This window comes from Chenopodium album, chromosome 18 (assembly GCF_948465745.1).
Source record: "Chenopodium album chromosome 18, dcCheAlbu1.1, whole genome shotgun sequence".
NCBI classification, from domain to species: Eukaryota; Viridiplantae; Streptophyta; class Magnoliopsida; order Caryophyllales; family Amaranthaceae; genus Chenopodium; species Chenopodium album.
This window is the reverse complement of record NC_137851.1, coordinates 20,264,228-20,336,316: the sequence shown is the minus strand read 5'-3', so window position 1 is coordinate 20,336,316 and position 72,089 is coordinate 20,264,228. Positions and strand designations below refer to the sequence as shown.

General features: G+C 37.4%; 1 protein-coding gene and 1 pseudogene across 1 annotated transcript; both read left to right on the top strand.

Moving 5' to 3' along the window:
* Positions 1–39,010: 39,010 nt before the first annotated feature.
* LOC145591969 (uncharacterized) lies at positions 39,011–42,302 on the top strand. The gene is made up of 6 exons (XM_081648445.1): positions 39,011–39,667; positions 39,717–39,981; positions 40,150–40,227; positions 40,316–41,691; positions 41,777–42,029; positions 42,121–42,302. Exons 1-6 carry the CDS (start codon positions 39,011–39,013, stop codon positions 42,300–42,302), a joined length of 2,811 nt encoding a protein of 936 aa, XP_081504571.1.
* Positions 42,303–43,820: 1,518 nt separating this feature from the next.
* LOC145591968 (uncharacterized) lies at positions 43,821–47,871 on the top strand (annotated as a pseudogene).
* Positions 47,872–72,089: the final 24,218 nt, after the last annotated feature.

Below are 72,089 nucleotides of genomic sequence, written 5' to 3'. Positions count from 1 at the left end.
TAGGCGAAAAATAGACTTGGCCACCGGTTCAAAACCCCCCTTTGCCACCGGTTTTGAACCGTTGGCCAGTGGGGGGGTGGCAAAAGCTAGCACAAATGGCCACCGGTTCAAAACCGGTGGCAATTTAATTAATTGCCACCGGTTAACCGGTGGTATTAATTAATTTGGCCACCGGTTAACCGGTGGCAATTTAACTTTTGCCGCCATTTTTTTTTGGAGGGATGGCAGGTATTGCCACCGGTTTCATGGCTGAACCGGTGGCCATTACTGTAATTTTTTTTTTCCCTGCAATAATAATTCCTGTAATTACAGCTAAATATTTCCTGCATGTAATTCCTGTATTGCTGCTATTATTTCTGCTGTAATATAATTATATATAACAAGATTTATAAATATATATTTAGACATTAATTATTAAAAACCAAATGCAATATAATAAATAAAGTATCATATACTACATAAGTACAAATTTGCACAATACTAACTTATTAACAATAAATATAAAGTAGTCTAAAGTTTAATCAACAAAGTTTAAATTCAAAATGATGTAACATTTACAAATTGAAAGTGATGAAAGATGCCAACATGTCTCGTACTTCATTAAGGTCCTTGCTTGTTAACGGATCACCCTTTAGCACCTTGCAAAACTTGGAATATATAAACATTATGTTAGAATAAACATGTGTAAATAAATATGCAAAAAATTAACTCACATAAAAAGAGCAACTTACTAAGTTTTAGGACGCATTTTTAAAAACATGTTTTCTACCTTACCCATTTTCAACATTTTTTAACTAATGAGCTAGTTCTTTCTCATTACATGTCAATCATACTTAGTTTTAGGTGGCTAAGCCTTTTAATCAACACAAAAAAGCAACTTACTAAGTTAAAGGACGCATTTTATTCCTAAATGGCCTATATAAGGCCTAAATGACTTCTACCTTGCCCATTTTCTACATTTTTTAACTAATGAGCAAGTTGTTTCTCATAAAATGTTAATTATACTTAGTTTTAGGTGGCTAAGCTTTGAAATCACAAAAAAAAGCAACTTACAAAGTTAGAGGACGCATTTTCATCCTAAATGGCCCAAAAAAGGCCTAAATGACTTCAACCTTGCCCATTGTCGACATTTTTTAACTAATGAGCTAGTTCTTTCTCATTACATGTCAATCATACTTAGTTTTAGGTGGCTAAGCCTTTTAATCAACACAAAAAAGCAACTTACTAAGTTAAAGGACGCATTTTGGTACTACATGGCCTATATAAGGCCTAAATGACTTCTACCTTGCCCATTTTCTACATTTTTTAACTAGTGAGCAAGTTGTTTCTCATAAAATGTCAATTATACTTAGTTTTAGGTGGCTAAGCTTTGAAATCACAAAAAAAAGCAACTTACAAAGTTAGAGGACGCATTTTCATCCTAAATGGCCTAAATAAGGCCTAAATGACTTCTACCTTGCCCTTTTGTACATTTTGTAACTAATGAGCTAGTTATTTCTCATAACATGTCAATTACACTTAGTTTTAGGTGGCTAAGCTTTGAAATCACATAAAAAAGCAACTTACAAAGATTTAGGACGCATTTTGGTACTACATGGCTTAAATAAGGCCTAAATGACTTCTATCTTGCCCATTTTCTACAATTTTAAAATAATGAGCTAGTTAATTCTCATAACATGTCAATTATACTTATTTTTAGGTGGCTAAGCTTTGAAGTCACATAAAAAAAGCAACTTACTAAATTTTAGGACGCATTTTGGTACTAAATGGCCTAAATAAGGCCTTAATGACTTCTACCTTGCCCATTTTCTACAATTTTGAAATAATGAGCTAGTTAATTCTCATACCATGTGAATTACACTTAGTTTTAGGTGGCTAAGCTTTGAAATCACATAAAAAAGCAACTTACAAAGATTTAGGCGGCACTTTGGTACTAAATGGCCTAAATAAGGCCTAAATGACTTCTACCTTGCCCATTTTGTACATTTTGTAAATAATGAGCTATTTCTTTCTCATAACATGTCAATTATACTTATTTTTAGGTGGCAAAGCTTTGAAATCACATAAAAAAGCAACTTACCAAGATTTAGGACGCATTTTACTAGTTTTAAGGTCGTACCTCATCAAGATGTACGGTGTTGGTACAATGAGTCGCTATGTCAAGCATGAATCTCATCACGTACAATCCACAATCAACTCCATTATCTTGTTGTGGGCAGTAGCATAGGAACAAATCAAATGAATCAAACATCACGTAAAATCCACAATTGTTCGAGCAATGTATATTAAGATAATCACAATATGATGTGGTATTACCGTAGGTGATTTCCATGTAGGACCATCTGGAGCACGAACATGTATTTTCTTCATAATACTGAAGGAAAGTAAATTCAAATTTGATTAGTTTGACTACTAAATGAGTTAGCTTAAGATAATCACCACTAGGTAGCTATATTTACTTTTGAAGTACAGAGGCCACGAGGTACTTCTTTGTTGATCGAGCTGAATCAAGGTGAAAGATTGTGTTTTTAGCAGGACAAATCACCATGAGAAACCAATGATACCTACATAAATTCACAATTCACAAACAAATCAATAATTAGGGTACAAAATATATTTCAAATGTAGAAAGAATTGAATTACACATGGTTAAACGTACTCCTGATAACATGGGGCGAATATGAACTCATCTCCCGCACGCATTGATTCCCTAATACTACGCTTAACATAGTCCATCACCTCAGGGGAGTTGTTTAAGACTCTAGTCTCGGATGTCTGTTCGGGGCATAACCACCCAACTTTACCAGGGGAATTAGTGTCCCTTAAGTGCTCCCGTAGTGCTCTGCGTGCATGGACAATGAAAAATTGATTAACATATCAAGAATAAACAACACTAATATGAATTAACATATTCAATTTTAGTGCCATGTGCCCATACCACATGAATATTTGAATGAGAGAAATGTTAAGGCTAGAACCTCCTAAAAATTCCTTCACATCTTGTTTGTTTAACCATGCACTTGCATCCTCATCATAGTGGAACATTGCCTTAGGTAGTGCAAATTCAATGGGATCGTCACTAGGAAAATGACTAACACGATTGTGTAGAAAAGTTAAATCCTTAGTGAGCGATTGAAGGACATTGTCTTCAACAAGTGGGGTAGGTTGCATGGCTGAACCTTTCGAAGAATTCTTTTTTGACACTTGTTCACTCTTCGACCCTTGTTCACTCATCTTCTTTGTAGGTTGATCAACGCTTTTGGGCTTCTCCACCTTCCTTCGCTTTGAGGTTTGGCCTTTTTTCGAAATCTAATCAATCAAAGTAAAAATAGGATCAAAAATGATAGACCGGGGGTCAAGCTATACGAATGCAATAAACAAGGATTTAACTGCAAAGGATGCACCGGCGGCCGAGGCAGCAGCACCTGCCCAGGCTGCAGCGGCCGAGGCAGCAGCTGCCCAGGCTGCAGCAGGACAGGCAGCAGCTGCCCAGGCTGCAGGAGGCCACCCAGGCAGCAGCTGCCGAGGCTGCAGCGGCCCAGGCAGCACCTGCCGAGGCTGCTGCGGCCCAGGCAGCACCTGCCGAGGCTGCTGCGGCCCAGGCAGCACCTGCCGAGGCTGCTGCGGCCCAGGCAGCACCTGCCGAGGCTGCTGCGGCCCAGGCAGCACCTGCCGAGGCTGCTGCGGCCCAGGCAGCACCTGCCGAGGCTGCTGCGGCCCAGGCAGCACCTGCCGAGGCTGCTGCGGCCAATGCAGCACCTGCCGAGGCTGCTACAGCCCAGGCAGCACAATTTTTTTTTTTTTGGACAAAAAACCGAATAACAACTAATGGCATGCAGATTTGTTATTTAGCACATGTTCAAAAATTATTACCTCGTTGATCAACCTTACCCAAGCACGAGGCCATTGCACATAGCTACCTTTTGCTTGCCAAAGAAGAGTAATCCCATCGTCCACTATAGGCACCGGGAGTGGGATGTTTTCGAACCCAGCTACGACAGAATTGATCCCGACCGCGTAATGTTGTGGCCAAAGCCCTTGGAAATGGACCGTTCCTCTCATTGCTTGTGCACTACCATGCGCCACCAACTGCAACTCTTCACTATTTGATAGCCCCGGGGCTAGAAGTGTACACTCGGTGTCTACCTACATCATTTAACGAAATTCACTTGTAAAAGCAGAAATTATAAAAAAAAAATGAACTATTCCTACACAATTGATCATCTAACGAAATTCACTACGTTAAAAGTAATAGATTATCCTAAATTCACCTCTAAATCTGGAAATTCATGGCTTGTTGGATCATCAAGCTCCCTCGAGTCCGCATGTGTGGGAGTAACAACCTGCAATAGTTATTCAAAAATGTCACATTTGATCTCATATAACTCACTATGCCAAAACTAATAGATTGAAAACTACCTCATGTATCTCATCTTCTCCATCTCTATCATCTTCTCCTTGTCCTTTTGGGTGGCTACTTGAGTCGACCGGTGTAGTCGAGGGGAACGGCAAGGGTAAGTTCATTTGCTTCGCCCAAGCATTGAACTCACCTACTAACTCATTGCGTACTTGTTCCTTGATGGATGCCACCTTGGCATCCAAGTCCTCCGGTGAGTTAACACTTGCCCGAGATCTTCCCAATTTGGTGTATTCCGAACCCATGACTTTTCCCATCCTAGCAACGTCCCTCCCATACCTACTACCCGGCCTGGATGGTAGGGCTTTCCCAAAGCCAAGGTGAACGGGTCTTTCTCTATAGTCGGGACCAGCTTGCCTTCAACAACTTCTGTAGTGTACTCAAGCTGTAGCATAAGAAAAAATGTCAACATTAATACATATAATGTTTTTAGATGGTAAAGTTATGCAAAAGTTTCAAATAGCTTACAAGTTTATCAGCCACTTTTTTTTCCGGTTCTTTGATGACCCATTTTCCGGTTTCCTTATCAAAGGAATGAAGAGAACAAATGAAATCGCCAGCACGACTAACCAACGTAGTGATCGTGGAGTCGGAGGGTTCTTTGGATGACCCAGGCAGCAAAGTAGGGTATATACCCTCCTTCAACCAAGTAGGCCTCCATTCACCAAATGTCTTGTCCCCCGTCTTATGAAGGTACTCCTTCTGCAATGCATTTGCCTTGTTTTGCTCTCGAAGTTCCTACATAAATACAAATGTTAGAATCATTACTGCAAAAAAAGTCAATATATTATACAATTCTCATTAGATTTACTAGTTCTTACAATTGCTTTGGGTCTTGTTTTTTGAATAACAAATTCTTTCCACTCTTTCTCCGTCACGCTTGGCCACATTTTCCACGGTGGTTCTTGTTCCTCAACAACATCCTCATTTCCACCTTCACCACCCTTCCCCTTGGAAGCTTTCTTCTTGTGTTTCTTCTTCTTATAGATCCATCCATTGGTCAAATGGGTCTTGAAGCCTCTGAATCTCTCCGCTATTAAAGAATCAAACACCCTTCTCTTCTCAGGATCATTTGCAATATTAAACAGCTTCTGCAATCACAAATACAAGCAATTATTATGTTAAATTCACTAACAAATATTAAGTGAAAGTATTTGTAATTGTGTAAATGTGCATTGAAACAAAACACTTGCCCTGGTATCATCCCAAAATGTTTGAATCAAGCCTGGAGGTACTTGCCGCCAACCAAGTGTAATCGGGATTTTGCGCGCACACATGCCAACTTGGTTTGCATAATTCCGAAGCCATTTGCCAGTAGGTCGTCCTCTTTTGTCATACTCCAGGACCATGGGACCGTTTGGCTTCCTAAAACTTGTTGTCGGACCCCTACCCTTTCTCTTAGCAGGAGCCTTTACCCCCCCTCCACCACCTGTGTTCAATTGCTCATGTCTTTGGCTATCAGTTTGAGGAGTAGCGTTCTCACCAACGACCTCAACAATTGTAGAATCAATAGGAGGCGCACGTTCAGCTGACAATTCAAATTCTACAAGCCTCCGCTCAAAAGCATCTTGTTCCTGATCTTCTGGCTCACCCAAATCAGTCTCCTTGTTGACATCATATGGCTCGTCCTTGTCCTCATACTCACCATCATAGCCATCGTCATCATCCTCCAAATCCTCTAGTACTGGGTCATCATGATCGTCCGCCATGAGTTATAAAAACCTGTAATTACAAACACAAAACGATATTAGTTCCATAAAAGATAAAAATGTTGACATACAGGTCATGCTACATGTTAGCATATAAAATAGGCAAGTAAGTTCACATATAGATCATTTTTTTTCTATTTTCATCAAATTGACTTGTAAAAATAGGCAACTAAGTTCAGTACATGTTAGCATATAAAATAGGCAAGAACTTGTAAAAGTTTAGCAACTAAGTGTACACTTTCATTCATTTTTCCCAAATCCTATTAATAAAATAACTTAACTTATGATTAAATAATACTTTTAAATGCTTACAATCTCAAATTAAATGTTGTATTACCTCATTCTAACATTCCTTCGTTGTGGTCTGATCGCATATAACTTGTTTGGTCGTCTATATCATTTGATGCAATAGGTCTAGGAACAGTGAAAGGTGCTGAATCATCAAACGCATCGTATTCTTCCTCATCCTCAACATCTCCAATGCCTAGGATTCTTCTTTTCCCAGCTAGCACAATGGACCATTTTGCATCGACTAGGTCAGTGACAAAGAACACTTGCTTAGCTTGAGATGCTAGGATGAACGGTTCCGCACTATCATTCAAGTGGCCAAGATCTACAAGAGTAAAGTCATCATACTTGACATTACGCCTGATATTATCAACCCACTTACACTTGAAAAGTGCAATCGTAAAGTTACAATAATCAAGCTCCCATATTTCTTGAATTCGACCGTAGTATGACAATTTTGCATCGACAGGTGATTTATCCTTTGCACTTGCAAACTCCCTTGACGATGCCACAAGCGTTACTCCACTGTTTTGGGTCGACGAAGATTTCAAATCCCGATCCTCTGTCCAAAAAGTGTACCCATTGATGTCATATCCCTCAAATGAGCGAACATCATCCCTAGGACCATAAGCAAGCCACCTTACTGTATCGGTGACACTATCATCCAAACGACTCATCACTCGTTCACTAAACCAACTCACAAACCTCTTATTATGCAACTGCATCAGTGCCCTTTCACCTTTCGATGGAAACTCATCACGCAAACTAGCCATGTGCTCATCTAAATATGGGTGAACATTTGCAACATGGTGCAACACATAAAGGTGTGCTTGTAAGAACTGATCTCGATTAGGTGACATTCGTTTCGACCCAATTGTGCCATGACCATCTAGTCTCCCTTCATGTCGAGAAGTAGGAAGACCAATAGGTTCAGCAACGGCTAAATAGTCGGCCACAAAATTACCAATCTCCTCACTCATGGTCCCTTGAATCATGCTTCCTTCCGGATGAGCCGGATTCCTTACTTTATCTTGCAATGTGCCTATGTGTCTTTCAAAAGGATAGCACCACCTTAGGAAAACTGGACCGCACAACTTAATCTCACGCACCAAATGTAGAATAAGGTGGACCATTATGTCAAAAAATGAGGGTGGGAAATACATCTCAAATTTGCACAAAGTCACAACCACATCCATTTGCAAAGCATCAAGTGTACAAGGATCAAGCACTTTGCTGCATATTGTATTGAAAAACGAACATAGGCTTGTAATAGCTTCCCTCACGTGCTTCGGTAAAATACCACGAATTGCAATCGGTAGAAATACTTGCATCAACATGTGACATTCATGGGATTTCATACTTGTCAACTTCATTTCGCCACTTAAGGATACAAATCTTTTCATGTTAGATGAGTACCCAGAGGGAACCTTAATGCCGTAAAGACATGCACAAAACATCCGCTTTTCTACCCTTGACAATGTGTAGCAAGCCGGTGGTAAATACTTCTTCTCAACCTTGCCTTGACCCTCATCATCTCTACTCTTTGAAGCATCCGCGGCCTTTCCGTTTCCCTTGCTCTTCCCCTTTCCTTTTTTCGAAACATTTACATTTTCCTGTTCCGGTTCCTTTCCCTTTCTATCCTTCCCCTTTCTAACCTTGTCCTGAGGCCATTATTCCGGACGAATCCCCATCTCTTGCAAATCTAACCGTACACCCTTTCGATCCTTTGTTTTTCCTGAAATATTAAAAAGCGTTCCCACAAGAGCATCACACACATTCTTCTCTATATGCATCACATCAAGGCAGTGCCTAACATCATGTTCTTTCCAGTACAGAAGCTTCCACAAGATTGATTCTTTTTTAAAAAGAGCTGTTGAGACCGGAGCTTTTTCATATTTTCCAAACACCGTTCGTATACCCTTAACTCGAGCATATACCTCAACACCCGTCAATGGCCTAGGCGCAATCTCCTCCTCCATTGTCCCATCGAAAGCCTTTTTCTGCCTACGGTACGGGTGATCACGCCTAAGGAACCTTCGAGTCCTTAAGTACACATCTTTGTGAGAATTCTTCAGGTATATGCTTGATGTGTCATCAATACAAATGGGGCATGCTTTTTTCCCTTTAACCTTGTACCCACACAGGTTGCCATATGCAGGAAAGTCATTCATGGTCCACATAAGGGCTGCACGCAATGTAAACATCTCGTTCTTATGAGCATCAAAACAAGAAACCCCTTCGTCCCACATTTTCCTCAAATCGTCAATTAGTGGCGCAAGGTAAACATCTATGTCATTTCCAGGTTGCCTAGGCCCCGTTATTAGCAATGAAAGCATTATATACTTCCGTTTCATACATAACCAAGGAGGCAAATTGTAGATCACCAATAGAACAGGCCAAGTGCTGTGCTGGGTACTAAGAGTGCCAAATGGATTCATCCCGTCTGTGCACAACCCAAGTCTTAAATTTCTGACTTCATTACCAAACTCCGGAAACTTCAAATCAATGTTCTTCCATTGCGGGGAGTCAGCCGGATGCTTCAGCATTCTGTTTTTCTGTCTTCCCTCGGCATGCCACCTCAAGTTTGTAGCGTCTTTTGGAGTTGAGAATAGACGCTTAAACCTTGGAATAATAGGAAGATACCACAACACCTTAGCAGGAGGTCTCGTCGTACCAGGATTGCAACTCATGCGCTTGTAGCGCGACTGCTTGCATCGTGGACACTCCTCCAATTGTTCATACTCATTACGATACAAAATACAGTCATTAGGACATGCATGTATCTTCTTATACTCCAAACCAAATGGACACATCAGCTTCTTTGCATAATAGTAAGACTTAGGAATTTCATTCCCATCAGGCAAGATATCACTTAATGCGGTCAACAAAGAAGTGAAACTGACGTCCGTCCACCCATGCTTCGACTTAATGTTAAAAAGTGTTAGCACGGCAGAAAGTTTGGAGTATTTTTTGCACCCAGGGTACAAAGGCTTTTTGGAAGCCTCCGAAAGTAATTCAAACACATCACCTTCGACATTATGCAACATCTCATCCACATCCTCATCCTCGACCTCATCTACTGGATCATCCTCAGCTCCATCCTCACCATCCTCAAAAACATATTCATCATTCTCACATTCTAACCCCACATGAATCTCATTATTGCTTCTGTCATGCACATCATTCCCATCAAGATCCCCACTATACTCTCCACTTTCACCATGCCAAATCCACACATCGTATTTAAGTCTAAACCCACGACAAAGTACATGATCTCTAATGATCTCTACACTATTGACCACCTTCACATTTTTACAATCAACACAAGGACAGTATAGGTATTCCGCACCCATTTTACGCTGATAAGATAAAGCCGTCCTGCAAAACTCTTGAACCCCATTCCAAAATTCCAATGTATCACGTCTACCATACATCCAACCACGAGCCTTCTCCATTTAGTAAAGTGTCTCTAAACATATATAGCAACATATTATGAATAATGTACAATTGCTACATATTTTACGTAAATCAACTTCAAGTACACACCGTGAATAAACCATTCATATAGTGAAAAAATGCATGTTTCCAAAGTGTCCTTATCACTCCAACCTAACCCATCCTTGAATGTCTACTCTCACTAGTGAATGTATGTCAACTTTCCAATTTTAAGGAAAATCCGGCAGCACTTCCCCCCAGTTCTCCAAGTACACGATGTAGATAATTACTTACCCACATATGTACCCAGAGAACATGGTGAAGAAATGAAAAGCCAAGATGTTCCTTAAAATCGAAAAAAAGACATACATTCACCACCTAAGTGAGAGTTAACATTCAAGAACAGTCCCAACCGGGGACTATTCAAGACTTTCTCCTAATGAGAAAGCCTTGAACGGGTATCTAGGCATATGATGATGCAAACATTCAACATATTATGGCAATTATTTATAATTAAAATAGACACAATTTGTAATATCATGAACAAACTTTTATCAAATGGATAAATAAATAGAAAGAAATATAGCTCCATAAAGTTTCTAGTTCATACCAATATAGCAATTATAATGGATGTAATGTCTCGAACTTCCCACTTTAATGGCTAACAAACTTGTGCTTCTCTACATATCAATCTACAAAAATAAAAAATAAAACAACAACATATAAAAGTTAGTAATTTTGTCAAGAACTATATATAAAACAACCTAAAATTACACATTAACACATACCAATTAATAATTACAAATTAAAACTTACTACCAAAATTCAACTAATTAAGTAACAAGGTTACTAATAAGCTCTAATTTAATAAAAATTACCATTAAAACTAATGAAAATTCAAATAATTTTTCTCCTAATCTCTACCTAATAATAATAAAACAACCTAAATTCTTCAAAATATCTTAATAAAATAACCTAAAATTCAGAAAAATTAGGGGCAATTATATTCAAAACTTAATTTTAATTTTGCCTAAGCATTGTTGAAAATGCAAAATAAATTAAAACTAACCCCAGGTGGAGATGAAAGGGAGAGATGCACGGTGGTCGGTGGTGGAGGACCCCACAAGTGGCGGCGGCTGGGCACAGTAATGCGGCGGCGAGGGCTGCGTTGCTGCTGGAGGAGGGCCGCGAACAGGTGGTGGAATTCCTCAGTGAGGGCGACGCGATGGGTCAGTTGCAGCTAGGAGGAACGCCGCGAACAGGTGGTGGAGGGGGGTGCTCGACGGTGGTGGAGGGTGCAGCGGCGGCTGGGCGTCAGAGGTGGAGTTCTTGGTGGTAGCTAGGGTTGGAGTGTCGTGAAGAGAGAGTTAGAGCTCGAAATTTTTGGTGGTCGAATGAAACAGGAACTAATTACCTGATGAATAAGAGACGCGCGAATTTTTTTTTTTTTTTTTAAAATACTCAGTTATTGCCGCCGGTTCAAAACCGGTGGCCTTTAGATTATTGCCACGGGTTTTGAGTGAACCGGTGGCAATGTGTGTTTGGTTTGAACCGCGCATTTTTTAAGCCACCGGTTTTTGAAAACCGGTGGCCTTGAACCGGTGTTTTTTTGAATTCTTCTACTAGTGATGGCCCCTAACTTGGTGATACTTGCAATGTGCGTTAGGGTTCCAATTGGCTGTCCTCTTTTCAACAGGTGGATCCCCGAATGGTCTAATAGGAGTTATAAGACCTTTTGCATTCAGTCGATCGAATGCGGTGTCATAACTCATACCAATAGGAGTAAAGTTCCTCCTAAATGGTTTCTTTTGTCCTTGGTTGTTCATAGCAAGGACTTCACTCAAATTAAAGGTGCTAACATTATTTGAGTGGGTGGTTTTAGAAGAAGAAGGGTTGTCGTTCTTCTTACCTTTCCAGCCACTGTTGGAGTTGTTGTTAGCAGCTTTTTGTTTAGCCGAGTCATCTTCAATATTAATTCCAATGTCATAGACAACCTTGAAAATATGAAGATTGTTTTGGTACTTAAGGTGTTTGGAGTACTTTTCTTGGAGGTTCTTAATGAACATCCTTACAGATTCTTTCTCACTTGGTACTTCAATCATCCTAGTAGAGGTTTCTATCCATTTATTGAAGAAAGAAGTGAAACCTTCATTCTCTTTTTGTTTAAGTATTTCAAGTTCCCTATGATCAGTTTCAACTTGAATATTGCATTTATACCTATCAATGAAAGCGTTTACAATTGATTCCCAAGTAGAGGTTTTCTCTTTGTCAAGGGAGAAGAACCATTGTTGGCAAACGGTCTCAAGAGATAAGGAAAATAAAGAATGAAATATTTTTCTATCAATGCCCTTAATGTTCATTATAGTTTCAAAGGCTCTTAAATGAAAATAAGGGTTATCAGTTGCCTTAAACTTTGGGATGTCGTTGGCATTGAACTTCTACGAAAGAAGCTCCTTGTCTAGCGAGACCCCTTGTCAGCTAATGCCCTGGAATCTATAGTCATTAGATATCTTGCTCAAGCATTCTTGCATGAGCTCCATTTGTTGTTGTCTCACAGGGTCATTGATTTGGAGGGTCAAAGCCTTCAACGCCTTAGTAACGCTAGCCATTTGCTTCTTGAGCTCATTGACTTCTTCTTGACTCGCCATAATCTTCTTAGCTTTTCTTTTCCGGGTGACTGGTTTGTCAAAAAGCTGAACTTGAACGAAGAGGTTATCCTTGATTAAACGCCCTTCCTTTCTTAACCACGCGCTGTAAATTAAACCATTTATTTGTTTTAATGACTTGACTCAAATTGACTTTGATTTTACGGGTTTACAAAGAAAAAGGAAAAAAAAAACAAAAATAGGGTGTATATTTTTGGGAATCAATTATATGGGTTCAAACAAGTGGTTTAATTGGAGGATTAATATCTGACTTACCCCCCTAAAAAGAATGACGGAAAACATGCGCATATAAGACTCTCTAGACATGGTCAAAGTGTATATACATATTAGTGTGTGCTTTATTTGTGGGTGTAAGTGACATGCTTTGACTCTTGTGTAAGACCATGGGACTAAGTGCCTAGACCCAATTAAGGACTAAACAAGGGTACTGTCATTAACAAAATAATCGAACTGATTAGCAAACTGTTTAATTAGACTCGTAGTGATGACTCGAGCAAAATCCTGAACTGTCACCGCGCATTGTAGTGTAGCGCCACACGATAGAGTTGTCGCTCGGCGTTGCACAGCAGAGTTTGGCGCTGCAGCCTAGAGTTTTACGCCATTACTGGAACATTAATCTGGTACTCCTTTCAGTATTTTTACTCTACAGGGACTGGCCTAAAGTCGTCCTAAGTCAGTTTGATTAATTTATTAGGCTTTAATTACTCAAATTATTTAGGAAAAGTCCTTTTAGTCATTAATTTATTTAGACTCAATCACAAGTCAAACAAACGGTTAGGAAAAACGTATAGAGTATGCACAACAAATAATGCACAAATAGTCAAGTAGTTACAACATGATGCAATGAATTTGCAACCTAACCATTGCTCTAGTTCTCTAAAGTTTGGGATATGGGTTAGTCAAAGAGGGTCCATGGTTATGAGTCCGGATGCACCGCGTGGAAGCCTTACCTTTGGAAGGGTTGACGTGAGTGGATGGGACCCCGCGAGTTAAACTCGCTTCCATGGTTTGGTGAATTCAACATTCTCGGATGTACCCTTAGTTGCTCATAGCGTTCAATCGGGTAGATGGAGCATGAATTCCCAGAGGGTTATGTCCATATGTAGAATACATATGGGTTTCAGAAAAGTGAGAAAAACTCAATTAGAAAGTAGAATCGAGCCAACATCGCTAGAACTGGTCGAAATTAGAACTCATATTTCTGGCTCGGTAATGGAAGAACGCAGCGCCAGCCAACAGAGACTGCCGCCGCTATATAGCCCTGTCGCCTGGCGACAGAATTGTCGCTCGGCGATAGAGCCATATCTTCGGCGACAGGCTCTGTTTTCTAGACACCAGTTCCTACATGCCTCAGCAGCTTTCTGTGTTCGTAAAATTTTTCCAGTTTTTCGCAGCATTATTTCGGTTCTAGTTGTGAAAGATATTCCTCAAATTTCCTATGTGTAAAAAAAAATCCTATGTTTTTGACTCATTACAGATGGTCTTTCCGATGAGAAAATTTTTTATGCATATGAGAATAATGTTAATCAAAGTTACGCACATGAAATACTTAGAACTTTTCGAGTCTCATCCACTCATTTTAAATCATTGCCAAAATAAATTTTAGGAATTAAAATAGAAATCCTCCCTAGTGGAGTCGCCAAAAACTGTAGGAAATATTTCAAGCATTATCCCAAACTTGAGCCCCACCGTGATCATACACTTAAGCATGGTGGCGTCCAAAGGGAAGGAAGCTAGAGCAAAAGAGTCGCCAACAAGTTTTAGGAACTTGTAAACCGTTCACAGGGTGAAGGTTACACCCCTTAACGATCCATGAGATCGTCAACTCCAATAGGTCTGGAACCAAGACTGGTGTTCGGGGATGAAGGTACAAATCCAACCTAAAAGAGATTGAACCTGCCCTAATAATAGGCCTCTACTTTATTCTACTCGTATTCATGTGCGCTTTCTGACTAACATGTAATAAATAGATTTACCCTAAACCTGTTTATTTATGTTGGTTGAATTTAATGCACAAACAAAACTATTATTGGCGATCACTTGAATTATAATCATATTAACCCTAAACAAGATTATTAATTATCTTATTAAGCGTGATTACAAGTACAAATTCCCTTTAATCCTGCAAGAGAGGGCGTGATCAAGCAATAACAATAATAATACATCAAGCAACATAATAACAATCATAATAATCATAATAATCATAATTATCATAATCATGTTAAAGCATAATATTAATAGCAAGATCCTAGGCATGATACTAACAAGATTAAAAACAAACCCTAGCATGTTACTAAACAATAAAAATCAAAGCTTTAGCCCTAAAATGATACTAATATGATATTGATATGATATTAGAAAGCATAGGAAGCACCCTAAACATGATACTAGAAAGCAATAATCACATCTTAATATGATGCTAGGAATTAATAAATAACAAACATGCTTTCTACAAGAATAGAGCAATAAGACTACATACTTTGATGCCTCGTGCTTCTTTCTAATAACAAAATACACGCGTTAGTAACTTCAAGGAAAAGTATAAAATCAAACAATTAAATTAAATAATGGAAATAGAGATTTGGGACCAAACCCTCAGAAATTATAACCTTTCACGTCTAGGGCGAAGGCAACTTCGAACTTGGATAGGTGTGTCTAGATCTTGTGAATGCGGAATTTTGTTTGTAAAAGGCTAGGCTAGGAAAAGAGAGAGAATATGAAGAATTCTTAATGAGAGTTGGTGATATTTGATGATCAAAACGCAGGATTAAGGAGCCTATTTATAATGTAAACAGTCCGGATATGATAAAAAAGGAATCGGAGTTCGAAAAGGAATAAAACACGACGCTGTCGCCGCAATAGCCCCTGTCGCCGCGCGACAGAGCCTGTCGCCGAGTGACAAAGCGTGTCACCGCGCGACAGGCCTGTCGCCAGGCGACAACCTATGGTGCGGCGCTGCAGAAAATTTTTCCATACGTTTTCCTATTTCTGATAAAATTTAGCGTACGAGGGATAAAACTGTAATTTTATTTAAAACGCTTCTTTTATTCTAAATAAAACTCATAAAACTCAATTATCAATGCTAATCACATTAGGATTCAAAAGAACCTTCTAGAAGATTCTAGAAGACTATAATCAATCCTAATTGCATTAGGAATCATAAATCACAATGGGCCCTCCTCTAGATCATTGGGCCGCATATAAAAGTCAAACCGGGCCCAGTTTAGTGTTTTGGCCATAACTTCCTCGTTATTCATCGGAATTGGGCTTATAATATATCGTTGGAATGCTCTTTTTGATCCTAATCCAACTACACTATTATTGGACCCTTTCCATGTACCAAACTAAACTGGACTGGCTATTTGCATAAAATAGGTTTTCGAAAATAGAGAGAAAGAAAAGAAATAAAAAACTAACCGCAACACCAGACTTTCCACACTTTCACTTCATTCGATTATGATTCGAAGTGAAAGGTATTCATCACCGGGTTTAGTTTTGGGGAGACACATTTGGGTGTCTACATCCATCAATCGAAAATAAGTTTCCAAGGAGAAAACTAACAAATATGGAAATGTGCATGCATACATAGATAGATTGGTTGAAAAGGATACAATTAATTCACAGCATTGATTTTAATAAAAACCTATTCATTAATCGGAATGCTTAAATCTTTTTCTAATTAATCTAGCAAAATGGCGCATATGAAATATGGGAAAATAGATACCAAAACCTCCGTCTTAAAATAGGATTTTGGAAGAGATGTTGGAAATAGTCTAAAGGTTTTGTAAATCTAAGTAATGCTACATTTGAAAGCATGCTCAAGAAATTCATTGTTGGATTGAAGGAAACGTTGCATATAGGAATTGGAACGTGTTTTCTCATAAAGTTAGTAGAAAGATTGGCTTGTGGAGAAATATAGATTATTTTAAATAAGAAGTTTAGTGAGAGAAAAAGTCGATATTGTAAAGGTACAACAAGAAGTTTACGAACTCTTCTATTGTAAAATGACTATCAAATGCTAAATGATTAGATTTAAAAGTATGGACTAAGCTAAGGCGATACTTAGTACATAGCGGGAATTAAGATCTATTAGGTAGACTTAATAAAATGTTTTGAATGAGTAAAGGAATTTACTGTGTCAATAAATGAAGGATTTGAAAAGCTTTCGACCCGTATGTATAAAATTAAGTAAATGTTTGAAAAAAGTATAAGCTATGAAAATACTAATTCAAACAAGAAAGACTCTAGTATAGACTTTCAACAGTATCATATAGCAAACAATTTAGCAAGACTTAGTGAAACTGGATGAGCTAAAGGTCACATGAGTGGGATCAATTTGGGAATTGTTCTACAAATAAAATCCATCATGTATTCTACGATATGGAGTCGCCACACAATTTACATGCTTAGACCATGAAAAGTATAAAATACCAATCGACTTCAATCTAAGTAAATAGATCATTAGATTATGATCAAGAACATCCAAGGTAATTGGTTAAGCAAGAGGATGAGTTCTTGATGCATGGAAGCAAATATAATTTAAGTATTGATGTTGCGGGCACAACCTTAGATCCTTAACAAGGATAAGTAAGAGCTTAGATGAGTCGTGGCTTTAGAATGGAAACATGGAGCTGTATCCATGAGTATTGTACTAAAATTGAAGGTAAATTAACATGCTCATAAGTGCTTAAGGTATCCCAAATCATTGTGAACCGTTTAGAGTGAAATCCAAGCAAAACATCATTAAGAAGTCTACTAAAATATATGTAGAGAATATTGTTGCCTTAAAGGCAATAATAAGGAAGTTGTTCAATGGACAAATCTTTGTTGAACGTTGATTATTAAAGGTTGTGAATTTGAAGATCTCAAATCATGAAAATGAGTGGGAGCCATCAGTTGGACAACAAATCCTAAATCACTTATAATGCACAACACACTCGAATTTTATCATCTTATTATGAAAGTGTTCGATAATGAAGATGTTAAGATTTGCAAAGTAATCATAACAAAAACCTATGCAATAAGTGAACCACAACATTCACAATTGCATAAAAGAAATCAAGCATATAAGATATGGGTGATTTCTGTAAGTGTTTTGTTAAGAGTATTACTCTTATTAAAACATGGGAAAAACGTTTATCATAAGATGAAACACTGGAAAGTTTCAAAGTGGAATAAAATTTTACTAATTATTCCACCAACTACTTAATTGTAGTTTAGAATTGAACAATGAGTCCATTCGATTTGACAACATTTAAAATAGGGTATCAAGACAAGTCTTGGTCAAAGAAACACCTATTAAAGTCTTGGATAAATAAACACCTATTAAGTGAACATTCAATGTCATATAAAAAATATTCCTAATCGAGGTCATTAAAAGTTGGACGACTAAATGACTGTGAGAGATTAGTGTGTAGTATGATTAATAGCACCGTTTCTTGTGCTACAAGGACAAGAATGTCATAAATAATATGCACAGGTATTAGTTTGGAACTATATTGGATCAACCAATGAGAATACTTTAAGAGATTTAACAATCGTCATAAGTTTATTACTCATTATAGCTATTTGAAACTCTTTCCTCAACCATGAATATTGTAAGTTCTATTATTTGAGTACTAATCAGTTTTGATGTTGTCAAACGTCTGTCGTACAAGGGGATTATAAAGGCAACACTCGGGCAGGTAGGGCCTCTTAGTAAGGGAAGCTAATAATGCAAGACTGGGAATGTCCCCCTATTAACAGTAAGGAACATGTCTTTGTTGTTTACAAGGCCCCTCGAATAGTAAGACTGTGAAAATGCATGGTCGTGCTCAGATGGATTTTTGAAATCATCTGCTTATTGACAGTTGAACTCGAAAATCGAGAAACACTTCTATACATAATTAGGATGATGAAGAATCTTACCTTATAGTTCATGAAGAGACATTAAGTGACATAGGAAAAAGCCTATAAACTAACTGCACACTTGTCCAGAAGGACAAGTGGGAGATAGAAAGGAATGATGCCCTTCGAACAAGTGTATTATTCCAATAGAGGGTTGAATTAATTAGGAAAGCTAATTGTTCAGTAAGGTCAAGTGATCGGTATGCCTAGCTGGAGGCCGCTTTCAATCAGTAATATTAATGTATAATTAATATTAAAGCTTAATTTTAAAGAACCATTCGGGTCACACCCAATCGTGTAACCGAACCCAAGTGGCGAATTAATCCGAAGGATTAAATGAGTCAATAGAGATTTTACGAGCTAAGACGTCGGATTCCGAGCTTAGAGCGTCGAAAGTCGAGTAGAATTTAGGGATCAACGAGACGAGAAAAATAATCAAATGACCTATTGTGCTAAAAATTACAAGCGTAGCATGAGTCCTAGTCGTGCATTGTACCGAATAAAAAGGAATAAGGTCGCAAGCACTAGGCCACCGAGCAACCACAGCCATCGCAAGTCCCAACTAGGCTGACCTTGCTTGCGGTCTAGCAAGTAGCTGACGCTTGCGGTGCTGCTTCTGGGCCTATACTGCTGCTGCTTGCTTGCGATAGGCACATGGGCCTGCTGCTACTTTCTTGCGTTAGGTGCATGGGCCTGCTGCAGCAAGCGTGGGCTAGCAGCGTGTCCGGCCTTGTTGCCCAAGGCCGAGCAGCTGCTCTTGTTGATCGTGCAGGTTAGGGAAGCCCCTTGCCTTGTTCTCCAAGGTCAAGGTGATCCTCCCACCTACTCTCTCTTGTGTTTGGACACTTGTCATTTGATTATTGTACATGCCTTTCAATTTAATTTAGAACTAAATTAATTCATGTTTTTTCTCACTTTACCAACTATCCCACATTCAATGAAGATGGGAATTCTTAGGGACATTTCCCTTTAAATACCCATCATTGGGTATTAGGAATTTCACTTGAGTTGGTAAACTTTAAGGGATCTCCAAAAGCGAGAAAACCTTTGTTCGTAAACTTTAAGTTATTTTTGTCTAGCCCCATCTAAGCTACGGGGTAACGAGGGTGTGAGCCATCGAAGGTCACTAGTAGAATAAAGTAAATGGGAAGCCCTAAATGGCAAGTGGTTATTGAATTCCGCTTCCAAAAATACCTTAAAAAAAAACCTGAAACAAGTAAATGGCAAGCGGTTTTGGGTGAACCGCTTGCAAAATTGTAATTGTCAAGCGTTTTGAACCTTGAACCACTTTACATTTGTTAAAAAAACCCTAAAAAATTAAAAGCCCATCTATTTCTCACGTCTTCTTTCCTTTCTCTATCTCCTTCTCTTTCTTCTCTCATCTCCTTCTCTTTCATCACTCATCTCCATTCTCACGACCTAACGACCCCACAACAACCCATCGACGCGACAACCACCAACAACAACTGAGCAACCCACCGACGCGAAAACTACCACCAACAACTGAGCAACCCACCGACGTGACAACCACCAACAACAGCCGAGCAACCCACCGACGCGACTATCATCTCCTTCTCTTTCATCTCTCATCTCCATTTTTGAACGATTAGCTTATTTTTTGAGTAAATTTTATTTATTTCAAATTACAATTCTAATTCAATTTCAATTTTATTTATTTAAAATTTCAATTATGCTTCAATTTAGTAAATTTTTTGAGCTTTTTAAAAATGTTTTTTTTAATGTTTCTGGTGTGGTGTTGGCTTCAGATTGCGATGGTGGCATCAATTCTGGAGGTTCAAGCCCCAAATGGCTGATGATGGGATGCGTGGTTTTTTTTTTATACTGCTTTGTTTTGTTGGTGTTGCAAGACCGCCGCTACAATTGGTGGTGGTTGATTGAGGTGATTATTGCGATGGTGGTTGGGTTGGTAGGTGCGGCAGGTGCGGTGTGGGTTGGAGAATGGTTGATTTTATTACTTGTATTAATTATTTTTAATATTTTTTGATGAAAATGTAATATTACAACAATTAATTAATGAAAATATTAATGTTTTTACATATGTTTTGTTTGTATATCAATTTAAGTGAAAAAAAACCAAAAAAAAAACTTTTTAATTTTTTATAGCCATAATGGGCAGCGGTTTGGCACCAAAACTACTGCCTTTCACTACAAATGGCAAGCGGTTTTGAACCGCTTGCCATTTAAAAGGCCAATGGCAAGCCCCCTAAGCGCATGCAGTTCAAAACCGGTCGCCATTAGGGGGTTTGAACCGCTTGCCATTTAGTATTTTCTACTAGTGAGGTTCTCGCACTTGCGGAACTTGAAGCTTCCATGTCCGAGCTCATCGGTTGAGCGAAGCACGCTTCTAGGGTGATTATTCTTTCTTTCTCTTCTCTTTGTGTTTGTGTTATTTGATTATACGTGTTCCGTACCACTATGTCAAGAAATCAAGAGCGTACAACCCACAACCACAAATATGACTGCCAAAATTCGCTCAAATCCTTCACCTACCATCGTTAGATGTGAAAACGGCAACTCTAATCGTTAACTCAAGCAGACTCGCTACTACGATGATTTCATGCAACAATGTAAAGAATTGGACTACTAACAAATACTAATCGTCCTCGCCCGTATTCGATTATAGTCACATCAAGCCACCATAAACACTACTTCCTCATCGTTTCGCAGATACCCTATGTAGATGATTGAAATAAGGCAACAGAAGATGTTCCATTAGTTCGCCTAGGTTTCCCTACCCCAAATTGGCTGAAATCTCTAAACTCACAAAGGTTCTCCATCAACGAATATTTGTCGCGTTGTACCACTATTTCGCCGAGTCAATCCTCGAACTACTAATCTTGCAACAACAAAAGATTCGACTTTACGAAAAATATATCTGAAAACACCCTAAACTAACTGTAGGGAATATTTCAAACACCCAACTTTGAGCCCTAGGTGATCATGCACTAAGCATGGTGGCGTCCAAAGGGAAGGAAGCTAGAGTAAAAGAGTCGCCAACAAGTTTTAGGAACTTCTAAACCGTTCACGAGGTGAAGGTTACACCGCTTCACGATCACAGAGATCGCTAACTCTATAGTGGTCCTGAACCATGACTTGATATTAAAGGATGAAGGTACAAATCCAACCTAAAAGAGATTGAATGTGCCCTAAATAGGCCTCAACTTTGTTTTTCTCATATTCATGTGCGCTTTTCGATCAACATACAGTTATTAAATTAAACCTAAGCATATTTAATTTATGTTGGTTGCTTATTAATGCATAAATAAATCTATTATTGGCGATCACTTGAACTAAAATCATATTACCTAATTTAAATTATTAATTATTTTATTAAGCGTGATTTTAAGTACGAATTCCCTTTAAACCTGCAAGAGAGGGCGTGATCAAGCAATAACAATAATATCAAGCAACATAATAATATTATTGATACTATTAACTCCATAAATCATCATCATCATACCAATCTCATAAAAGCATAATAATGTTAGCAAGATCCTAGGCATGGTACTAACAAGATTAATAACAAATCTTAGCATGTCAGTAAACAATAAATATCAAAGCTTTAATCCTAACATGATGCTAGAAAGATACATGATATTTGAAATATTAGTTAGTTCCCTAAAAATGATACTAGAAAGCAATAAATGCATCCTAACATGATACAAGGAATTAATAAAAAAATCTAAGCATGATTTCTATATCAAAAGAATAATGAGAAGGTATTGCATGCGTATGGACGCACGAACTGTTGTGTGTAGGAGGCTTGGCTGATATATTTTTCTTGTTGGCTGATATGTTTAATGTGTTGGCTGATATGTTTTATTTGTTGGCTGATATGGTTTTTTGGGTTGGCTAATATATTTATTTTGTTGGCTGATAGTTTTTTTTTTTTTTTTTTTTTTTTTTTTTTTTTTTTTTTTTTTTGTTGGCTGATATCAGACATAATTTGTCTTGTATGTTTCTTTAGTAGGCTGATATATTTACTTTGTTAGCTAATATGTATATTTTAATTTTTGGCTTATATGTTTCATTTTGTTAGATGATATGTTTATTTTGTTGGCTTACCTATTGCTTTTGTTGGCTGATACACTTCATTTGTTGGCTGATATATTCCTTATGGTGGCTTATATGTTCCTTCTATTATCTTACATGTATCTTTTGTTAGCTGATATATTTCTCTTGTTGGCTTATATATATCTTTGTTGGCTGATATACTCCTCTTGTTTGCTTATATGTATCTTTTGTTGGCTAATATACTCCACTTGTTGGCTTATATACTCCTCTTGTTGGTTGCTGATATATTCCTTTTATTGAGTGATACGTTTTGATTAATGTCTAATATGTCCTTAATGTTAACTTATATTAGACATTAATTGGCTTATATGTTACTTTTATTGGCTTATATGCATAATTTGTTATCTTATATCATTAACAACCACCAATATTTTTTTACTTTATTCTCCCTCCTTTTCCCCCTCTTCCTCTCTTTCTCTCTCCTCTTTCCCCCCTTTTGCATCTGCTTCACATCACTCCCATAAATTCACACCACCTCCAAATTAAACTTACTGATTCCTCACGTCACTCCCACCTAACCACCTCAACTCCATCACCTCCAAACTCCCAGATTCCTCACAAATTAGCACCACCAATTTCTCACGTCACTCCCACCGAACCACCTCTAAACTCACACCACCACAACTCCACCACCAATAACCTCAAAATCCAGCCACCACAACATTAGCCCCTGCAATTTACAATCAACATCAATTAATTAATCCCAATTAATCTCCAATTTACGGAACCATGCTCACGCCCACCACCAAACCGCAACTCCCCTACTTGTCACTACAGCAAATTTCGGCCACCACCCCTTTACCAATTCGCAAACTATTGGAAATCGCAAATCACACCCACACTACCACCATTTCGATTCAATTGTTGAGATTAGAGATGTGAATTTATGCTTTTATTTTAGATCTAAAAACAATGAGAAGTAGAGGAGAGAGAAAGAGAAGGGAAGAGAAGGGAAGAGAAGAAGGAAAGAGAAAGAAAAGTACTGGATGCACAAACTATTGGGTGTAGGTGGACGCACCCAATAGTTTGCGAAGAATAAGTAAGAAGTAATGTAATTACTTACTTGGATGTCTCGTACCTCTTTCTATTAAAACAATACACACGTTAGTAACATCAATGAAAATATTAAGTCAAACAATCAAAATAATATGAATTAAAATTAAAGATTTAGGACCAAACCCTAAGATTTATCAACCTTTCACGTCGAGGTCTAACGCAACTTCGAGCTTGGTTAGGGGCGTCTAAGAATCGTGATGGTTGTATGATGTTTTTTGAAAAGGCTAGGCTTAGAATTCAAGAGAGAAAGAAAGAATAAGCTTTAGCTTAGAGAGAGAAGAGAGATTCTGATCTTGGGTGGATTGAAAACGAGGAAAATCGACTCTATTTATAGTGAAAAACAACCGAAAACGTTCAGAAAAAGAGTCAGAATTTGACTCAGAGTAAAACTAGCTCCTTCGCAGCGCGACAAGGCTATCGCGATGCGATGGCTCTACCGCACAGCGATAGGCCTATCGCGGCGCGATAGAAGCTGTATGATAAAATTCCGTACGGAGTCCTTCTTCCAAATGAATTGGGTTAGCCGGAGTCCGTACTTATCTTTTCTTAAATCAAATTTAATCTTTTTTAAAACATTTGTTTTATCCGAAATAGAATTCTTTACCTTTTCAAAGTAAATAATAATTATAATTATCAATCCTAATCCCTTTAGAAAATTATAGAAGATTTGGACAAATCCTAATGACTTTAGGAATACAATCTTGACAAGGAGAGAACTAGGTCGTTGACTAATCTTCCCTAAGCCAACAATAATTTATAAACACTTAATAAACCTAAATACAAGTATAGAGGTAAGTCAAGGGTTGAACCCAAAGGAACTGTTATGTTCAAGAGCTTTCAATTGAGCGCCTAAGCTAGGTCAAAGTCGAAGGTGAAGAGATAACACTAACAACTAACGAAGCAAACAACCAAACCAATAAAACACTAGGGAAATGGGATCAACAAGTAATCATGACAATTGCAAAAACTTGGGAAGGACATGCTAATCAATGGTTGTGAAGACTAATGATAAGAGCTATCAATTGGAATCAAAGAGTTATCTCTTAATCGTTAAGCTAGTGGTCAGTATGAATAACACACTAGGAGAATCACAATCCAAACCAATTGATAATTGCAATTCCTAAATCAATGGGTCGTGTCACTAGAAATCACAATGCAATCTAGCGAAATTCTCAAGGCCTAATCAAACTACACACATGCAAACTTTCATTAATCACTTTAATCTCAACAATCAATCCATACAATTCCCATATTAATCACAATAAATCAATCATACAATTTTCACCCAGTCCCTAGCAAAACAACAACTGAAGAATCATCATCTAATCAACAAGCAACCAAAGAAATCAAGAATCAAATTCAACCTCGCACAGGGCTTGCGCGCCCACGCTTTTTTGGGTTCCTTCAACTTCTTCGCTGCTTCGTGCGTTTGCTAATGGGTCTTCAAGAGTGCACACAATATGTTGATGATAGTCACTAAGCATGACAGATTCAAATGGACTTGGCGGTGGGTTCGACACCACATCTTCATGAGAGCGCGGATTGAGAGCGCAAGAGTTAGAACTTGTAGAACTTAAATCAACCAACATAGAAACCTTAGGTCCCTAAAATATTGAGTGAAATTGTCATTCCAAAACAACACTTATCGACCTATTGAGAGTAGTGATGGGCTACGCCAAAGCGAGGCATCACTATTACTCCCTAGACTCATAAGGCATATTGGGTATGCAAGTTGGTTTTGGTTGTACTCAACGATATGAGTGATGGAGTCCTAACATGTCGTGGCAAAGTGAATAAATTGTTGAGAGAGCATTAGATGCGACGATTTATTCAACCAAGAGTGTCTTGGAGCCATTAGCAAAGCGTTGCTTACCTTGGGAGATTGAGTGCTAAGACAAGCCAAAGCATGCTTAGCCACTCTTTGTTTCCTTGGATATTGGAATCGACTTATTTTCACAAAAATAGGGACAAATTTAATGTGTGGATAAGACATTTAATTAGATTGAAAATTTGCATGAATACCTTTTAATTTTCAAACTTATTATGTTATTTACTTGATAAATGGTTATACTTTGCACTTATATTTGTAGAATTCCAAATCAAACTGTATTGTTTTCCATGATTGGTAAAGGAAATCTTTGAGAATGGTTCTCAAATAAAGGTAAAGCATTTCTAAAATACAGTTCTCATAAATGCCTTTTATAACAAAGTCCAAAAGGATGGTTGGACATCATGTATTCAAAATACTAGGTAGTTTTGATAAAACATGAAGTATTGAGTTGCAAACTCAAATTGTCAATATTGACAACCAAAATATCTTTTCGCTTAATACATAGATGAGTAGGACTCATTGATGTAGTAATTCAAGCATGAATTAAAGGAAAAGATGGAACTTTGTTTTACGGCGCACTAGGTGCTTAATTATGCCTAACAAAGTATAAAAGTCAAGGTATTTAAAGAAATAGTTCTTAAAGTAAGGTTATGAGATATTGTATGATAAGAAATATAGGAAACACGGAAAAAAAAAAGGAATGAGATTCCATTTTTACTAAAGAATTCATGTTATTGTAATTAACTTAGCAACTCATTATCTTCACAAAGTATCGGATACTGCTTTAGTGTTCCACATTGAAAGTAACCTCAAACCATTGAAGATAAGCTAAGTTATCGACTTACAAGCTTAGAATGAAGCAAGTGGTGCTACATCAGTTGCAAGGTCATATGCTTTGTTCAAAGACCTTTTAAGCTAAGGCTGGAACAAATAAATGGTTATTGTGTTCCATAATCAGCAAACAATCCGTTTACACACGAAAAGACTCCCATTCAAAGAAATGAGCAATAGTCGCGAAATTTATTTGAATGGCATGGTAATTCAAGCCATGAGTTAGGAATGCTTGATTATAAATAAACATTTTCATAACATGATAAACTGGCAAAAGCTCAAAATCATGGGCATGATTTTCGTTCCGAACATCTTTAGCAATGTCACATCGACAAGAATGTACTCAAGGCTCTATTAGATAGGCTCTTGATAGTTGATCGATTAGGAATCGTTCTAAGACAAGCAAGTCTTACTTGTTGAAACCGACAAAGTAAAAAGCTATTGTTCATGGTATAGACAATTGACTTCAAAAGCTAAAGAGGATTCAATTACTTTAAAGTTTCACAAAGAATTTGAAAGAATATGGCTATATTCATCAAATATGAACAAACTTGACCTTGAATAGTTCAAGAGTTCAATGAAGTACAGAATCGACTTGGCAAGATATCAAAACGTCTAGATTAGATCGAGCGATGTTTGCTTGAGCCAAGCGTGACCATCTCAAAGTTATGAATGGAAATTTTCATAAACAACTCCACAAAGAACATAGTATGTCTTCACGGAGACCTCGATGTCATTTGAAAATGACTCAAACGATGATGGATCACATCCCTTCCTATAAAGTTCTTAAAGATTTGCACAAAGGACAAATGTTACACTAAACAAAATGTCGGAGCTAAGAAAGGACACCTTGTGGATAGAATTGACTTCTATACGTCTTTTCAAGTATATGTCTAAAACTCTTAGCCACAGTTGGAGTTCACAGGCTCAGTGGGAGCTATGTGACTCAGTGGGAGATCACCGGCTTAGCAAGATCTAGGTGGTTCAGTGGGAGCTTAATGGCTCATTAAAGGCTAAGATAGCTCAAGTGGGAGCTAACTGTTTGTTTCACAATGAACTTTTACCCAAAGACAATATACATGTCTCTTTGTAAGCTTTCAAGTGAGACTACGGGCACTACCTCCACAACCTAAATGAGAAAATAATGTTTGTTTCTTTAAGTGGTGTCTTTCTCGAAAGTAACACATTTTCAAAACGACAAAGTGGGAGGAAAATGAACTCGATAACCATCGAGATTAGCAACAAACTAGAACTGAAAATCTCGGAATACCTTAAAAGGGCCTCGTAAGAATACTTGATCAAGAACACTCAAAAGGACTTTACAAGTGCCTTAAAAGAGAATTCATTACACAAAACTTTTGAAAAGTTGGAGTAAGATCAAGATAATCAAAGGGCTTTGGAAGCGCCTTGAAACTTAGTGATTGATGCAATTATCCCGTATAGGTATAGAATTCACCAAAGGCTTGGATTGAATCCTATAAATTTCTATTAAATTAGAAATTAACGTAAGACTTACAAGCATATTATTTTCTATTAGATAGTAAGGGAATAACGTCTTGTAAAATAGCTACGACAAATCCAAATTCCGAATAATGGTTAGAGGCCATAAAAATCCGAAATAGACTCCATGTTTAAAAATCATGTTTAAAACTTGATTAATTTGCATGAAGGGTGAAAGACCCATCAATAGCAAATAAGTTTTCAAGGAGAAAACTATCAAATGTGGAAATTTATATGCATACATAGCTAGATTGGTTGAAAAGGATATAATTAAATTCACGGAGTTAATTTTAATAAAAATCTATTCACCAATCGGAATGCTAAAGTCTCTTCATGATTGTTCTAGCAAAATTACACATATGAAATATGGCAAAATAGATACCAAAACTGCCTTCCAAAAATTAGGATTTTGGAAGTGACTAAAAAATAGTCTAAGGGTTTTGAAAATCTAAATAAATGCTAGATTTGAAAGCAAGCTCAAGGAATCCATTATGGGATTAAAGGAAGCATTGCATATAGGAATTGGAACGTGTTTTCTCATGAAGTTAATAAGAGGATTGACTTATGGAGAAACATAGAAATTCTTATGAATAAGAAGTTTAGTGGGAGCAAAAGTAAATTATATAAAGGTCCAACAAAAAGTTTACGAACTCTATTGTGAAATAACTGTCAAATACTAAATGCTTAGATTTGAAAGTATTTTCGACAATGGACCAAGCAAAAGACGATACTTAGTACATATTGGGTATTAAGATCTACTGTATAGACTTAATAAAATGTTTGAACGTGTAAAGGAATTTAGCGTGTTAAACATGAATTGAAAGACTTTGAAAGACTTTCGACCCATATGTATAAAACTAAGTAAATGTTTGAACTAAGTGTGAGGTAGGCTAAATACTAAGTCAAACAAGAAAGACTCTAGTAGAGACTTTCAACCATATCACATAGCAAACAGTTTAGCAAGACTCTGTTAAATTGGATGAGCTAAAATGTAACGTAGGTGGAAAGGATTGAGAATCATTCGACAATTAAATCCATCATGTACGCTACAATATGGAATCGTCACACGACTTACTTGCTTAGAGCATGTGAAGTACGTATGTAGTACCAATCAACCTGAATCTATGTAATAGATCGTTAGATTATGGCCAAGAACATCCAAAGTACTTGGATAAGTAACAGGATGAGTTCTTAACTTGTGGAAACAAATATAATTTGAGAATTGATGTTGCAAGCACAAGCCTTAACAAGGATTAGATCCTTAACAAGGAAGTCGTTTATAAGCACGAGCTAGCAATGAGTCGTGGCTTGAGAATGGTAACATGGATGTGCATCCATGTGTAATGTGCTGGAATTTAAAGTACATTTCCATGATCACAAATGATTAGGTTATCCTAAATCATTGTGAGTCATTTTGGAGTGAAACCCAAGCAAAGCATCATTAGGAAGTCTACTAAAATATATGTTGAGAATATTGTTGCCTTAATGGCGATAATAAAGAAGATGTTTTATGGAAAGTTCGTTGTTGAACGTTAATGATTGTAGGTTGTCAAGTTGAAGATCTCAATCATGAAAATGAGTGGGAGCCATCACTTGGACAATAAATCCTAAATCAAATATAATCCATGGCACTCTCAAATTTTATCATCTTATTATGAAAGTGATCAGTAATGAAGATGCTAAGATTAGCAAAGTAATTATAACTAAACCTATGCAATAAGTGAACGAAAACATTCACAATTATCCCTAATCGAGGTCATTTAAACGATGGACGATTAATGACCATTTGAATATTATAATCGAAAATTATCCCTAATCGAGGTCATTTAAACGATGGACGATTAATGACCATTTGAGATTAGTGTGTAGTTTGATTTATAGCATCGTTTCTTGTGCTACAAGGACATGATCGTCATAAATCATTTACACAGGTATTGGTTTAGAACCATACTGGATCGACCTATGAGAATACTTTAAGAGATTAAAAATCGTCATAAGTACACTTCTCATTATTGCTATCGGAACCTTTTTCCTCGACCATGAGTATTGTGAGCTTTATTGTTTGAGTACTAGTCCGCTTTGATGATTGTCAAACGTCTGCCGTAATAGAGGATAATAACGGCATCACTCAAGCGGTTAGGTCCTCTCAGTAAGAGAAGCTACATTACAAGACTGGAAATGTCCCCCTATTAAAAATAGGGAAAATGTATTTGTTGTTTACAAGGCCTCTCGTAGAGCGAGACTGTAAAATGCATGGCCGTGCTCGAATGGATTTTAGAAATCATCTGTTTATTAACAGTCGGACTCGGAATCGAGAAACACTTCTGGACGTAATAAGGATAACAAAGAAATCATACCCTTTATAGTTCATGAAGAGCCATTAATCGACATAGGAAAAGGGCTATACATTGACAGCACACTTGTCCGGAAGGACAAGTGGGAGATTGAAAGGAATGGTGTCCTTCGAACAAGTGTATTATTCCGATAGGGGGTTCGGAATTATTAGAAAGCTAATTTTTCAGTGAGGTCAAGTGATCGGAATGCCTGGCTGGAGGCCGCTTCCGATAAGTAATATTTATGCATAATTAATATAACAGCTTAATCTTGACAGACCCAAGCAACTAACTAGCTGAAGCGACGAATTAATTCAGAAGGAATTAATGAGTCGCCCGAGTAATAAATATTTAGACATCGGAAATTCGAGCTTAGAGCGTCGAAACCGAGCGTCGGAACCAAATCTCAAATGTCGAGCCAAAATTTAGCATTTGGCGAGACGGGAAAATGCTTCAACTAACAAGTAAAACCCTAGCCACACGAAAGGCTAGGGAAGCGCGCCAAATAGGAGTGTGCAACGTGGCAGCGCACATGGCAGGATGCCATGTGGCTATATATGTGGCAACGCCATGTGGCAGCAGCCATGTTAGCAGCCACCAAGTGGCAGCATGCCACGTCGGCAGCGCGCCACGGTGGCAACGACATGTGGCAAAGGGGGGTCTTGGACCCGGGTGACGGGTCGTGGATACGGGCTAAAAGGAAGTGGCCCAACCGAACCCAACTTGGCGCTCAAGGTTGGGTAACACATGGTTAGCTCACAATGCATGTGAGTTGCCTTGGGGACCACGTGAGAAAGTGGTCCTCACCTAACCATGTGACACTTGTTACTTGTTCCTTGGTTTATTTAACTAAGGGTTGAATTCATCAATCTTTCCATGTAGGATCTTTTTATGAAAAAGTCCCACATTGAAAGATGAGTGGAATTCACAAGGAATCTTTCCTTATAAATAGCCAACGCATGGCTTGGGATTGTTCACTTGAGTAAGGGTTTAAAAAGGCATCACCATTGTGAAAACTTTTAAACTCAAGAGTTGAAAAAGGCATCACCATTGTGAAAACCTTTGAACTCAATTAGTCGGGTTCAGGTCGGGCTTTGCTAGCTCCAAGGAATTGGACCCTTGTCGGTGTTCGAGTTGTGGGTGGACTTCCGTTGGAGGTCGTCGTAATTTCGAGGTTAGCTTTCCACGTAAGAGCCCTCGAGGTCGGGCGAAGCACACGTCAAAGGTATAAGTATTATCTTAATCTTGTCATTAAGTTAATTATGTTTATGGTTTTATTTATTGCGAGTGCGGTCTTGTTTTTGGGTTTGTTTCCTCGGTGAGTCGGACTCACCAAACCCCAACATTTGGAGGTGGTTGTTAGGCTTTTATGGAAGGTTCAGCGTTGCAGTCTAAGCTTCAAGTCTATGCTTGGGGTTTAGAGTTTTCTATTCGTAAAGGCTTCTTGAAAATCCGAGTTAATACAGATTGTGCTGCCCTCCTTACTTATCTTCCTCCGTCTGGTTCAATGGACATTTCTGCTTGGTGGCTAATTCAAGAGTTGTGCACTTCAGTTCAATCTCTTTTGATTTGCCAAGTTCAAAAGGTTCCTCGAGTTTGGGTGACTCCTGCTCACTGGTTAGCTGGTTGTGCTAGGCGTCGTCAATTATTGTATTTTCTATTTTAGCGGTTTGTTGACAATTGTTGTTTTGTTTTTGCTTTTATTGATAGCTCTTTTGTCAAAAAAAAATGATAATTTCATTCAATTTCTATAAATGTTACGGTTCTAATTTACATTTAAGATAGATTATGAGGAATATTTTAGATAGATTATGAGGAATATTTTAGATAGATTATGAGGAATATTTTAGATAGATTATGAGGAATATTTAAGATAGATTATTATTATTATTGTTAAACATAATATTTTAGGAAAAAATTGTCAAAAATAATACAAACTTTGAGCAATCCGCCAAAAACAAGTCAAACTTTTAATTATTTTTGAATAATACAAACTTTGAGGGTTATTCGCTTTAAACAAGTTAAAACCGATTAGTAACCTCATGAATAGGTTATATGGAACTTGTGACCCTGTATTATTTTTTTAAAACTATTAAACAACTTTATAAGATAAATAAAAAAATTAACGGGCTAAATAAGTTGTAGGTAAAATAACTTGTTTAAAGCGGATATCCTTCAAAGTTTGACAATTTTTCCTTTATTTTATTGAAGGCTTCAAAGTGAATAATTTAATAGCTCTATTTCTTTAGATATCATTCTTAGAATGTTTTATTAATTCCTAGTATCATGTTAGGATGCCTTTATTGCTTTCTAGTATCATGTTAGGACTAAAGCTTTGATTTGCATTGTTTCGTGACATGCTAGGATTTGTTATTAATCATGTTAGTATCATGCCTAGGATCTTGCTAACATTATTATCCTTTGATGAGATTGATATTATGATGATGATCGTTGTGCCAAATTATATATTATTTAACGTAATTTTTTAATTAACGAATTGTTTCACATTGTTTGTTAATTTACGAATAATTCATATATGATTTGTTAATAATTATATGTTGCTTGATATATCATTGTTATTCCTTGATCACGCCCTCTCTTGCAAGTTTAAAGGGAATTTGTACTTGAAATCACACTTAATAAGATAATTAATAATTTTATTTAGGCTAATATGATTTTAATTCAAGAAATCGCCAATGATAGCTTTATTTGTGCATTAATAATCAACCAACATAGATTAAACAGGTTTAGAATTAATATATTGATTAATATATTAATCGGAAAGCGCACATGAATATGAGAAGAACTAAGTAGATGCCTATTTAGGGCAGGTTCAATCTCTTTTAGGTTGGATTTGTACCTTCATCCCCGAATATCCAGTCATAGTTCCGGACCACTATGGAGTTAGCAATATCTGTGATCGTGAATGATTTACATGTTCCTAATACTTGTTGGCGACTCTTTTGCTGTAGCTTCCTTCCCTTTGGACGTCATCATGATTAAGTGTATCATCACAGTGGGGCTCAAGTATGGGATGCTTGAAATATACCCTACAATTCCTATTTAATTTCATCATGCTTGCCTCACGAAAAGCAACAGAAAGGAGCCACGCATCGGCTTGCTTAGCTGTAGTGTTAAGCCAAAAGTATTTTTGAAACAAGGAAGTTGATGGATCAGTAAGCTCAACCATGGGCAGCTGCTCTAGTTGATCAGAACCACCATATTGCTCCAATTTAAAACTACCATCCTATTGTCCAATAAATACGAGTTGCAAGTTTGTGTCTTCACATATAGACATAATAAATAATTCATCTAGAAGTTGCACAAAAAACTAACTAAACCAAATCATCATTATAAATTAAACCTGTTTAAGGTAAAAATACCCTAAACACGTGGCCCAATCAGAGAGGGACATGTGTCAAGCCTGGACAGGTCCCATATGGGCCACTCACCAACTAACACATGTCAGCCTCAGAGATCAGTTGGAATTGCGGCCTTCAAGGCCCAATTCCCGAGAAAGTCGCAAAGCGGCGCAGCCCATTAGGTTAGAATGACCTATGAGCACATATCCCCATGACCCTATAAATAGGGAGATTTCCCCCATTTTCGGGATAACTACATTCATTTATTACACTACCTTACATTCTCTCTCATCAGAGAAAACACCTAATCTCGGAATCCAAGAAGATCTCACTCTACTTTTCCGTAACCTTTTACATTCTCCTACGCGTTCTAACTTGATCGTCGGAGGCGGAACTCCAACCACCTGGAGTCTCCGTTGTTTTGCAGGTAAAAGCGCCACCGGACCAGTCTTTGAATTGTAACTCTCCCGAGGGACAAAAGCACCCAAAACATTTGGCGCCGTCTGTGAGAAGAGTACCTCAAAGATGGTTCAAGAGTCTATACCACCGCCAGACCCCAACCCTCCTACGGTTGATGGGGAGGTCTTTACATACCATGAAGACGACCACGATGTGGACGTCGAAACATATGTGGCCACTGACGGGTTACTCATTGCTAAACACATCCGTTCCAGAGACAAGCTGGAATGAGACAACAATGAAGCTGGTTCCAGCAAGTTTATTGGACAACTTCCTGGTAACACCAAGGCGGCAACAGGTTAGGCTCCAGTAACCCGAGATGAACTCATGAAATTCATGAAAAGTTTCAAGGGTGAAATCAAGGACCTGATCAACAAGAGGACGGCTGGCCCCAGCAACGGTCAGTCGGCCAAGAAGACTCCTCAAGCTAAGAGGAGAAAGTCGGTCAGAGACAGGTAGCCTACTCAACATCCAAAGGAGAAGGCACGCTTGCCATTGACTGGACTAAGATCCTTCTGCCCCAGATGGGTAAAAGGAAGGTCATCCGGTACGTCTAGCCGGATGGCAGCAAGAAAACCTTCTCTGATGCTCGACACATCATCGAGCACAATCGGATGTGTCTAAGTCAGCCTCTACATCAAGCTTTCTAGACAGCTTCAAAAATACATCCGCAAGGAATTCTCAGTCCTTGCATGAGAGCCATACATGCGGCAAGGCCGTCCATACTGGCCCTCAAATGATTGGGTCAGCCCCGTATGCGCCTCAGATGCTATACGGGCAGTACACCCCTCTTTTCATGTAGCCAGCCCTCTTTGGGGGATAGGCTGCATACAATGTCCAACCCTTGGACTGGCAACTCCGTCTGCTTAAACTTGGTGAACAAACTTCTGCGTTCACCAAGGAGATAACCGAGGCGGCAAAGCCAGCCAAGGTTAAGAATGTGTTGGTTAGTGCCTATGATGGTACCACCAATCCTAAGGACCACCTCATAACCTAAACCAACCTTATGCACATGCAGGGGTTGGAGGATGCTATGTTGTGCCGATGCTTCCCGATTACCTTGAAGGGCATAGCCCAACAATGGTTTGGCAATCTGCCAGCCGGGTGCATTGATGGCTTTAGGAGGCTTACCTTCTTGTTTGCCTCTAACTTCTCGATGAACATCCTTGCCAAGAAAACAAGTCTTGACTTGAGCACCATAAGGCAGGGAGAGAGAGAAAGACTTCACTTCTATGTTAGACAGTTCAATCTGATGAGAATCCAGATTCAAGGGCTGTTTGACCAGGTAGCTTATACAGACTTTTTCAAGGGTCTGAAGGATGGGTCAACCTTTATGTTTGACCTCGTCTAAAAAAGGGTCTTCATCCTCCAAGAGGCGTTGATAGAGGCAGAGAGCCTTATTCAAGCTACCGACCTCTAGTAATCCAGCCATAAGTCAGACTCCAAGAAGTCTGACAAACAAAAAGAGGGTCGGTCTGCTCAGCCGGCTCAGAAGGCTGATGAGAGCAAAAAGAGGAAAGAAGTGTGGCGGTTGATGAGCCTGATCAGCCGTCCAAAAAGAAAAAGAAAGAATTCAAACCGTACGTCCCGAGGTACGAGTTTAATAAAGACTGCCACTCCATCCTCATTGAGATAAAGGACCGGCTGACCATTGAGAAGCCGAATTCAATGAAGAGTTCCGTCCAGTCACGGAACAAAAATAAATATTGTCACTTCCATGAGGAAGTCGGCCATGACACCAACGAATACTATAGTCTCAAGCGGACGTTGGACCGTCTGGCTGACAAGGGGTTGCTGAAATCCTATGTCTTGAAGTCCAAAGCGACTGTCAAGACGAATCCAGGGCAGTCGTCTAAGACTGTCCATCCTACTAGTAGTTTGGACATCGTCAAGGATCCGTTTTACACCATAGCAAGCGGATTTGCCAATGGTGGCACGACCATCCGGGGCACCAAGGATCATTTGAAGAAGATGATCCACTAAGTTGATGATGGACAGGCGTCCACTAATGGCACTTTCCCAGACGTCCTCATCACTAAGAAGGATCGGGGCAAAGTCCGCCGACTGCTTGACTACCCAGTGGTCATTAAATGTAAGGTCGCAAACCAGCTGGTTGGTCGGATCCTTATTGACACTGGTAGCTCCTCTGACCTCATCAGCTACAAGTTTTTATCCAAGCTGAATTATAAGATGGACAATCTGCGCGACGTTTCCCATCCCCTTGTTGGCTTTGGGGGAGGGGTCGTGCACCTAGTCGGACAAATTGACTTACCCATCCGGCTGGGGCAAAAGGGAAAAGGGCGACATATGATCGTCCGGTTTGTAGTGATTTTAGAGCTAACCGCCTATAACATCATTCTGGGCCGACCCACTTTGAACGAGTGCAAAGTCGTCATCATCCCAGCTCTCATGTTGTTAAAATATGAAAAAGATGATGGCTCTGTTGGCTCCCTAAACGGGGATCAGAAGACGGCAAGGGAGTGTTACCTCTCAGACGTCAAACCAACGGCTGCTGCAGCCAGTCAGCCAAAGGAGCCAATAGACCTTGACGATGTCAAGGACTCTGACCAAGCCCCACCAGCAACCGGAAAGAAAAGAAAAGCTGGTCAGTTGGTGGAAGTGAAGAAAGAGAAGAAATAGCAATCACTGATCGGGGAACGGTTAGATGAGCTCCGTCCGCAGCCGGTTGGTGATCATGTTGATATTCCTCTGGACGACAGCCGTTTAGAGTGAACTGTTAAGGTGGGGACGGCTGCCTTTGAAAGGTTGGGTGCAGACTTGCACCTCCTGCTGAAAGAATTTAAAGACATTTTTGCCTTTGAAGTGGAAGAGATGCCAGACATCAGCCAGGATCTTGCTGTCCATAAACTCGCCGTGGATCCTAAAAAGAAGCCCATCTGGCAAAAGAAAATAAATCCTGGCGGGGAGAGAAGTCAGGCGGCAGCTGCCGAGGTCATAAAGCTGGTAGATGCTGGGTTCATTCGGTCATGTAACTTGCGAACTTTTAAGGTGGGGACAGATGCCTTTGAAAGGTTGGGTGCAGACTTGCACCTCCTGCTAAAAGAATTCAAAGACATTTTTGCCTTTGAAGTGAAAGAGATGCCATGCATCAGCCCGGATCTTGTTGTCCACAAACTCGCCGTGGATCCTAAAAAGAAGCCCATCCGACAAAAGAAAAGAAATCACGGCGAGGAGAGTAGTCAGGCGGCAGCTGCCGAGGTCATAAACCTGTTAGACGTTGGGTTCATTCGATCATGTAACTTGCAAATTGTTAAGGTGGGGACGACTACCTTTGAAAGGTTGGGTGCAGACTTGCACCTCTTGCTGAAAGATCAAAGACATTTTTGCCTTTGAAGTGGAAGAGATGCCATGCATCAGCCCAAATCTTGTTGTCCACAAACTCGCCGTGGATCCTAAAAAGAAGCCCATCCGGCAAAAGAAAAGAAATCACGGCGAGGAGAGAAGTCAGGCGGCAGCTGCCGAGGTCATAGAGTTGTTAGACGCCGGGTTCATTCGGCCATGTAACTTCCCTAATTGGGTTGCGAATGTTGTGCTAGTAAAGAAGCCGAATGGTACTTGGCGCATGTGTAGATTACACTGACTTTAACAAGGCATGTCCAAAGGACAGTTGCCCCACTAGTAGAAAAACGTCATTTGTAACCCCCTATTTGTAACCAACAATACTTTTTTAGTTTCAATTAGTATATTTGTAACTAACATTTAAAAAATCTGTTACAAATAATTAGTAATAATTTGTAAGACTCATGTAATAGTAACTGACTAAGATTTGTTGGTTACAATTAATTGTTATTGTAACTTACAATTGAATTGACATTTACGACTACTATACTTATATTTTCTATAAATATATATTTGTAACTGTCAACACATAGTCCGTTACAAATACTAAATTTATTTTATTTTTTCTAATAAAGTAATAAAAAAAACTAAGCTAGTCAACAGTAAAACCCTTGACCTCCTATTACCCCCAACCTTAGTCTAAAATATTTCCCCCAAAACAAAAAAACTCCCACGAAAATTTCCCACAAAACCCACGAAAATTCTCCACAAAACCCACGAAAATTGATCGAAGACGGCGACCTGCGAGGCTACGATGGGTTGAAGCCGACGGAGTTCTGCCATCCACCTGCAACTTGAAGACCGTTGGAGTTTCGCCGGAGTTCAAGCATTTACCGACCACTAGGCCTTCCACAATTATCGACCTACGCCAAAGTTCAAGTAGGTTCTTTCTCACCGGCGATGTTCACCATTGTTTCACCGCCAGGCCGCTGGTTCGACCGTCAGCCACTGTCAGGATGCTTCAACAGTAATTTAGGTATTTGTCGAGAATTTTTTAGATTTTTTTTTACATGCAAATTGGGCTCTTTCACTTCTTTAGCTGTTGTACTCTAGAAATCCTAGGGCTACGATTTTTTTTTGCAAGTTCTGATTATTATGTTTATAATTTCTGAATTCCGAGGGCTATGCTTGAAATTCGAGAGTCTTGCTATGCTTGTATGATTTTGCGATGATGAGGTTTTGGGGGTAAATGCTAGAAATCAGATTGAAATCTGCTTTCAATTTTTTGTTTCAATGTTATTTGATTTGGGAGTTTGATTTTATTATATTGAATTTAAATTTATACTTATTTATATTAAATTTAAATATCTGTTTCAGTTTTTCGTCTTAATTTTCTGTCTATATTGCATTTAAATACCTATTCAATTTTGTGTCTCAATATTATGTTGATAGCTTCTGTTTATATTTTATTTATCTATTGTATTTGAATTATATTTTGGGAGTCTCAATTATTTTTTGGGTTAAGATCTTTGAGGTGTAGTTGTGTAATTTAATTTAATTTACTTTTATAGGGTTAATCTCTTGATTTTTTGGTTGTGTAATGTTTTTGAATGCTTTGATTAGCTTGGTTTTAAGTGTTATATGTGTTATCTCACTATTAGGTGGATTTTGTCGATTTTGGGTTTATGACATTTCAGATATAAAGTTCATCTGCCTTAATTAGTGTGTGTTATATCATAGTATATACTTTGTCGTTCAATTTCTAGTTATGAATCACACCATAACTGGGTAGATACTTTGCTTTTTTTGGTGTTGAATATAACATGTTATTACATTATAGAAATGAATCGTGAATGGATGTATGATGCAATTCGAACTTCACCTGCATACTTGGAAGGAGTTAATGAGTTTTGTAAAATTGCTATGCAACATCAGTGGAGTGTTGTTGTTGAACAAAGACTTACTAGGGCAAGACCTATCTTCTGCCCTTGTTGTCATTGCAAGAACGTGAAAAGGTGGGATGACATTAAGAAAATAGAGGAACATTTGATTATTCATGGGTTCATATCAGACTACACGGTTTGGTACTGGCATGGTGAAAAACTTATTCCTATGGGCAGTTCATCTTCTGTTAATAATGATACCGAACTTGATAGGGAGTCGGGTGGTAGTGATAATAATGATGGGTTTGATCATGAAAACAATATTGATGAAGATAACATCAATGATATGATGGAAGGGTTGGAGGATCATGTGAATGTAAATTCTCGTACAATTGAGGAGGTGTCAAAGGCTACAGAGACACCACTATATCCTGGTTGTACAAAGTATTCCAAGCTTTCGGGGGTGTTAACATTATTCAACTTGAAAGCAAATTGCGGTTGGATTGACACGAGTTTCACTTTGTTGTTAGAAACTCTTTCGGATATGTTCCCCGAGGGAAATGATATTCCTAAGTTCACCTATTATGCGAAGAAAGATGTGTCCCATGGGTTTGGAGTACACCAAGATCCATGCATGTCCTAATGACTGTGTGCTTTTTCTAAAGGAGAATGAAAACTTAGATGCTTGTCCACAGTGCGGTGAGTCTCGATACAAGCGGGAGGATTTAAACTTGGACCGTAAGAAGTGGCCGCCAGCTAAGGTCGTATGGTATCTTCCAATAATTCCAAGGTTTATGCATCTACTTTCAATCAAGCAAGATGCTAAAAACTTGGTGTGGCATGACAATGAGAGGAAGAAAGATGGGTTAATTAGACACCCGGCTGATTCATTGCAATGGAAACACATTGATGAGACATTTCCAGAGTTCGGTAATGAGCCTAGTAACTTGAGGCTTGCGTTGAGTACAGACGGGATGAACCCTTATGGCACTTTAAGTAGCAAACATAGCACATGGCCGGTTCTTTTGTTGATATACAACTTACCTCCTTAGTTGTGCCAGAAGCGAAAGTACATCATGCGGTCACTGTTAATATCAGGTCCTAAACAACCTGGTCATGACATAGATGTGTACTTAGAGCCGCTCATAGATGATTTGAAGCTGTTGTGGGATGAAGGTGTTGTGACATTCGATGCTCATACCGGGACGAATTTCAGACTAAGAGCCATGATTTTCTGTACCATTAATAATTTTCCGGCGTATAGAAATTTGTCGGGGTACAAAAACAAAGGACAAAAAGCATGCCCAGTGTGAAGATGATATGCCAGTTACATACCTGAAACATTGGGGTAAGAATGTGTATTTGCATACTAGAAGGTCACTTCGTCAAGACCATCCATATCGAAAGATGAAGAAACAATTCAACGGGTTTATTGAGAAAGGAGTGTGTCGTAAGCCATTGACAGAGACCCAGATTTATGAAAGAATTAAACATATCAACACAATCTACGGAAAGCTTCACACACCGAAACTAAAGAAGGGTGTTCTATGGAAAAAAGTGTCTAAGTTATGGGAACTTCCTTATTGGAAGCACTTAAGAGTTAGACATTGTCTAGATGTGATGCATATTGAAAAAAATGTTTGTGATTCATTGATTGGGACATTGTTGAATATTAAGGGGAAGACCAAGGATGGTGCTACTGTGCGTAGAGACATGAAGGAAGCCAATGTTCGACCAAAGTTATGGCCCGAGGATAATGAAAGCAAGAAGAAATCATTCTTGCCTCATGCGTGCTACACATTGTCCAAGGAAGATAAGAGGATTTTTTGTGAATGTTTGAAAGGAATCAAGGTACCTACGAGGTATTTATCGAATGTGAGTCGTTTTGTTTCGGTAATCGATAAGAAAGTAGCTGGTATGAAATGTCATGATTGTCATGTCATGATGCAAGTATTCTTACCAATTGCTATTCGGGGGCTTTTGCCGAAACATGTTAGGTATGCCGTTGTGAAGCTTTGTCACTTTTTCAGTGACATATGTAGTAAGGCAATCGATCCCAAAAGGCTAGATGAAATGGAAGTTGATGTTATTGAAACCTTATGCAAGTTCGAGATGTATTTTCCACCCTCATTCTTTGATATAATGGTACACGTAGTTATCCACTTACCTCGAGAGATTAAAGAATGCGGTCCTGTGTTCATGCATTATATGTACCCTTATGAAAGGCACATGGGAAGTTTGCAAGATAAAGTTAAAAATAGAGCAAGTCCTGAGGGTAGTATCATTCAAGCTACCGTGGCAGAGGAAGCCGAGAACTTTTGTGCTGTGTTCTTGGCTAGGGCTAAAGGAATTGGTGTTCCCATATCTCGACATGAAGGAAGGCTGCAAGGGAAGGGTACAGTTGGTCGAAAATTGGTTAGGCCTCCGATTGACAGATTTCAAAAGGCCCATCGATATGTTTTGCAACAGCTCTCTGAAGTTCATCCATACATAGAAAAGCATCTATATGAATTGCAATGTCAAAATTCAAGAATAACTGCTTATTCATTGATGCAAGAGCACAATCACCGGTTTGTTGAGTGGTTTCAAGTCCAGGTGAAGCTTCAATTGAGTCAAAATGAAAATATACCAGAAGATCAAGTGGCTAGCACGAGGTCCCCAACCACTTGTTTATACTTATGAGAGCTACGATATCAACGGATATTCTTTCTCTACTTATCTTAAGGATGAAAAGAGTGTTCAGCAGAATAGTGGCTTTCTTGTAGTTGCATCTTCAATAGAATACTCAAGTGCCAAAGATACAAGGACAATCGATACGACAAAAGCATATTATGGGGTTATTCAAGAGATTTGGGAGCTAGACTATGTTGATTTCACCAATCCTCTTTTTCGATGCAAGTGGGTTGACAATCGTCGTGGACAAAAAAGGGATATTATGTTTGGTTATACTTTGGTAGATTCAAGTCGTTATATAGAAGGTGAGGAGCCTTTCATCCTAGCAAAACAAGCTAAACATATTTTTTTACATCAAAGACAATATGGATCCAATGTGGCGTGTTGTGGTTCAAGGAAAAAGACGAATTGTTGGTGTTGAAGATGTCGTAGATGAAGAAGAGTATGACAGATTGGATGACACCCCACCTTTATCCATGGGTGTCCAACCTCTTCAAGATGGAGAAGTTATAGTTGATGATGAGGACTATGATCGTGACGAAGGGGTGGAGGTAGATTTAGTTACGACACCACTATAGGGTTTTTGTTAGAATTATTTTGCTATGTTAGCTTAGCAATTTTGTAATATTAGCAATGAACTTGGTTTCTCTCTCTTTTTTTTTTCTTTTTTTTTTCTCCGGAGATTTTAAATTGATCTTAGTAATTTATGCAATTTATTGCAGTTAGTTTCTGTTCTAATTTGCATCATTTGCACCATACCCAATTATAATGTTGTACATAATTAGAGCATGTTTGGTATGGGCGTTTTATAGGGCTAGAAACGGAATCGGGTTACCGTTTCCATTAGAAGATGTTTGGTTAAAGAGTTAAGTAATAGAAACCGTTTCCTTCCTCTAACCCATTCCACCACTTTGTTTCCACTGTAAAACTTGGGGAAACAAATCCCGTTTCTTTCCTCTATCTATTCTCTCTCCTCTCATACAATAGATCTCCCCACAATCCTCAACTTTGATCGATCGAAGCCACAAATTCGCTGAAGAACCCTAAATTTTCGTACTTCAAATTTCCATAAATCTACAACCTTAAGGTTTGATCTCTCACTATTTTATTTGTTGAAGAACCCTAGTTTTTTAGTTGTGTTGAATTTATAAAAATTTTGTTTGATTGATTGCGTTTTGATTTTTCTACTGTATATTGAAAGATTGCTAATCAATTTGATTTGCGATCTATATTTTTGTTTGTGTTGATTGCTATTTTCGATTTATGGTGTTAATTTCTAGGGTTTTCTGTCCTAATTTTTCAGTTTTATTTTTCTCAATTGAATCTCCTGCTTTTTGCTTCATGACATAATTGCTAACATGATATCAATTTCGATTTTATGAAATAATACTTACTGATGTTTTGTTATGCGAATTTTGATTTTATGCTATAATTATTTGGCTTCTTTTCCCCCAAATTTTGATTTCATGCTTAATAGTAATACTTACTGATGTTTTGTCACTCTTTTCGATTTACATGCCCTTATTTAAGAATTGTGTGTCGTTGTATTTGTTGTTATTCATTTTTGTTTATTTTTCAAAGTATTAGGAGAATTTCTCATGTTTGTAGCAATGCAACAATATATGCATGTTGTTATCTCTCTGTGTTTTAATTTTTGTATGTCAATGATTTGATCTGTTAGATATGTTTTCCTCAAGTCACAAAGTGTCAGATTTCAAATTATGGAATTTGTCTTTTGATTACTGAAATAATATTCATCCACTTTTATGTGATCATTTGGTTAGTGGACATAATCTAATGCTAATATCTTAATTATATAGCACATTGGAGCAAACTAAACTGCTTCGATTTTGGAAGCCTTCTACTTGCTGCATGACATGTATATGACATGTATTCTACCATAGGAATATTCATATAATTTGGTTGGTGTAGGTAAATTGTTGAATCTATATGACATGTATTCTACCATAGGAATATTTATATCGGTAGATTTGATTTGTTATGCACTTGTTATGAGATTAACTAGAGATTGATATATTTATTGTTTTGTCGTTTATCAGGTTCAATTGTCATTTGTTTTCTGTGTTTCTTGTACAATGGCTCGACTTGTGCATTCTATAAGGAAGAAAAAACTAAAACAAATACAATTAGTAATTGCAAGGGTTATTATCATGTTGATGATGTATTTGATGTGGTATATAATTTGCGTTGTTACAATAAGGAGGGTTCAAATAAAAGAAAGGAAAAGAAACAAAAAATTGTTACGAATGTTGGTATTGAGAGGGCTTTATAAGGAGAGTGATGTGAAATGCAAGAGTGAGCTTCGCGTTAATAGAAGAACTTTCAATATTATTTGTGAGATGCTTAGAGACATTAGGGGTTTGAGTGGAACAAAAAACATGTCGCTTCAAGAGATAGTAGCCATGTTTTTATACACGTTGGCTCATCATAAGAAGAATAGGTCTATTGGACAATACTTCTTTAGAAGTGGAGAAACTGTGAGTCGACAATGTCACCTTTGTCTAAGGGCTTTTCTCAAGTTGCATGAAGTACTACTTTACAATCCCACACCAATATTGGATGATTGTGAAGATGAAAGGTGGAAATCCTTCAACGTATTGGTATTTTCAAAGCCCCTAAATTTTGCTAGGATTTTCTTATTTGTGCTTGTTTGTAAGTAATATTTTTTCCTATTTTTGTAGAATTGTTTAGGGGCATTAGATGGGACTTACATTAATGTAAATGTGCCTTCACAACAACGACCAAAGTATAGAACAAGAAAAGGAACGATTGCTATGAATGTATTGGGTGTTTGTGCACCTAATATGCAATTTATTTATGTTCTTCCTGGTTGGGAAGGTTCGGCCCATGATATATGTGTACTTCGAAATGCTCTTTCTAGACCAAACGGTTTTAAGGTACCTCGAGGTAAGTGAAGGTCTTTTTTTTGTGAGTATATATGTTTTGTTAGTTTTTGTGAGGTAAGTGAAGGTTTTTTTTTAAGGTAATTATTATTTGGCTGATGCGGGGTATACGAATTGTGAGGGTTTTCTTGCTCCATATAAAGGTTAAAGATACCATTTAAAAGAATGGACGGATCGACAACCCGAAAGTGCCGAGGAATTCTATAACATGAAACATGCTAGGGCGCGAAATGTGATTGAGAGATGTTTTGGCCTAGTTAAAGGAAGATGGAGTATACTTAGGAGTCCTTCATTTTTCCCTATTCGAACTCATGGACGTATCGTGATGGCTTGTTTCTTATTGCATAATCTAATTAGAAAATTCGTGCCTACGGATGATATAAAAGAAGATGAATTGAGTGAATCAGATGATGATTCCGAGAGTGATTCTGATGATGAGAGGGAATTTATTACAAGTGTTGCTACTTCAGATCATTGGACCAATTTTAGAAACACATTAGCCCAAGATATGTTTAACGATTGGAGGGCGAGAGGTAAACATGGTCAATAACATAAAAATTATGTTATGCCTTATAATATGTTATGTTCAGTTTTGTCTAATATGCCTTATAATATGATTTTCAGTTTTGTCTAATCTGTTATGTATGATATGTTCTATTATAATCAGCCTTGTAATTTGTTCTGTTCAATTCTAACATGCCTTTTAATCGGCAATTTTTTCAAATGGAGGCTAGTCAAGCTAAGGGTGAGGCAAGCAATCGAGGTAGAGGTAAAAATAAAAGGTATTGGACGTATGAAGAAGATGCGGTTCTAATAAGATATTTGCATGAGTTGAGTTGCGATCCGAAGTGGAAGTGTGAGAATGGGTTTAAGAATGGTTACATGAATAAGTTGGAAGAGATGATCAATGGTTTACTTCCTATTGCGACTTGAGAGCGGTTCCCCACATTGAGTCGAGGATCAAGCATTGGTCGGAGAAATATAGTGCATTGGTGGAAATGTTATCCACCTCAGGATTTGGATGGGATGCTGAGAAGAAGATTCTACAAGTAGATAAGTCGGTGTTCGATGGATGGGTAAAGGTATGTTGCTCCCCCCTCCCTTATGCTGCTCCTCTACTTCTACTTATGCTGCTTTCCTCCCCCCTTCTGCTATTCCCCTACTGCTGCCCCTCCCCCATGCTGCTATTGCCCTACTGCCCCTCCCCCCTGCTGCTATTCCCCTGCAGTTTGCTATTCCGGTGGTCTTTTGTTGCTACCTTGCTGCTTTCCTCTTCCTTTCTGATATTCCCCTGCTGCTATTCCCCTGTTGGCATTTGAAATTTAATTGGTGTGCAATGTTTCTTGTTTGTTGATTGATGACTTGGAATTGTTCCATATGCAGCAAGTTTGCTTTTCATTGCTTTAATTCATCACAATAATTGTCTCATAAGAAAGCTGGTGCTAAGGAAAATGATTTTGCCTGCACCTAAGTTTGGTGTTTGGTCAGTCTTGTTAAGGATACATTACAAGTTATACATGCTTCTTTATATAATAATTGCCTCATTAAGCTTAGTTGTTGTCACTTGTGAGCATACATGCTTCATTTATATAATCTGAGCTTCTTTATGAAGCCTTAGTTTGAAAGCAAAATGTCTGAATTCATTAAGGGAATGTTGCCTGATTGTTATTTGATAATCCTTGGAAGTATCATTTCTGTTAAGCCTATTTTCTTCCATATCATGCAAATTAAGTCATCAATTTAACCAACAAGTAAATTAGCTTCTTGAAGAAAATCTGCTAAGCAATACTGACCGGATGGTGCTTTCTCTGAGTAAAAATTGTCCATGGTAAGCAAGTACTTCACTTTAGTCTGACTCGGATCAATTGTAGTAACATTTTTATGCAGTGGATTTTCTGCCATATCATGTTCATACAAGTGTAATTAATTCATATAATTACAGAATTTATGAGAGATAGCTTTTCATTTTTATGTAGTGGATTTTCTGCCATAATATTTGCTATATTTTGGGTTGAATTTGCTGAGGATTTCATAGCTTAACAATAGAGGTGATCTCTGGTAAAATGGCTGGATCTCACAATAGAAAGGAAGTTGTAAGGATTGAATCAGTGGCTTGTTATATTTTGATCTTTGATGTTTGTGAGTTGTTTATCAATGATTCAGATTAGATTTCTTTTTTTTTTAATTATTTTTTTTAGAAACTAATAATTCAGATTAGTTGATACTTGATGTAATAGTGATCCAGATATCCCTTATTCCCTTAACATGACCTTAACCTTACATAATAAACTATAGTATAACTTAAGCACATTCATTATGATTTACAACATTAATTAATATTTTGTTGTGCTTTTTAGATTGGTATTTCTGGAATTTTATGTATTCTTGTGGTGCTTATGTTAACCTGATGAGCAGCTTAGCAACACATATAGACTGCTGTCTTTTTCAGTAAAATTTTGCCTTGTGAATTAATCTTGTTGTATTCTCTCTTATATGGCAGACTCATAAGAAAGCTAAGGGGTTGTTTGGAGTTCCATTCATTCATTATGACACTCTAGCAGAAATTTATGCAAAAGACAAAGCTACCGGAGATGCAAGTGAGTCGTTTGTTGATGCTATAGAAGATATGGATGAAGAGATTGATAAGCAACCATTGAATGTCGAGAGTGATGAAGAAGATGATGTGAATTCTACTCATTCGGACACTTATTCTTCTACAAGTCAATCCGAAAAACGTCCCATGAAGATAGAGGATGATCATTCAACTCCTTCAAAAATGGCAAAAGTGAAGGCTTCTACGATTCATTCTTCCGCAAGTGATTCCACTACTCAATCCGGAAAATGTTCTACAAAGGAGAAGGAGGCTAAGGTAAAGGGAAAGAACAAGGTAGATTTGAAGAGTTTTTGTAGGAATGATGATGATGATTTGGTGGGCTCCCTCCATGATTTTTCTAACAATTTTGGGAAGATATTTGAAAGTATCAATGTTAATCTTGGGACTATGGCTAGTGCATGGTCTAAAGCGGAAGAAAGAGAGCAAATGATGGATGAAAAAGTGAACAAGGTTTTTGATGAGGTGATGAAGTTAGATGGAATTTCTCCATCCGAAGCTTTAGAGGTTGCTACAATTCTCATGGCGGAAGAACATAAGCTTCGCATCTTCTATCCAACTCCAACTAATATGAAGAAACAATATGCAATTGATCTTCTTAAGAAGAATTAGAAAGTTTTGTCCTAATTTGTTGTTATTGGAATTAATGTTTTAATGGTTTTTAAATGATTTTTTTTTTTTTTTTTGAGAATACTAGAATTTCAATGCTTTTATAATCAACAACTTATGTGACTTTGCCTATATATCTAGCATATGATATATTATGGTAATCGGTTCAAAGATATATATATATATATATATATATATATATATATATATATATATATATATATATATATATATATATATATATATATATATTATGGTAATTAGTGTTGCTCTACATTGTATAATGTATATCAAAAGTTAGCCAAGACATCAAAAATTAGAAGGAAAGCTATTTGTTACCAAGTTATGTATGCCAAACAAGAGGAAAGGGATTGGTTATAATTGTTTACGTTTCCTTAGTAATACCAAACAACTAGTAAGGGTAACACTATATATTACCCTTTCCCCTCCTAATTTGTTTCCATTCCCTTACATTTACTAATTTGATACCAAACACCCCCTTAGTGGGAATACCTTTGCTGAGAATGCAGTGCACTGAGCTCTTAACTTCTGCGAGCTTATAGATTTCATCTTACCCTTTTGTTATTGTATGCATGCAGTGTGTAAGACAACTAACCCTGAGAAAGAAGATTTTATGCCGAACTTCCTTGAGATCTTTCTAACAGCTACAGATCTTAGTGTTGTATCCTGGTGACCGGGTAAGTAGAGGATAGTCAAATCACTGGAACTTAAGTATATATATGGGCTTTCGTTTAAGCAAAAGATGTCTCAAGACTTTTGTCTTTGTTATTTGTAGTACACACTATTGGTGTTCTGCATCTTGAATTGTTTTGATTATACTTTACCTTGAAAAAGTCATTTGAGCAATTGAGTTGTGTTGAATTTCTTGTGCATTTTTGTTTGGTTTAGTGGACATATTGCTTCATCAATTTATTTATTTGGCAACTTTTGAGAGGCTTTTATGGTTCTGAAATTTATGTTTTTTATGGAAAAAATGGGTGATATTCTGTGAGCATTTTTTTATTTTAATTCTATAATAAATAATTGGTGCATATTCTGTAATAAAATGGGTGATATTCTGTGAACTAAGGCATACATCAAACTTTCTGCCATGTCTTATTTTAAGAAGCCTAACTGAAAAATAAATCAAAATTGCTACCTTCACCTTCAGCATCACTTAATTTGGCATACATACCTAGAGTAGTGACGGGTGGAACTACTGTCAGAGAGAACCTATGCTACAATTGCTACCTGGACTCAGACTTCTCTAATATACAAAATCAGAATTTATATACACATATACTACAGTTGAGGATCTTGCTTACCATTTACAATATGTTGTGTTTGCTGGTTTCTAATTTTATCGAGATAGTTTCATAGCAGACCAAGAATTGCCATGGAGGAAAGTGGAGATGACTACAACCAAGAACGTCAAGATGTGGAAGAACTTCAACATGATGTTGTTACATCACAACCTAAGCCTAAGAAAAAAGGAAGAGGTCCATCAAAAGGGGTCCAAACAACAACTCCTATCTTCCTTGAATTTGATGAATTTGGTTTACCTATAGGGAAATGGGAATCTGAATATGGAAAACAAATTAGGACTTGTTCCAAAAAAGTTGACATCAATGTTAAGGAATATTCAAAGATGGATAAGGTGGAGAAAAAAAACCTATAGGAGACAAAGGTATAAATGATTTAAATATGTAGAATTTATTGAGTTTATGTTAACCTTACCTTGTCGAATAATTTCTTCAGCACTTTGGGAACGGATTTAGGTGATCCCGAAGGTGTTAAGGAAAAGAACTTTCAATAGCTGTTGGGAATAGATTTAGGCGGCACAAGTCATGGTTAAACGCTCGCTTTATCACAAAACCGAAGATTCACCTAGTGCAAAAATGAAGCCGTGGGAACTTTATGAGGGTTTAATCTCAGAGCTGCAGTGGAAAGATTTTAAGGCATATTACACATCAGAAGAATTCAAGGTATGTAATTATTAGTGTTAAATGTTTTAAGAATGAAATGACTATGAATATAATACTAATATGGTTATTACTTAACAGCTTAAAAGTGAAAGGGGTAAGGAAAATGCAAAACAAAACAAATATTGACATCACTTAGGGCAAAGAAGCTATGGGAGGGTTCGAGAACACTGGAAAAAGTCAAATAGACTTCCCCCGGTCTCTGAATCATCAACCACGAGCAACACCACTGAATAAAGTACTATTATGAAAGTCTCATGCATCGTTCTCTTGAATGGGTCTTAGCACGTCAAATTAAGTTACCCGATGGATCATGGGGTATAGACCCAAAAGATGAAGAAACTGTTGCAATTGCTAAATTAGTAGTAAGTTCTATTCTCATTGTGTATTTATATTATGCAAGCTCTTCATCTACATGTTTGTAATAGTTAACCTTGTATTAACCTTACTATAATTAATCATCATTTTTATCATGTAGTTAGAGAACATGAAAATGAAGTCCGTAGAGAGACAAGAAGGAACAAGTTCATGTGAAGAGCGAGGCATTGATGCCCTAATCTTAGCATTAGGGAAAAAGGATAATTAGGGCCATGTCAAAGGACTTGGCAGGTTTGGGGTTGGTGTTGGCCTTAATCAAGCATTTGGGAAGAAAGATCGAAAGGGGAAAAGATCAAGCCATAATAGTTGTTCTTTTAGTGAATTGGAAGCAACGAAAGATTCATTAACTCAGGAATTTGAAGCAAAATTTGAAGAAAGGTTGGGTCAACGGGTAGCTGAGGAGATTCAGACTTATCTGGCTAATTTGATTCCTCGCTCAAACTCAACATTGCCAATAATGCCAGCAATTACTGAACTTCAATCGCCCCTTGCAAACAATCTTAATCAAATTAAAGCACCACGTGTGATACAGGTAAATATGAAATATTAAGATATTTGTATCTCAATATTTAAATTTCAAATAATAAGATAATATGTCTTCAATATTCAACAATGTAGGTCCCGACTCCATGTTTTCTTGCCTTGAATGATGAGTACAATGAGAACAAAGTGGTCGTGGCATATGGAACAGCACAACCATGTTTGGACGAGGTTACTCATAACCTTACCATGAATCTGAAGCACTATAGAGTTAGTGTGGACTATCCTTACCCCGACTATGCCTTTCTTGATCTACTGGTGAAGGCTCCAGATGGTGAAAGTAAGTTGGGTAAAGCGACAGGCTACTTTGTGGGATGGCCCATCCATTCAGTGATTTTCAAAGATGAGGTATAATGTTTTCTACATTAAAAAATTTAATTATGAGTATGTTAAATGTTTTTTTTTTAACTTAATAATAATTTAACAAATATTAAATTTAAAAGGACAAGGGATCACCGATAAAGAAGGCTAAATCAGTAGAAGGCAATGAGAAAGTTGATAGTTGTGGCGTTAAATTAGGGTTGTCAACTACTAAAGGCTTTGACCTATTTGACGATAGCATTGTTGGTAGTTTGAGTGAGTGTTGTGAGATGTTGTATTGGTGCATGAGCTCTGATATTGACAAGTATGATACTATAATGGTATCATTGAAGGCTCCTTATTTCTATCAAGATGAGGATAAAGAAACTTTTGTTACAGCTACGGACGTATCAGAACTTCTTAGAGGAGCATGAGCTAATGTTTCATTGTTTTGAAGGAGTTATGTCTTCTTCGTGTGCAATTACTAGATATATAATTGGATCAAATTATGGAGATAATTAAGTCCGGACATTTGGGTCGTCGTTTTGCCATAGCTAGAGGTACTTACGATCTTTGGACTAGTAAAATAGCCCAAAGCCCAATTGGACGGATCCTATAAGGTCACACAAAGGGGCTAGATCGAGCATTAGAGGACGAGGCCCATCATGGGCCTCATCACTCTAGGTGGCCGGCCATATGGGGCTATGAGAGGCTATTGGGTTTCGTGCCCTAGTCTAATTATGATGAGATTATAAATAGACTAGGTGCCTAGGTTTGCAGGAAGGGAATTAACTGATCATTTAGATCAAACCCTAATTAGCAAACACGAAACCAACCCCCTCTCATACTCCCTCTCTCACGGCTCTCTCCTCCTCCCGGCGCATGGTGGTGTCTCGTGGTGGTGGTGGTTCGTGCGGTGGTCGGTTGTCCGAAAAGGTGGTGATCGCGGTTTTTCCTCAATCACTCGACCAATCTAGTATTGGTGGACGGCTCGTTCGAATCTCGTGGACTAAGTAGAGGAGCAACACTTGGGGCTCTATTCTCTCCCTGATTTGCCTGTCGAATTGCTTCGTGGAATTCACGCTTCAAAGGTATGATTGTGTGTCTTGTGTGTTATGCATGTGATTCTTGGGATTAGGTACTTTATTGAATATGATTCATGTATGTTATTTCCGCTGCGTAGTACCTATAAACTCCTACAGTGGTATCAGTTAGCCTCTTGCATTAACGCGCTAGATCATAATAATACGATTATTTGATGTCCACGTTAATTTTATAATCAATTAAGAGGGAGAAATTAATTTAATTACGGTTCGATTATTATTTTAATGTGATTAAACTTTTGGAATCGATTAAATATGATTTAATTATGCTCAAATAGCCATAAAGAGGACCGAATTATGCCCTAATATTTTCGAAAATTTCGAAAACCCTAACCCTATATTTCGAAAATTCCAAGCCCTAAAATATGATTTTTGTGCTTGACTTTTGTTTTAATTCGATTTGTTTTATGTTTCATAATTTTAATTGGTTTGAATTATGCATAAAAATGTTTTATGTATGATCATAGATTTAATTTTAAATGTTAAAATTAAATTGGGATTAATTTTATGATGAACCCTATTTTAAAATTGAATATGATTTAATTTTAAATCTTATGGACTAATTTAATTTAATTAGGATAAATGTTATTTTAATTAAATTAAAAATCAAAAAAAAAAAAATTAATTTATTTTGGTCGGCAACCGCGGCTGGGTGGCGCAGCCACGGCGGCTGCCGACCAGGTGGCGTCCAAGAGGGAGGGAAGGGAGGGCGGCGGTCTAGGGTGGCTGTGGGCAGCAGCGTGCAACCGTTGCACGGCTGCTGCCACGGCTGCAGCTAGGTGCTGCTGCTGCCTTGCGCGGCAGTGGCTGCTGCAAAGCAGCCAGCCACCGTGGCTAGCCTCGGCTGGCCACACACGGTGGCCTGCAGCCCAAGCAAAGAAGCTCCACGCTGCTGCCCTTTGCGGCAGTGGCTGCTGTCACGGCAGCCAGCCACCGTGGCTAGCTTCGGCTAGCCAACCACGGTGGCCGGCGTTGGTGGTTGCGATAATTTAAAAAAAAAATTTATTTCAGGATAATTACGAATTATTTTGGGATAAAATTGGTTTTATTTTGGATAAGTTCAAATATTTTCATAATATGATCTTTTAATTTAAAAGATAAAGTTGGTTTTATTTGGATAAAATCTTTTTGTTTTAGGATAAAATCAAATATTCAAAAGTTGTTATATTTGATATTATCCATATTTAGTTTGTTATTTTGATAATTATCCTAAATTAAAGTGGTTAATTAAGGATAAGATTGATGAGGATATTCTGAGCATATTCCAAAAGGATAATAATTGATTTAAATAATGTGATTATCCCATAATTAGATTAGGATGTAATTGATTTTAAAATTATTTGATTGGCTAGTAATTAGGATAGAATCTCCTAAATTAGTTAGGATAATCATGGAAGATTAAATATGATTTTATCTTTCTAGTTTAAAATATGATTTGATTCTATCTCATGACTAAATTAAATATATGATATTTTATAAGCCGTCATGAATTATATATGATATTATCTAATTATGATTAAAATATAAGATATTTTAGGAAATGCGTTGACTTTATTATGAACATTCGATGTTGTAGTTTAGACAATCATGTTGAGTGAATTATTATATGGCACTTTTCTAATATATGATATTATATTGCTATATATAGACTAGTATGGCCCATAGATTCTTAAATACGATCTGCGTATCGTGATGTATTTTTGTAATCTAAATACGGTCTGCGTACCGTTGAGTATTTTCATAACTTTTATTTAATGTAAATAGAATAGTTTTTTAAATGGTGTTAGCCCAAAAGAAGCCCATGAAGTGAAGGTTCAAAGGAGCAAGGTGGATGAAGATCCATGATGATTCAAGTGGGAGCATTATCATTTCTAGTTTTCTTAGGACTAAGGGGCCATACTACGTCATATTTATTTTATTGCATTAGAAGATTATGCATGTTTAGGTTTATTTATGTTGTTTGATGATGCGCTAGAGTTCACTAAATAATCACAACATAATAAATCTAGATCCCAGCAATATTGATGCAGCTTTTCCAATTAAAAACCCGATGAAAACCTTGATCGTTTGTGGTGGGTCGGCCTCAGCAGAGCATCATAATATATCTTGGGGAAGTGGGGGTAGATCACGTTCTACACTTTTAATTGGTTATATTCAACAAGGTTACCTAAAGATCAGTTTAGAACCTTGAAGCTAAGGGTAATAATTAAACATGTGATGGTTAATTATTCAACCAAGAGTTACAAGAGTTGTAATCAGTAAAGAGTTTACTCACCTTGAAAATGTAATGGTTGATGGCAGGGCCTCAGTCCGGTCAATTATTGCACAAATAAAGGATCTTGGAATCACTTAAAATTCAATTGGGATCATTTAATTATTGAATAAAGTGTTTTAAAGTTACCAAATGAATGTTTTTATGATACTTTAATTTATTAAACATAATTTTAAACTTTGCCTTATTTTGACATAGATGGGTAGCCGTAATAACAATGACAACAACGTTTACAATTTGCGACCATTCCTTGAAAAGGATAGGTTGACAGGGGAAAACTTTTCCAACTGGGAAAGAATGCTAAGGCTTGTTCTGAAATCTGAGGGCAAGGAGGATATCATTGATACCCCATTACCAGGACCTCTGCCAGAAAATCCAACTGCGGCAGATATCAAGAAGCACAAGGAAGCTCATGATAGAGCTATGCCTATCACTTGCTTAATGATTGCTACCATGGAACCTAGTCTTCAAAAGCGTTTTGAGGACCTGGATGCCTATTCAATCATGGAAGAGCTCAAAGTTTTGTTTAAGAAACAAGCTAGAGTTGAAAGGTATGAGCTTCATCGTGAGATTATGGATTGTAGAATGGAGAAGGGTGCCACAGTTCATGATCATGTTTTCAAAATGATCGGCCTAATTCAAAGTATGGAGAAACTGGGGTACCCAATTAGTGATGATTTAGCAACAGACATCATTCTCCATTCACTTCCAGAAAGTTTCAACCAGTTTATCATGAACTTTAACATGACTGCGAATGCAAAGACTATGAGTCAATTGCATGCAATGCTGGTTAGTGCTGAGAAACAAATCCCTAAGGAACCTAAGAAGGAAGTTCTTATGATTCAAAAGGGAAAGGGGTTCAAGAAGAAGGGGCAAAAGGCTAATGCCAAGAGCAAGGGCAAGCAAGTTGCCAAGACTCCTAAAAAGCCTAAGGCGAATCCAAAACCCAAAGTTGCAAGTGAGAGTGAATGCTTTTACTGCAAGAAGAAGGGGCATTGGAAACGCAATTGCCAGAAATACCTTGATTTCCTCAAGAAGAAGAATGGAGCATCAACCTCAGGTATTAAGTTATAATCATTTTAACTTTCACTAAGGTATGTGATACCAAGTTGCAGTGCTTAACATTATGATGTTGCACAGGAACTGCAAACAAGTGAAGCTAGCATGGAGATGGAGCTTGAAGGTGCACTAGAAGTATTTGAGTGGCCAGAGATAGCTTCATAGTTTTAATTTCTGATTAGTTTATCATGACATTTAGAACTATTTCCAGTGTTTGATGAGACAATATTTCAGTTTTCTTGTTTTGAATACTGATTTGTTTTACTTGGCTTGGACAAATGTTGATCCATGACCAAGGTAATAAATTGTTTTCATTTTGCTAGATATGAGTTACTTTTATTTATGACATTGATATATGTAGATCACAAAAGTAAATTTAGATGATTCAAAGCAAACATACTTATAACAAAGTAAAGTTAGGTCACATAAACCATTTGCACATCCAAAGTTATGGATGGACTCTTACTCTTATATGATTATGAATCACTTAAGAATTAGAAGTCATGCTTGATAAGGTATAATGACCAAGTTACCTTTTAGTTGAAAGGGTAAAAGAGCTAAAATGACCTTTTGGAACACAAATATATGATGTGTATGTACCATAAGTTCAAGATATAGCAAAAGGATTTAACTATTTCATTGCTCTTATTAACGATTTAAGTAAATATGTCGATAATTACTTAATGAAATAAAAGTTGGAATCATTGAAATGTTCAAAATTCCAAAAATGAAATGTAAAATCAAGTTTGAGATAAACAATTTAGCACCACAATATGATTGTTGTGATAAATGTTTAACTCAAAACAAATGATCATCTAAAGGAATTGTTGAATTAGTTCACAATCCAGGAACATTACAATTAAAATGTATGTATAGAGTAGGAATCAAACTTTGCTTGCCATGGTTCGATCCAAGATTTAATGATTTACAAATATCGTTTTGAGGATATGCATTAGAACAACAATTGCGAATATACTAAATAGAAACTTAACCAAAGCAATAGAAAGGATGGAAATGTTCCAAAATAATCTTTTCTAAACAGGATTGAGGGAATATGAAATTTATGTAAAATGTTTACAAAGATGACATAATAAACCCTAAATCAGAGGTATTATTCCTACAATCGCGTAAAACAAAATGTTTGTTGCTCGCGATATTGTCTTTATAGCAAGAAATGTCTTCCTACAAAGCCAAGTGGGAGTAAAGTTAGATCTCGATGAGATTCGAGACGAGCAACAAAGGGATGTAGATAACACTACATTAGAGACGAATGCGCATGAAATCAGCTAATTTGATAAAACATGTGTCGAAGCAAGCTAATTCAACTAGCGAGACTTCTATCGTCCTACTAGAATGAAAGGCTTCAATGAGTTGAAGAGAATAATTCTATTGTCGCTCATACCTATCGTAGGTTACTTAAGATTAAAACAAACAGTTTGTTGGAATCTAGTAAAAGGTGGATTCTAAAATTTTCCTATTGGAATGGTTGGAATCCATACCTACAAGCAAGCTTTGGACAAGTGCCAACTCAGGAAATGGCTTAAGGCCAAGAAATCCAGAATGGACTCCATGTCTGTAAAGATGTGCTAGTCAATGATAGTCTTACAAATAGGGTCAAACCTATTAGTCATGTAAGCCTATTCGGATTATTTCTAGTTATGGAAATCAAAATCACCTTCATGAAATGTTCTTGATGGATGGGATGTATATGATACAACTTAAGTTTTTGAATTCCAGAAATTCCTAGAAAGTTTTGCAAACTTTAGAAATTCATTTATGGATTGAAGTAAGCATTAAGGAGTTGAAATATTCATTAGGAAATCAAACAGTTTGATTACCTTAGAAGAATAAAAAGAAATCTTGTAGAAACAAGAAGTTTAGTGGGAGCAATTGATCTTCTTAGTCTAGTATGTAGTTGACATACAGTTCATATGAAACGATATATCAATGCTTGAATAAGTCAAGCAATGGTTAGAAAGATTGTTTCTATATGGGAAACTTAGGAGATGTTGAGTACATATTGGGAATCAAAATCCACAAAGTGAATCTTGAAGGATGACTGGGCCTAATCAAGAGACTTATGTTGATAAGGTTCTTGACGAGTTCAAGATGCAAGATTCTAAGAGAGGATCTCTTCCCATGTCTCATGGTTTTACACTCAGTAAAACTCAGTGCCTTAAAAGCTAGTTGAGTTGAGTTGTAAAGGTAGTATACCCAATGCTTTTGCAAAAGGGACCATTACATGTGCCATGAAATGCACGAAGCAAGTTGTTACATATGACTTGTGCATGTGTAGCAAGTTTCAAGCAAATACAGAATAAGCATACGGAAAGTTACCAAGAACAAATCCTTGAGTACTTGAGAAGCGCTAAAGGAATTTGTCTAGTTTATGGTGTTAAAGGTAAACAAGTTTGTCAAAAGTTTTACGAATGCGAGTTCTCTCCAAACAGGCAAGATGACTCTAGATTTTGATCTAGACGCACAATTTTGTCAATATGGAGAAATACAGTGAGCTTGAAAAGTTCAAAGCAGAGCACTATTGCATGCTCAATGTCAGAATATGTGTATTAAGCTATAGTCGGATAGTTTTAGAGGAAGTTCGGATTAAAATGTAATATGACTAAAGGATCACCTTTGCCCAAGAACAAAGGAGCCAGGGTCACATTACAAATCCAAACAAATGGATATAAAATATCGCCTCAGTTATGAGATCATTGACCGGCGGAAGGTCACGTTCTGCGAAGTTTTATTATGAGTGAGAAATCACTAAACCCCTTCCATAGACAAAGGTATGAAAGTCATATTAAAGTCTTGGATTGAAGCAAATTATGTAATTTTAAGTTGTGTATGTTTGTGGAAACATATTACATGAGAAAATACATCAATTTGCAGAATTATGTTTAAAACAGAAATTATTATTTCTCTTATTTAATTATGGTTTTGAAATTAAATAAAATGTCCAAAATAAATATGGATTGATGGGCTCATCAGGTTATCTATCAGATAGAGACCTGGTGTATGAAACCCCACAGGTGAACAAAATCCACATATTATTTAAGTTCCTAGTTCGAAATCATTAAAGTGGACATAAATGATTTCAATAAATGGACTAGCATGTAAGATTGATTGGATAGCTCGGTTTCATGGGCTATAGGGGCATAGTGATGCTCGATCAATCACTTGGATATGCATGAATGATGCATGATTGAACTATTGACCTACTTTGAAGTTCAAGTATAGAGCTTCCGTATATATTAGTGGATTCCTTTGACATGAGTGGAACATTGATTTCATTCAATGGATGTTATAACTGTGGTACATTCAAACGTCTTCCCGTAACTGGAGATTATAAAGGGTGTTTCCTGGTTATTTCAGAAGTTGAGTGGGAGGCTTGTTGCCATAAGATTGGATAGAGTCTACCTATTAAATTAGGAAATGTGTCATGGCCGCTTGAAGAGGGAGAATTCAGAAAATACGTGGCCGCGTTCAAATGCATTAGTCAGTAATCATTTGGTTTTGTAATTCTAACTCAGATTTCAAGAAACGATTTGTAGATTAATATGATCTCGACATGTGATGCAATCATATTATCAAATCGACATATACATTGACTTAAGGAATTTGAACATTGCAACCCTTGTCTCAGACAAGTGGGAGATTGAAGGAGTTATGTCTTCGTCGTGTGCAATTACTAGATATATAATTGGATCAAATTATGGAGATAATTAAGTCCGGACATTTGGGTCGTCGTTTTGCCATAGCTAGAGGTACTTACGATCTTTGGACTAGTAAAATAGCCCAAAGCCCAATTGGACGGATCCTATAAGGTCACACAAAGGGGCTAGATCGAGCATTAGAGGACGAGGCCCATCATGGGCCTCATCACTCTAGGTAGCCGGCCATATGGGGCTATGAGAGGCTATTGGGTTTCGTGCCCTAGTCTAATTATGATGAGATTATAAATAGACTAGGTGCCTAGGTTTGCAGGAAGGGAATTAACTGATCATTTAGATCAAACCCTAATTAGCAAACACGAAACCAACCCCCTCTCATACTCCCTCTCTCACGGCTCTCTCCTCCTCCCGGCGCACGGTGGTGTCTCGTGGTGGTGGTGGTTCGTGCGGTGGTCGGTTGTCCGAAAAGGTGGTGATCGCGGTTTTTCCTCAATCACTCGACCAATCTAGTATTGGTGGACGGCTCGTTCGAATCTCGTGGACTAAGTAGAGGAGCAACACTTGGGGCTCTATTCTCTCCCTGATTTGCCTGTCGAATAGCTTCGTGGAATTCACGCTTCAAAGGTATGATTGTTTGTCTTGTGTGTTATGCATGTGATTCTTGGGATTAGGTACTTTATTGAATATGATTCATGTATGTTATTTCCGCTGCGTAGTACCTATAAACTCCTACATGTTTCATGTCTACATTTGTAAGATTTTTACACTCTAATCTGTATGTGTAATCGAAAGATATTTACATATCCTATCCTATATGTAAGTAAGCAAATTTTGTTTTATAGGTACCTAATTCATATGCACATTTCCATTTTAAATATAACCGAGATCACATTCCTTTGTCCTCAAAGGATTTCGGTAGCTGAAATCGAGCACGATTATCTCCAAGTTCATGGGTATGTTAAAAAGGCTTTTATGTCCGAACTTGAAAAGGAGGATAAGCATTGCAAATTCATGTTAGCACCGTATCTTCAAAGGTATGTCCTACGACACATGCTTAATTATATACTAATGTATATGTTTGTAAATTACAAGTTAATTAAAGTCTTATGGAATGTCATTTTTTGTATAGTAATCATTGGGTGCTTTTGGTAATAAACTTACAATTGGGCCTTGTGTTCGAGTTTGATCCTGCCACTTGTCCAAAAAAGACCCCAAGAAAATTGAGATTGGCTGATATACTAATGAAGTAAGTAGAGAAAGAACATCATTTTCACATAATAAATTCAAAGGTTATGAAAAATGTTGCTGTTGCTATTTTTTTATTATAATTTTTTTTACAGGGCATACAAGGTGTATTTGTCTAAATTGAAGGGTAATGTTTTGAAAAGTATAAGGAAAAATTTGCTATTTAAGAAAATGGAGGTACATAAGTGATATCCTTTACGTTACACAAATTTATGTATGCATGCATTAGTATTTTAATGGGTATGTAATTGTGGGTTTTGATGTTTAAATTCTAGTGTGCTCAACAAAAAGGAGGTACTGAGTGTGGATATTACGTCATGAGATACATGTATGAGGTTGTTGTTGGTCACAGTGAGTGCGAGGGTAATTTAGAGGAGGTAAGTGACGTGTGATTGTTTCTTTGAAATAATTAAAATTATCCTTTTGAATGTATTTGAATATATAATATTTGTTTGTATTTTCCTAGGTATATTCTACAAGGAAAATGGCTTATGATGAAAGGGAATTGAATGAAACTCGAGAACAGGTTTAATTATTGGTGAATGGTAATGATGTTAGAGTAGTGTTGTGAGTACAGGTTTATGTACAGGTTTTTATTAATCAATATCAACTTGAAGTTGGGATGTTCGTAAAACAAGGGAGATGTTGTCCGTTTTCCTGTAGGAAAATGAGATTGTATATGAGTCTATGTACTCAAACCTGCAGGAACTATCTATGATATCTTCTCCGTATTTAAATTATTTGGACGAAAAAAAAAAATTAAAAACAATTATTCGTAACCAACAAATTAATCGTTAGTTACAAATAGCCTGAATTATTATCATAAATTGAAGGTATAATTGTAACTGACAATAAATATGGTAGTTACGAATAAACATATAATCGTAACGGACAAATAACGTGATAGTTACAAATAATAGCTTAATTGTAACTAACATTTAAAAAGTTAGTTACAATAAACTGTCAAATTAGGCTATAAAATGGGGTATTTGTAACTAACATTTAGAGAGTCCGTTACAATTTCCTAACTTTTTGTAACTAACACTGTTGGTTACAAAAGCCTAATAGTATTTTTAACTCCTGTATACGTAATGGACAAAGTTGGTTATAAAAAGCCCGTTTTTGTCAGTTACAAATGACGTTATTTCTACTAGTGCCCGCTTCCAAAGATCGACAGCCTGGTCGACTCTATAGCCGGGCATGCCTTGATGAGTTTTATGGATGCCTACTCAGGTTTCCACCAGATACCCCTATGGAAAAAAGATCAAGAAAAGACAGCCTTCGTCACTGATCAGGGGTTATTCTGTTATACGGTGATGCCGTTTCGCTTGAAGAATGCGTTGGCTACTTTCCAACGGATGATTAATATAGTCTTCATTAATCAGATTGGGAGGAATGTAGAAGCGTACATTGATGACATGATAGTCAAATCCAAGCTATAGACAGATCACCTTGCTGATCTCCGAGAAACCTTCACCACACTCGGGCGGCATAATGTCATGTTAAATCCCAAAAAGTGTGTTTTGGTGTTGAGTCTGGGAAGTTTCTCGGATTCGTGATTGATCAAAGGGGGATAGAGGCTAACCCTGAAAAGATACAGGTGGTAATTGACATGAAGTCACCCCGCACTGTCAAGGAAGTTCAGAAGCTCAGCGGTTGCCTGGCTGCGTTGGGGAGATTCCTCAGCCGGTCAAGTGAAAAATGCCATTACTGCTTCCAAGCAATTAGGAAGAAGACTAGATTTGAATGGGAGATAATGCTAAGGCAGCCTTTTAAAAATTGAAAGAACATTCACACTCTTTGCCAAGGCTTGTTAGCCCTTTGCCTAAGAAGATGCTTTACATGTATTTAGCTGTCTTAAATCATGCCCTCAGTGTCGTTCTCCTTGCTGAGAGAGACGGCATTCAGCTCTCGGCCTATTTCATTAGCCATGTACTCTAAAATGCTGAACTATGGTACCCCAAGGTTGAAAATTTTGGCCTCGCCCTTTACATAGTTGTTAAGAAGTTGAAACCTTACTTCTTGGCACATTCGGTCGTGGTTTACATAAACCAACCTCTCAAGCGGCCAATGACAACCTTGGAGTCATCCGATAGAATGCTTAAGTGGGCTATTGAAATGCAAAGTCTTAAAATCACTTACGAACCAAGAAAGGCAATGAAGGGTCAGACGTTTGCCGACTTCATTGTCGAAATGACAAGGCCGGTTGCTCCAGACAATCCTGATCAGGTTTGGAAAGTGTATGTAAACGGGAGCTCTACTATGAACGGCTGTGGTGTAGTTATAATCTGTCAGTCTCCGGAAGGGGACAAATATGAATATGCACTATAGTTCAAGTTCCAGACCTCAAACAATGAGGTAGAATATGAAGCCCTGCTAGTCGGCATCCGCATGTGCAGGGCGACAGGGGCAACAAAAATTGACGCCTGCTCTAACTCTCAGTTCGTCGTTAGCCAATACCGTGCTGATTTTGAAGCCACCCATCCGGCAATGATCAAATACCTTCAGGCGGTCAAAGCTGAAGCTGGGACACTTGAAAAATTCAATCTAAGTCAAGTGCCCAAACCTGAGAACAACCAGGCGGATGCACTGCCAAAATTGGCATCCTCTGCCTCCTGTGATACACCTCGGTCAGTCTTCTAGGAAGTTATGGAAAATAAAGGATTACTGAAGAAGAGCCCATTGGAGTACTTGACCGAAGCTCTACCTGGATGGATGGCATCCGGGCATATTTGACGGACGGAACGCTTCCTGATTCACCCTAGGAGGCAGCTGTATTGAAGAAACGTGCAACAAACTTTGAGATGAGAAACGGAGAACTCTTCAAAGCAGCTTTCCTAAAACCCCTGCTGAAGTGTATTACCCCTAAAAAGGGGCAAGAAGTTCTTGAAGAATTGCATGCCGGGTACTGTGCCTCCCATATAGGCGGCAAATCTTTGGCCGTCAGAGCCAGGCGGCAGGGTTACTTTTGGCCCACCCTTAGGGCAAATGCCATGAGGATGGTCAAAAAATGTGATAAGTATGGGGTACCTATGTCTATGGTGTTTGATAATGGCCCTCAGTTCAAAACGCCTTAGCTCAAGACATGGTTGGGAGATCAAGGGATCTCACATTGTTTTGCATCATTCAGGCGACCCCAAGTAAACGGCCAAGTTGAAGCCTTCAACAAACTAATCTCAGACGACATCAAAAAAAAAATTGAAAGAGCCGCTGGTTTATGGGCTGAAGAATTAATTCATGTCCTATGGGCCATCCGGACAACTGAAAAAGGGGTAACCGGTGAAACCCCATTTCTCATGGTTGACGGTGCTGAAGCCGTCTTGCCCATCCAGCATTATGAGCCGACTGTACGAGTCATGCTATACGATGAAGAGGCAAACTGGGAGGCCATGCAGCTAGCATGGGACTCGCTCCCAGAACACAGGGGCAATGTCGCCTTGCGTCATGAGATTTACCGTATGATAATGACGCGTGCCTATAACAAACGAGTACACAAAAGGCCCTTGAAAGTTGGGGACTTTGTGTTACGGAAAATGGAGGCAACCGGTAGGGCCAATGAGCATGGAAAGCTAACTCCTAATTAGGAAGGCCCCTACCGGATCTATGAAGAAGTAAGAGACGGAACCTACCGCCTGGAAACTCCACACGGCAGGTGGCTGCCTAAAACTTGGAATGTAAACAACGAACTTGAAAAAGTACTACTTCTGAGACTTGTAAATTTTTGTAAATGAAAACTTATCAATGAAAAAGTTGCTTTTTGTTTTCAATTCTGTTATTTAATTTTTATATATACATGCGCAATGATTAAGATGCCGCCTGTGCAATGCACAGACGGTCGACTGTCACAATTTTAAAATTAAATTAAGTTAAAAACTTTGTGGCTAAATTAAATGTTCAAAAAACATGAGGCCAATGGCTGGATAATACTTATTTTATAAATTCGTCTGCTCCAACATGAGTATGGCGTCCGGCAACGCCCATCCGGGTGGAATCGTCGAAGAGAGTGTCTCACATCCCGGTAACAAAGTGCTCTATCAGCTCATACAGACGGCAAAAATTGAACGACCTAATTGGTTAACTCATAGCCGACTGACCAAAATAATCTAAAGAACGACTAAGCTCAAAAAACCGAATGTCTGACGACATCAGCCGGTTGCCGACTGAAATGCTAACTTAGATTATTTCCCGAAATTATACAAAGTCTACCTAATGGGGTAAAAAGACATTGAATATAATTGGATTGCGGATACCCCAAGCGGAAAAGAAGAGGTGTAGTACAACTACCTCTCCGCCTGGGCTGACGGTTACCTGCTTAAATGATTGGACGGCTGTGTACTTGGTTTTGGGCAATCACTACTGTGATTGATTGACTTAGGTACATCTCATACTCTTTAAAGTATCAAAAGTTCCCAAGTCAATCAATCAGTGAAATACTAAAACCAACCACACAGCCGCCCAGGGACAATTGAAGTCGGTTTATTAAATGCCGCATGCTACTAAAAAGTTAGGCAAAAATTGCAAAAATTCAAGTTAAGTGCAAAATTTGAAACAAATTGAACAAATCGACTCAGTCGGCATACTTCATTACTTCAAAACAGACCAAAAGGTCGGGTGATATTGTTAACCGGATAAACACCCGGAGAAAAGCAAGAAAAGAAATTGTTGAGTTACCCGACTCCTCAGTCGTTAAAATACAAATATACATGGCTCATAGGACGGAGAAAATAAGTTTGGCATAAAGCTGTAGAAAAAACCCAAGATGGCCGAGCTAAGGCTGCTGAGTCTACTCCGGCTGGTCTTGGCCGGCAGTGAGGTTTGCTTCAGTATGCTTAGGAGGGATTTGATTAGCTGGGACTTGGTCAGCTTGGTCCTCAACCTTCTCTTCTTCCCCATTAGAAACCTCAATGCCTTGCTCCAAGGCCCAGTCCTTGAATGGAGGCGGAGCCTGCTCCTTCAAGACCTTAGCATCATACATAGCTGTGGCATACTCATACCTCAGCCGAAGATACTTAATGTCAGATCCTGGGTGAGCAGGATCCCAAGCCATCCTCAGGCGGGCCTCAGTGTCCCTCTCGTTCTCAGTGACTTGCCAATTCTGCTCCTTGGACAGCTCTGCTGAATGCTGGTTTCGCATCTCAACCTTGAGCCAGCTGTTCTCACTTTTTAGCTGGAGGTTCTCCTGGTTTCCGCCTCCAAAGCCTTTTGTTCAGACTTAGCGTTCTTGAGCTCTAATTCTAAGTTGGTGACTTTGGCGTTGGCCTCCTCAACAGTAGCCGTCATGGACTTGACCAGCTCCTCCTGTTTTAAATATTGAGCTTTAATTTCTAAGTCAATAAGTGTATTTTGATATTGAGCAGAGTTGAGAGCATCTTCGGCCCTTTGTTTAGCATCATTTACCTCTTCTTGCTTCCGCCTGAACGGGGCCTTGAGCCCATCCACCCTCTGCATCGCCTATGTAATACAAACGGCAAGTTAGAATTCGGACAAGAAGATTAAAATACTTGAAATAAATTCTAAGTTACCTCAGCAAGCAAGGCCAGGATCTGGTCGAAGTTGACCACCTGCAGCCTAAGAACTTTGTCTTTCTCCGACCTAGTAAGAGTCCTAAGCATCCGCTTAGCGTACTACTGGACGTCAGGCCGGCAGCTGGAGACATCTGCACCACAAGAAGTACTTAGTGAGAGGGCAGCATAGATGGCACCTAAGTTGTGCTGGCTGCAAAGTGAATCTCTAGACGGGCTCACTCAAGTCTTAACTCTTATGAAGTCAAGCGGCCATGGGGGTTCAAAGAATTTACTCTTACCTTGGTCTTTAGGCTGGGGAGATCCTCCTTCCCCGACCGCTGCATTACTGGTTGCAGCATTGAGTGGCTCACCACTCTTCGACGCCGTAAAGGCGTTCAGCAATTTTGTAGATGGGCCTGAGCTTTCGCTCAAGGCCTGGAGTTCAGCCGGGCCTTTTCCACCGGTTGTGGGCCGTGTAGGGTTTGGCTGAGCGGAAAAAGTTGGTCGAGGTGGGTTTTGTCTCCTCACCTTAGGCGGGGTCTTCTTTAACTCATCCCTTGGCCGCTTGAACATCTTGCTGATGGAGTGGGGGATGGGCTTACTGTTACCTTGTAAAACCAGGCATAAGGGTTACAGGCGGAACAATGAAAAATTGCAAGATAGCATGGCAAGTGGCTCTTACCCCTTCATTTTTAGCATCTAAGGCCGCCTTCTTTTGCTGAGCCTATTCCTTCCTCAGTTGGGCAGCTGACCTGGCAGACGTCTTGTTGGTGTCCACCATCTTTAGTGTTGTAACACCCCCAAATCTCCCTCTACGCAAATACCAGTATACTACGTATAATTATACCATAGAGATAGACTTGGGCGTATTACCGCCGCTTGATTACGCAAGGCTACTCAAAATACTTAAATCAATAACAAAACTTACACCGGAAACTCAACTTTCTTTTATTAATACTTATAAAAATAGTAACATTGTTATGAGTACTCAAAATAAAGACAAGACTAATATTCCTAAACTAGGTGAAGCAAATTACGGGACTCCCATATGCTCATAAATCCACCAGAAAATAGTCAACACTGCTTACCATTACGGTAAACAGGGAAAACCAAAACAAATAAGAAATACGGATTAGCAAATTATGCTAAGTACGATAAGTGCAAGATAATGTAAACTCAATTTATTTGCAAACATGCTTTAAAAACCAATTCCAATAATTAATCCAATAAATTCCAAACTCATTATTCCAAAACCGATTCCAATGATTCAATATTCAAAATAATAGTTAAAAAAACCACTTCCTTTATTAAAAACCAATTTCTTTTTATCCAATTCCTCACCCAAGTGTGCACACCCCCCAAGCTAGTCTCCTTATATTACAAGGCTATTCTTGAGGAAAGACCCGGTCGTACAAAGTCCAAGGCCTTATCAATAAACCAAATCCGCATAGTGGGATTACCAACATGCTTATAAAGCATTAATAATAATAATAATAATAATAATTCATTGGTTCAATAAATCCTTTTAATATCTAATAAATTCCGATATAATTCAAACTCCTTTTTAATAATTCCACATACTTTCAAAATCAAAACCTTTTAAATAGATACTTGAGAATAAAATCTCACATTAATAACTTTTCAAAATCAATAACTCTTCCTTGAAAAACCTTTTATTTTTCAACAAACCTTTTAAAATAAATTCCTTTATTTAAACACGATAAGTAATTCAAACCATTCAAAACATGATTTAAAAATCAATCATTCAAAATACTTTTATTAAAACAAATTCAAATCAATTTAATTCAATTATCAATAAAATCATATAAAACATGTTATTCAAACCAATCACTTTCAAGGTATCTAGCCAACTAAACGTACCTTGATCCTTGCTAGAAAAACCACACAAAAAGAACCTCAAAAACCTTGATTCCGAATATCAATCTACACTTTGCACTTTCAAAGTTCAATCACGAATACACCTTGCAAATAACATAACCATAAGGTTATCACAACATAAACTCAAATCTAATGTGTATGGACTATAAAACTCTTTTAAAATAATACTTTAATATAAAACTATAGCTTTGAAATAGGAATTTGTATTTTATAAAATTAACCATGAAGAAGATAAAAGAATAGGACTAAAGAGAGTTGAATTTTCGTTGGAAAGAATAGGAAGAACTTGCAGAGGTCATAACTCCTTCAATATAACTCCGAATTGGGTGCTTCGTGAGCCTAACCTCAAGGATTTTTCGAGAGGAACAATCTTTTGTGAAACGTCAATACCCCAAAAACTGACCAGAAGTTCCTGAATTGGCTTCAAAGATAAATGGGATGATTTGTGTAAAAAGAGGAGAAGAAAAGTATGAAAAGGTTTAGGGAAAAGAAGAATAAGAGAGAAGAAGATAATTGAGTTTTGGTGTGAAGAATATGAGAGGTATGAAGGGGGTATTTATAGGCTCGTGAATGAATGAATTATGGTAGGAGAATGTAGAAAGAGTTATGGTAAAAATAATTAAGGAAATTACTTGGTGAAGTGAATAAAGAAATATGGAAACTTTTGATATAAAGGTGATTAAGAATAATAGAATTTAGGAAAGTGTGTTTGTCGTGAAAATAATATGGCAAAAGATATTAATTGGGGAATAATCAAAGATGAAATAAGGTAGGAAAATAAGATGATCAAATCTTTGTGAGATGGAAAAATAAATTAAGGAAAATAAGAGATTTTGAGGAGATAATTGAAAATACAATTTACCAAAATAAATCACCCAAAAATCCATCATGGTGGCCGAAAATTTGAGCTTTCCTAAGCTCATATTTTTGGACCTCCCTTTAGATATTTAGGGAATTAATTTGCTAGTTTTAAGGAATTAAAAATAATTGTGTAAATAATATTTATTGTATAAAATAATTAGTTAAGAAAATACCAATTATTCACTAAATAAATTCACTAAGAAAATCAGATTTTCTACACTTAGAAAATCCAAAAATCATAGCTTATTATTTAGGAAATTCGGGCCTCCTAATTAAATAATTAAAATATAATTTTTTCTTAGTTAAAATATCCGAAATATTTTTAAATAATCTAGTTTTTAAAATAAAATAAATGGATAATAAATCTTATCCAAAATCCAAAAATAATAATTGAGTTTTTAAAATACTTTTGGAGCCTAAATTCAAATATCATTTTGGCTCCAAAATTCAAATAATAAAATAAATTACTAAAATACCATTTTTAAGGGAATACTAATTAATTAAATAATTAAAAATACATTTCAAAAATACGGGGTATTACAAGCGCTTCTTCTGCAAATAACAGAGGAAAAAAGTTAAGTATAATAACAAAATGGTTAGTGTATCAATAGAGGCGGTACATAGCCGGATGTATAGCAAATCTACCCTTTGGGAACATGGTGCTAAGGCCGTAGGCGGAAAGAAATGCCTCGTCTTTCAGGAAGTCCAGATGGGGTATCCAATTTTTGGGCACAATTATATGAGTCCCATCATCCATAGGTTCGATGGTGGTCTTAAAAAGTTTCGGCTCCAGTATCTCCTTCCAGGACTTAGGCGGAATACGAGGAAGAGCACATTTCTTTCCAAGCAGAGCCGGATCTTCATTGTACCCGCGAAGAAACTGGTTGTGTCCCAAGGTAGGCGTGGAGATTAAGTAAAACTTCTCCTTCCAGCCAGTCCACTTTGAAGGCTTGTCCAACGACATCATATACTGCGGATGTGTTGTCAAAGTGTACCATGCCCCAAATCCTCCTGGGGCTCGGCTCATACAGTGCGTGTGAGCAAAAGCCTCGAAGGTAGGCTCAAGGTTTTGGAACTCACAAGCGACAATATAACTTAATATATTTATCCATGAGTTGGGAGTGAGTTGCTAGACGCCTAACTCATACTTCTTCAAAATTTTCTTTATTCCCCTATGTAGGGGAAAGCGGAAGCCGACTCTAATTACGGCCTCATAGCAGCCGAACTAATTGTCTGCGTTTTCAGTGTTACTCTCTGTAATGCCCCGTATTTTTGAAACGTATTTCTAATTATTAATTAATTAGTATTCTCTTAAAAAGGGTATTTTAGTAATTTATTTTACTATTTGAATTTTGGAGCCAAAATGATATTTGAATTTTGGCGCCAAAAGTATTTTAAAAATGCAATTATTATTTTTGAATTTTGGATAAGATTTATTATCCATTTATTTTATTTTATATTAAAAACCGGATTATTTATATATATTTCGGATATTTTAACTAATCAAAATTATATTTAATTATTTAATTAGGAGGTCCGAATTTCCTAAATAATAAGATATGATTTTTGGATTTTCTAAGTGTAGAATCTGATTTTCTTAGTGAATTTCTTTAGTGAATAATTGGTATTTTCTTAATTAGTTATTTTATACAATAAATATTATTTACACCATTATTTTTAACTCCTTAAAACTAGCAAATTAATTCCCTAAATATGTAAAGGAAGGTCCAAAAATATGAGCTTAGGAAAGCTTAATTTTTCAGCCACCATGATGGATTTTTGGGTGATTTATTTTGGTAAATTGTATATTCTATTATCTCCTCAAAATCTCTTATTTTCCTTAATTTTAATTTTTCATCTCACAAAGATTTGATCATCTTATTTTCCTACCTTATTTCATCTTTGATTATTCCCCAAGTAATCTCTTCTGCCATATTATTTTCATGACAAATACACTTTCCTAAATTCTATTATTCTTAATCACCTTAATATCAAAAGTTTCCATATTTCTTTACTCACTTCTCCAAGTAATTCCTTAATTCTTTTTACCATAATTCTTCCTACATTCTCCTACCATAATTCTCTCATTCTTGAGCCTATAAATACCTCTTCATACATCTCATATTCTTCACACCAAAAACCCAATTCTCTTCTTCTCTAGTCTTGTTCTTCTTTTCCCTGAATCATTTCCTCTTTTCATACAAATATTATCTCGTATACCTTTGAATCCAGTTTTCGGGCACTTCTGGTCAGTTTTTGGGGTATTTGTGTTTCACAAAAGATTGTTCCTCTTGAAAAATCCTTGAGGGTAGGCTCAAGAATCACCCAATTTTGAGTTATATTGAAGGAGTTATGACCTCTACAAGTTCTGCCTATTCTTTCCAACGAAAATTCATTCTCTCTAATCCTATTCCTTTATCTTCTTTATGGTTAGTTTTCTAAAATACAAATACCTATTTCAAAGTTATAATTTTATATTACAGTATTATTAAAAGAGTTTTATAGTCCATGCATATTAGATTTGAGTTTATGTTGTGATAACCTTATGGTTATGTTATTTGCAAGGTGTATTCATGATTGAACTTTGAAAGTGCGAAGTGTTGATTGACATTCGGAATCAAGGTACGTTTAGTTGGCTAGATACCTTTGAAAGTGATTGGTTTGTATAACATGTTTTATATGATTTGATTGGTGTTTGAATTAAATTGTTTTGAATTATGATTTTGAAATAAATTATGTTTGGAGATATTGATTTTAATATTTGTTTAATAAAAGTATTTTGAATGATTGATTTTTAAATCATGTTTTGAATGGTTTGAATTACTTATCGTGTTTAAATAAAGGAATTGATTTTAAAAGGTTTGTTGAATTAAATAAAAGGTTTTTCAAGGAAGAGTTATTGATTTTGAAAAGCTATTAATATGAGATTTTATTCTCAAGTATCTATTTAAAAGCTTTTGATTTTGAAAGTATGTGGAATTATTAAAAAGGAGTTTGAATTATATTGGAATTTATTGGATATTAAAAGGATTTATTGAACTATTGAATTTTTATTATTAATGCTTTATAAGCATGTTGGTAATCCCACTATGTGGATTTGGTTTATTGATAAGGCCTTGGACTTTGTATGACCGGGTCTTTCCTCAAGAATAGCCTTGTAATATAAGGAGACTAGCTTGGGGTTTGTGCACATTTGGGTGAGGAATTGAATTAAAAGAAATTGGTTCTTAATAAAGGAATTGGTTTTGTTAACTAAAATTTTGAATATTAAATCATTGGAATCGATTTTGGAATAATGAGTTTGGAATTTATTGGATTAATTATTGGAATTGATTTTTAAAGCATGTTTGCAAATAAATTGAGTTTACATTATCTTGCACTTATCGTACTTAGCATAATTTTCT

Excerpts from the sequence above, each read along its gene's own strand:
- LOC145591969 (XM_081648445.1), top strand. The coding sequence starts at position 39,011 with ATGAATCGTGAATGGATGTATGATGCAATTCGAACTTCACCTGCATAC. Across the intron at positions 41,692-41,776 it reads AAAATATACCAGAAGATCAA|GATGAAAAGAGTGTTCAGCA; the intron begins GTGGCTAGCACG and ends ACTTATCTTAAG. Across the intron at positions 42,030-42,120 it reads TTCAAGTCGTTATATAGAAG|GAAAAAGACGAATTGTTGGT; the intron begins GTGAGGAGCCTT and ends TTGTGGTTCAAG.